Here is a 71,432-nt window from a genome sequence, read left to right on the forward strand (position 1 = left end):
TGAAAGTCCACCCATGGTTTTTAAAAAGCGGGTAACAAAAGGTTCGAATGCCCGAATATATACTATCAAAAGCGGAAGCGGAGGTGTTCGGCTGCAAGAAGGTGTGAACGTCCGACCAAAGTTTGTAAAAAGCAGTTAAGAAAAGGTTCGAATATCCAACCAAACAAAATCAAAAGCGGGAGCAGAGCTGTTCGACTGCAAGTAGGTGTGAATGTCCAGCCATAATTACTCACAACCGGGTAAGAAAAGGTAGTATTGCCAGACCATACATAATCAAAACAGGGAGCAGAGGTGGTTCAGCTGCAACGTGTGAATGTCTGACTATAGTTTGCAAAAAGCGGGTAAGACAAGGTGCGAATAACCGACAATGTATGATCAAAAGAGGGAGCGGAGGTGTTCGGCTGCAAGGTCTGAATGTCCAACCATAATTTCTAAAAACCAGGTAAGAAAAGGCTCGAAAGCCCGACTATACACCATCAAAAGCGGAAGCGGAGGTGTTCGGCTTCAAGAAGACGTGTACCTCCGAACAAAGTTTGTAAAAAGCAGTTAAGAAAAGGTTCGAATATCCAACCAAACATAATCAAAAGCGGGAGCAGAGCTGTTCGACTGCAAGTAGGTGTGAATGTCAGATCATAATTTGCAAAAAGCTGATGAGAAAGGGTGAGAATGCCCGACTATACACCATCAAATGCGGTAGCGGAGTTGTTCGGCTTTGAGTAGGTGTGAATGTCCAGCCAAAATTACTCACAAACGGGTAAGAAAAGGTAGTATTGCCAGACCATACATGATCAAAACAGGGAGCGGAGGTGGTTCAGCTGCAAGAAGGTCTGAATGTCCGACTAAAGTTTGTAAAAAGCGCGTAAGACAAGGTGCGAATGCCAGACAATGTATGATCAAAAGAGGGAGCGGAGGTGTTAGGTTGCAAGAAGGTCTGAATGTCCAACCATAATTTGTAAAAACCGGGAAGAAAAGGCTCGAAAGCCCTACTATACACCATCAAAAGCGCGAGCAGAGGGGTTCAGCTGCAAGAAGGTCTGAATGTCCATCAATAATTTCTTTAAAACATGAAAGAAAATTTTCGAATATCAAACCGCACATGATCATAAGCGGGAGAGGATGTTTTCAGCTGCAAGACGGTGTGAATGTCCACCCATAATTCCTGAAAAATGGGTAAAAAAAGGTGCGAATGCCCAACCATACATTATCAAAAGCAGCTGTGAATATCAGATCATAATTTGCAAAAAGCTGATGAGAAAGAGTGAGAATGCCCGACTATACACCATCAAATGCGGGAACGGAGGTGTTCGGCTCTGAGTAGGTGGGAATGTCCGACCATAATTGCTGAAAAATGTGTTAGAAAAGGTAAGAATGCCGGTCCATACATCATCAAAAGCGAGAGAGGTGGTGTTCTGCTGAAAGTAGGTGTGAATGTCCAGCCATAATTACTCACAAACGGGTAAGAAAAGGTAGTATTGCCAGACCATACATAATCAAAACAGGGAGCGGAGGTGATTCAGCTGCAAGAAGGTCTGAATGTCCGAGCATAGTTTGTAAAAAGCGGGTAAGAAAAGGTTTGAATGCCCGAAAATACACCATCAAAAGAGGGAGCGGACGTGTTCCGCTGTAAGAAGGTGTGAATGTCCGACCAGAGCTGGTAAAAAGCGGGTAAGAAAAGGTTAAAAAACCCAACTGTACACAATCGATAGCGGGAGCAGATGTGGTCGGCTACAAGAAGTTGTGACAGTCCGACCATGGTTTTATAAAAAGCGGGTAAGAAAGGGTGCGAATGCCCGACAATGTATGATCAAAAGAGGCAGCGGAGGCTTTCGGCTACAAGAAGGTTTGAATGTCCGACCATAGTTTGTAAAAAGCGGGTAAGAAAAGGTTCGCATGCCCGACTATACACCATCAAAAGCGGAAGCGGAGGTGTTCCGCTGTAAGACGGTGTGAATGTCCGACCATAGTTGGTAAAAAGCGGGTAAGAAAAGGTTAAACTACCCGACTGTACACAATAAATAGCGGGAGTGGAGTTGTTCGGCTGCAAGAAGGTGTGAACGTCCGACCAAAGTTTGTAAAAAGCAGTTAAGAAAAGGTTCGAATATCCAACCAAACAAAATCAAAAGCGGGAGCAGAGCTGTTCGACTGCAAGTAGGTGTGAATGTCCAGCCATAATTACTCACAACCGGGTAAGAAAAGGTAGTATTGCCAGACCATACATAATCAAAACAGGGAGCAGAGGTGGTTCAGCTGCAACGTGTGAATGTCTGACTATAGTTTGTAAAAAGCGGGTAAGACAAGGTTCGAATATCCAACCAAACATAATCAAAAGCGGGAGCAGAGCTGTTCGACTGCAAGTAGGTGTGAATGTCAGATCATAATTTGCAAAAAGCTGATGAGAAAGGGTGAGAATGCCCGACTATACACCATCAAATGCGGTAGCGGAGTTGTTCGGCTTTGAGTAGGTGTGAATGTCCAGCCAAAATTACTCACAAACGGGTAAGAAAAGGTAGTATTGCCAGACCATACATGATCAAAACAGGGAGCGGAGGTGGTTCAGCTGCAAGAAGGTCTGAATGTCCGACTAAAGTTTGTAAAAAGCGCGTAAGACAAGGTGCGAATGCCAGACAATGTATGATCAAAAGAGGGAGCGGAGGTGTTAGGTTGCAAGAAGGTCTGAATGTCCAACCATAATTTGTAAAAACCGGGAAGAAAAGGCTCGAAAGCCCTACTATACACCATCAAAAGCGCGAGCAGAGGGGTTCAGCTGCAAGAAGGTCTGAATGTCCATCAATAATTTCTTTAAAACATGAAAGAAAATTTTCGAATATCAAACCGCACATGATCATAAGCGGGAGAGGATGTTTTCAGCTGCAAGACGGTGTGAATGTCCACCCATAATTCCTGAAAAATGGGTAAAAAAAGGTGCGAATGCCCAACCATACATTATCAAAAGCAGCTGTGAATATTAGATCATAATTTGCAAAAAGCTGATGAGAAAGAGTGAGAATGCCCGACTATACACCATCAAATGCGGGAGCGGAGGTGTTCGGCTCTGAGTAGGTGGGAATGTCCGACCATAATTGCTGAAAAATGTGTTAGAAAAGGTAAGAATGCCGGTCCATACATCATCAAAAGCGAGAGAGGTGGTGTTCTGCTGAAAGTAGGTGTGAATGTCCAGCCATAATTACTCACAAACGGGTAAGAAAAGGTAGTATTGCCAGACCATACATGATCAAAACAGGGAGAGGAGGTGGTTCAGCTGCAAGAAGGTGTGAATGTCCGACTAAAGTTCAAATATATTAACAAAAGCGGGAGGAGAGGTCTTCGGATGACAATGGTTGAGAATTTCCAACCATAATCTATAAAATGCGGTGAAAAAAAGGTGTGATAGAACACTAAAAGGTGGAGCGGAAGTGTTCGGCTGCAAGAAGGTGTGAATGTCCGACTATATTTGGTGAAAAGCAGGTGAAGCAAGGTCTGATTGTCCAACCTTACATCATCAAAAGCGAGATCAGTGGTGTTTGGCTGCAAGAAGGCCATAGTTTGCCAAAAGCGGGTAAGGTGCGAATGACCGACTAAATATCAACAAAAGTGGGGGCGGAGGTCTTCGGATGCAAGTGGGTGTGAATCTTCCACCATACAAGTATGGTGGAGAGGAAGCTGTGAATCGCTGACCATAGTTTGCAAAAAGCGGTTGAGAAAAGGTGCGAATGTCCAACCATACATGATCAAAACAGGGAGCGGAGGTGTTTGGCTGCGACAAGGTGTGAATGTCCACCCATAATTAATGAAAAGCGGGCAAGAAGTAGGTTTGAATGCCCAACCACACATCATCAAAAGCAGGAGTGGATGTGTTCGGCTACAAGAAGGTTTGAATGTCCGAGCATAGTTTGTAAAAAGCGGGTAAGAAAAGGTTCGAATGCCCAAACATACACCATCAAAAGAGGGAGCGGACGTGTTCCGCTTTAAGAAGGTGTGAATGTCCTACCAGAGTTGGTAAGAAGCGGGTAAGACAACGTTAAAAAACCTGACTGTACACAATCAATAGTGGGAGCGGATGTGTTCAGCTACAAGAAGGTGTGACAGTCCGACCATGGTTTGTAAAAAGCGGGTAAGAAAAGTTGCAAATGCCCGACAATGTATGATCAAAAGAGGGAGCGGAGCTTTTCGGCTACAAGAAGGATTGAATGTCCGACCATAGTTTGTAAAAAGCGGGTAAGAAAATGTTCGAATGCCCGACTATACACCATCAAAAGCGGAAGCGGAGGTGTTCCGCTGTAAGACGGTGTGAATGTCCAACCATAGTTGGTAAAAAGCGGGTAAGAAAAGGTTAAACTACCCGACTGTACACAATCAATAGCGTGAGTGGAGTTGTTCGGCTACAAGAAGGTGTGAAAGTTCGACCATGGTTTGTAAAAAGCGGGTAAGAAAAGGTTCGAATTCCCGAATATATACCATCAAAAGCGGAAGCGGAGGTGTTCGGTTGCAAGAAGGTTTGAACGTCCGACCAAAGTTTGTAAAAAGTAGTTAAGAAAAGCGTCGAATATCCAACCAAACAAAATCAAAAGCGGGAGCAGAGCTGTTCGACTGCAAGTAGGTGTGAATGTCCAGCCATAATTACTCACAAACGGGTAAGAAAAGCTAGTATTGCCAGACCATACATGATCAAAACAGGGAGCGGAGGTGGTTCAGCTGCAACGTGTGAATGTCTGACTATAGTTTGTAACAAGCGGGTAAGACAAGGTGCGAATGCCCAACAATGTATGATCAAAAGAGGGAGCGGAGGTGTTCGGCTACAAGAAGGTGTGAAAGTCCGACCATGGTTTGTAAAAAGCAGGTAAGAAAAGGTTCGAATGCCCGAACATACACCATCAAAAGAGGGAGCGGACGTGTTCCGCTGTAAGAAGGTGTGAATGTCCGACCATAGTTGGTAAAAAGCGGGTAAGAAAAGGTTAAAATACCCGACTGTACACAATCAATAGCGGGAGCAGAGTTGTTCGGCTACAAGAAGGTGTGAAAGTCCACCCATGGTATGTAAAAAGCGGGTAAGAAAAGGTTCGAATGCCCAAATATGTACCATCAAAAGCGGAAGCAGAGGTGTTCGACTGCAAGTAGGTGTGAATATCAGATCATATGCAAAAAGTTGATGAGAAAGGGTGAGAATGCCTGACTAAACACCATCAAATGCGGGAGCGGAAGTGTTTGGCTGTGAGTAGGTGTGAATGTCCGACCATAATTGCTGAAAAATGTGTTAGAAAAGGTAAGAATGCTGGACCATACATCATCAAAAGCGGGAGAGGTGGTGTTCTGCTGCAAGAAGGTGTGAAAGTCCGACCATGGTTTGTAAAAAGCGGGTAAGAAAAGGTTCGAATTCCCGAATATATACCATCAAAAGCGGAAGCGGAGGTGTTCGGTTGCAAGAAGGTTTGAACGTCCGACCAAAGTTTGTAAAAAGCAGTTAAGAAAAGCGTCGAATATCCAACCAAACAAAATCAAAAGCGGGAGCAGAGCTGTTCGACTGCAAGTAGGTGTGAATGTCCAGCCATAATTACTCACAAACGGGTAAGAAAAGCTAGTATTGCCAGACCATACATGATCAAAATAGGGAGCGGAGGTGGTTCAGCTGCAACGTGTGAATGTCTGACTATAGTTTGTAACAAGCGGGTAAGACAAGGTGCGAATGCCCAACAATGTATGATCAAAAGAGGGAGCGGAGGTGTTCGGCTACAAGAAGGTGTGAAAGTCCGACCATGGTTTGTAAAAAGCAGGTAAGAAAAGGTTCGAATGCCCGAACATACACCATCAAAAGAGGGAGCGGACGTGTTCCGCTGTAAGAAGGTGTGAATGTCCGACCATAGTTGGTAAAAAGCGGGTAAGAAAAGGTTAAAATACCCGACTGTACACAATCAATAGCGGGAGCAGAGTTGTTCGGCTACAAGAAGGTGTGAAAGTCCACCCATGGTATGTAAAAAGCGGGTAACAAAAGGTTCGAATGCCCAAATATGTACCATCAAAAGCGGAAGCAGAGGTGTTCGACTGCAAGTAGGTGTGAATATCAGATCATATGCAAAAAGTTGATGAGAAAGGGTGAGAATGCCTGACTAAACACCATCAAATGCGGGAGCGGAAGTGTTTGGCTGTGAGTAGGTGTGAATGTCCGACCATAATTGCTGAAAAATGTGTTAGAAAAGGTAAGAATGCTGGACCATACATCATCAAAAGCGGGAGAGGTGGTGTTCGGCTGCAAGAAGGTGTGAACGTCCGACCAGTTTGTAAAAAGCAGTGAAAAGCGAGAAAAAGCTTTTCGTTAGTTTTGCATGATTTGGGATTTTGCTTATAAAATGCATTCCTTCACTCAAACTATGTTAAAACTGATTTGTCCTTCATATTTACCTTGTCTAGAAAGATTTAAACAAAAAAAAACCCCAACGTACTTTGCAGTAAAAGAAAGAGCAAATCTAAGATCTAAAAGTTTCAGGAATCCGAGTATAAGCTTGCTTTCATGAGTTCTTCACGATTTCGGATTTTGCTACAAAATGAATTGCTTTGCTCAAACCAAGTTAAACCTGCTTTGTCCTTCCATATTTATCAATGTCGAGATAGATTTAAACAAAACAAAGAAAACACGTTGTACTTTGCAATATAACAAATAGCAACACTGAAGGATCAGGAATCCGAGAATAAGCTTTTCATGTGTTGTGCATGTTTTGAGATTTTGTTTTAAAATGAATTCCTTCACTCAAACTATGTTAAAACTGCTTTGACATTGATAAATATGAAGACAAAGCAATTTTAACTTGGTTTGAGCAAAGCAATTCATTTTATAGGAAAATCCGAAATCATGCAGAACGTATGAAAATAAGCTTATTCTCGGATTCCTGTTCCTTCAGTGTTGCTCTTTCTTCTACTGCAATATACAATGTTGTTCTTTGTTGAAGTCGATCTAGACATTGATAAATATGAAGTTAAAAGCAGTTTTAACATAGTTTGAGTGAAGGAATTCATTTTATAGCAAAATCCCAAATCATGCAGAACGTATGAAAAGAAGCTTATTCTCGGATTCCTGTTCCTTCAGTGTCTCTCTTTCTTCTACTGCAATATACAATGTTGTTCTTTGTTGAAGTCGATCTAGACATTGATAAATATGAAGGACAAAGAAGTTTTCACTTGGTTTGAGTGAAGGAATTCATTTTATACATAAAATCCCAAATCATGCAGAACGTATGAAAGTAAGCTTATTCTCGGATTCCTGTTCCTTCAGTGTTGCTCTTTCTACTACTGCAATATACAATGTTGTTCTTTGTTGAAGTCGATCTAGACATTGATAAATATGAAGGTAAAAGCAGTTTTAACATAGTTTGAGTGAAGGAATTCATTTTATAGCAAAATCCCAAATCATGCAGAACGTATGAAAATAAGCTTATTCTCGGATTCCTGATCCTTCAGTGTCTCTCTTTCTTCTACTGCAAAATCTAATGTTGTTCTTTGTTGAAGTCGATCTAGACATTGATAAATATGAAGGTAAAAGCCGTTTTACCATAGTTTGATTGAAGGACTGCATTTTATAAGCAAAATCCCAAATCATGCAGAACTCATGAAAAGCTTTTTCTCGGATTTCTGAACCTTTCTTTCTTTTACTGCAAAATACTACGTTGTTTTTTGTTCAAATCTATCTAGACATTTATAAATACCAGCCGAACATCTCTGCTGCCGCTTTTGATAATTTATGGTTTGGTATTCTTACCTTTTCTTACCCGTTTGTGAGTAATTATGGCTGGATATTCACACCTTCTTGCAGCCGAACACCACCTCTCCCGCTTTTGATGATGTATGGGCTGGCATTCTTACCTTTTCTAACACATTTTTCAGCAACTAGGGTGGGACATTCACACCTACTCACAGACAAACACCTCCGCTCTCGCATTTGATGGTGTATAGTAGGGCATTCTCACCCTTTCTCATCAGCTTTTTGCAAATTATGATCTGACATTCACACCTACTGCTTTTTACAAACTATGGTCAGACATTCACACCGTCTTACAGTGCAACACCTCCGCTCCCGCTTTTGATGGTGTATAGTCGGGCATTCAAACCTTTCTTACCCGCTTTTTACAAACTTTGGTCGGACATTCAGACCTTCTTGTAGCCGAAAACCTCCGCTCCCTCTTTTGATCATACATTGTCGGGCATTCGCACCTTTTCTTACCCGCTTTTTACAAACCATGGTGAGACTTTCACACCTTCTTGTAGCCGAACACATCCGCTCCCGCTATTGATTGTGTACAGTCGGATATTTGAACCTTTTCTTACCTTCTTTTTACCAACTATGGTTGGGCATTCACACCTACTTACAGCGGAACACGTCCGGTCTGTCTTTTGATGGTGTATGTTCGGGCATTCGAAGCTTTTCTTACCCGCTTTTTACAAACTATGCTCGGACATTCAAACCTTCTTGTAGCCGAACACATCCACTCCTGCTTTTGATGATGTATGGTTGGGCATTGGAACCTACTTGTTGCCCGCTATTCATTAATTATGGGTGGACATTAAAACCTTGTCGCAGCCAAACACGTCCGCTCCCTGTTTTGATCATGTATGGTTGGACATTCGCACCTTTTCTCACCCGCTTTTTGCAAACAATGGTCAGCAATTCATAGCTTCCTCTCCACCATACTTGTATGGTGGAATATTCACACCCACTTGCATCCGAAGACCTCCGCCCCCACTTTTGTTGATATTTAGTCGGTCATTCGCACCTTACCCGCTTTTGGCAAACTATGGCCTTCTTGCAGCCAAACACCTCTGATCTCGCTTTTGATGATGTAAGGTTGGGCATTCAGACCTTGCTTCACATGCTTTTCACCAAATATAGTCGGACATTCACACCTTCTTGCAGCCGAACACTTCCGCTCCACCTTTTAGTGTTCTATAACACCTTTTTTTCACCGCATTTTATAGATTATGGTTGGAAATTCTCAAACACTCTCATCCGAAGACTTCTCCTCTCGCTTTTGTTAATATATTTGAACTTTAGTCGGACATTCACACCTTCTTGCAGCTGAACCACCTCCGCTCCCTGTTTTGATCATGTATGGTCTGGCAATACTACCTTTTCTTACCCGTTTGTGAGTAATTATGGCTGGACATTCACACCTACTTTCAGCAGAACACCACTTCTCTCGCTTTTGATGATGTATGGACCGGCATTCTTACCTTTTCTAACACATTTTTCAGCAATTATGGTCGGAGATTCACACCTACTCACAGACGAACAACTCCGCTCCCGCATTTGATGGTGTATAGTTGGGCATTCTCACCCTTTCTCATCAGCTTTTTGCAAATTATGATCTGACATCCCTCCCTCCTGAGCTGTCACCTTATCGTGGTGGGGGAGTTTGCGTGCCCCAATGAGTCCGGGAGCTATGTTGCTCGGGGCTTTAAGCCCCTGGTAGGGTCACCCAAGGCAAGCAGATCCTAGATGAGGGACCAGACAAAGAACAGCTCAAAAGACCCCTTATGATGAACAAAAAATTTGGACCTCGTGATCCCTTGCCCGGATATGGGACACCGGGGCCTCCCCCCGGAGCCAGGCCCGGGGGTGGGGCCCGGCAGCGGGCGCCTGGTGGCCGGGTCTATGCCCATGGGGCTCGGTCGGGCATAGCCCGAAATGATGACGTGGGTCCCCCTTCCGACGGGCTCACCACCCGTGGGAGGGGCCAAGGGGGTCGGGTGCGATGTGAGCTGGGTAGCGGCCGAAGGCAGAGGCCTTGGCGGTCTGATCCTCGGCTACTGAAGCTAGCTCTTGGGACGTGGAATGTCACCTCTCTGTTGGGGAAGGAGCCGGAGCTGGTGCGCGAGGCTGAGCGGTTCCGGCTAGATATAGTCGGACTCACCTCGACGCACGGCTTGGGCTCTGGAACCAGTCCTCTTGAGAGGGGTTGGACTCTCTTCCACTCTGGAGTTGCCCGTGGTGAGAGGCGCAGAGCAGGTGTGGGCATACTTATTGCCCCCCGGCTGTGTGCCAGTACATTGGGGTTTACCCCAGTGAACGAGAGGGTAGCCTCCCTCCGCCTTCGGGTGGGGGGACGAGTCCTGACTGTTGTTTGTGCCTATGCGCCAAACAGCAGTTCAGAGTACCCACCCTTTTTGGAGTCTCTGGGGGAGGCACTGGAGAATGCTCCTACCGGAGACTCCCTCGTTCTGCTGGGGGACTTCAATGCTCACGTGGGCAATGACAGTGAGACCTGGAGGGGTGTGATTGGGAGGAACGGCCCCCCCGATCTGAACCAGAGTGGTGTTATGTTGTTGGACTTCTGTGCTGGTTATGGACTGTCCATAACGAACACCATGTTCAGACATAAGGGTGTCCATATGTGCACTTGGCACCAGGACACCCTTGGCCGCAGTTCGATGATCGACTTTGTGGTTGTATCATCGGACTTGCGGCCGTATGTCCTGGACACTCGGGTGAAGAGAGGGGCGGAGCTGTCAACTGATCACCACCTGGTGGTGAGTTGGCTCCGCTGGTGGGGGAGGATGCCGATCAGACCTGGCAGGCCCAAACGTATTGTGAGGGTCTGCTGGGAGCGTTTGTCAGAATCCCCCGTCAGAAGGAGCTTTAACTCCCACCTCCGGCAGAGCTTCAACCATATCCCGGGGGAGGTGGGGGACATTGAGTCCGAATGGGCCATGTTCCGTGACTCCATTGCCGAGGCAGCTGATCGGAGTTGTGGCCGTAAGGTGGTCGGTGCCTGTCGTGGCGGCAACCCTCGAACCTGCTGGTGGACACCAGTGGTGAGGGAAGCCGTCAAGCTGAAGAAGGAGTCCTATCGGGCCTTTTTGGCCAGTGGGACCCTGGAAGCAGCTGATAGGTACCGACAGGCCAGACGGGCTGCGGCTTCGGCGGTTGCTGAGAAAAAAACTCGGGCCTGGGAGGAGTTCGGTGAGACCATGGAGAACGATTTCCGGACGGCCTCGAAGAGATTCTGGTCCACCATCCGGCGTCTCAGGGGGGGGAAGCGGCTCACAGTCAACACTGTTTACAGTGGGGACGGGGCTTTGCTGACCTCAACTAGGGATGTTGTGAGTCGGTGGGGGGAGTACTTCGAGGAACTCCTCAATCCTACCAACACGTGCTCGGAAGAGGCAGAGTCGGAGAGCTCGGAGACGGGGCCTCCCATTTCTGGGGCTGAGGTTGCCGAGGTGGTCAAAAAGCTCCTCGGTGGCAAGGCCCCGGGGGTGGATGAGGTCCGTCCTGAGTTTCTCAAGGCTCTGGATGTTGTAGGGCTGTCTTGGCTGACACGCCTCTGCAGCATCGCGTGGACATCGGGGACAGTGCCTCTGGACTGGCAGATTGGGGTGGTGGTCCCCCTCTTTAAAAAGGGGGACCGGAGGGTGTGTTCCAACTATAGGGGTATCACACTCCTCAGCCTCCCTGGTAAGGTCTATTCGGGGGTATTGGAGAGGAGGATCCGTCGGATAATCGAGCCTCGGATTCAGGAGATGCAGTGTGGCTTTCGTCCTGGCCGTGGAACAGTGGACCAGCTCTATACCCTCGGCAGGATCCTGGAGGGTGCATGGGAGTTCGCCCAACCAGTCTACATGTGTTTTGTGGACTTGGAGAAAGCGTTCGACCGTGTCCCTCGTGGAGTCCTGTGGGGGGTGCTCCGGGAATATGGAGTGCCGGACCCCTTGATAGGGTCCGTTCGGTCTCTGTATGACCGGTGCCAGAGTTTGGTCCGCATTGCCGGCAGTAAGTCGGATACGTTTCCGGTGAGAGTTGGACTCCGTCAGGGCTGCCCTTTGTCACCGATTCTGTTCCTAACTTTTATGGACAGAATTTCTAGGCGCAGCCAGGGCGTTGAGGGTGTCCGATTTGGCGACCTCAGAATCGGGTCTCTGCTTTTTGCAGATGGTGTGGTTCTGTTAGCGTCGTCAGGCCGTGACCTTCAGCTCTCACTGGAGCGATTCGCAGCCGAGTGTGAAGCGGCTGGGATGAGAATCAGCACCTCCAAATCCGAGACTATGGTTCTCAGCCGGAAAAGGGTGGAATGCTCTCTCCGGGTCGGGAATGAGATCCTTCCCCAAGTGGAGGAGTTCAAGTATCTCGGGGTCTTGTTCACGAGTGAGGGACGAATGGAGCGGGAGATTGACGGGCGGATCGGTGCGGCGTCTGCAGTGTTGTGGGCTCTGCACCGACCCGTCGTTGTGAAGAGGGAGCTGAGCCAGAAGGCGAAGCTCTCTACTTACTGGTCAATCTACGTTCCCATCCTCACCTATGGTCACGAGTTGTGGGTAGTGACCGAAAGAACAAGATCGCGAATACAAGCGGCCGAAATGGGTTTCCTCCGCAGGGTGTCTGGGCTCTCCCTTAGAGATAGGGTGAGAAGCTCAGTCATCCGGGAGGGGCTCGGAGTAGAACCGCTGCTCCTCCGCATTGAGAGGAGTCAGATGAGGTGGCTCGGGCATCTGGTTAGGATGCCCCCTGGGCGCCTCCCTGGGGAGGTGTTCCGGGCACGTCCCACTGGGAGGAGACCCCGGGGAAGACCCAGGACACGCTGGAGAGACTATGTCTCTCGGCTGGCCTGGGAACGCCTCGGGGTCCCCCCGGAAGAGCTGGAGGAAGTGGCCGGGGACAGAGACGTCTGGGTTTCTCTGCTCAAGCTGCTGCCCCCGCGACCCGACCCCCGGATAAGCGGCAGATGATGGATGGATGGATGGATCTGACATCCACACCTACTTGCAGTCGAACAGTTCTGCTCCCGCTTTTGATTATGTTTGGTTGGATATTCGAACCTTTTCTTAACTGCTTTTTACAAACTTTGGTTGGACGTTCACACCTTCTTGTAGCCGAACACATCTACAGCTGCTTTTGATGATGTATGGTTGGGCATTCGCACCATTTTTTTCCCCTTTTTTCAGGAATTATGGGTGGATATTCACACCTTCTTGCAGCGGAACACCTCCTCTCCCACTTATGATCATGTGCGGTTTGATTTTCGAAATTTTTACTTTCATGTTTTCTAGCAATTATTGATGGACATTCAGACCTTCTTGCAGCTGAACACCTCCGCTCCCGCTTCTGATCATACATTGTTGGGCATTCGCACCTTGTCTTACCAGATTTTTACAAACTTTAGTCGAACATTCACACCTTCTTGCAGCTGAACACCTCCGCTCCCGCTTTTGATGGTGTAAAGTCGGGCTTTCGAGCCTTTTCTTACCCGGTTTTTAGAAATTATGGCTGGACATTCAGACCTTGCAGCCAAACACCTCCGCTCCCTCTTTTGATCATACATGGCAAATGGATTTAATTTTAACAAGTCAGGGGTGAAACTGTTCACCTCCAACATATTTTATTTCCTACGTCATCCATCTGTGCTCGGGGCCAAGGCTGAGATAAACAAGGAGTTATCTCATAGAGAGGAACAAACAAATCCCAGCAGAAACCTTGAGGAGGAACTCCATCTGCCCCCACCCAAGAGGAACTTTGGAAAGGAGAGACATCAGAGGCAAGAAGAGAGGTCTTTATTTGCCCCAAACCCTCTCAACAGCACTAATGACCAGGACCAGGGACCAGGACCAGGACCTTCCCCAGCCCCCCAAACCCCTGACAGGTCATTGTGCTCCTCACCCTCCCTTTCTCCCTCCTCCTCCCCTCACCTGAAATTCACTGAGGAGATGATGGAACGGGTCAATGCTGGGCTTAGATCTACCCCCCAGCCCAATCCCTTTTTATCCCCCATAAACCCCCCACCAAAGCGGCCAAAGGTTCCCCGCCGAGCCCCGCCCCTACTAGAGCAGCCGAAGCGACGGAGCCCAGCCCCACCCCCTTCTGTCCCTTCACGCTGCCACCATGTACTGTCTCCGCAGTCTGATGTGTGATGTGTGAGGGGTCCAGGCTGTGTGAATTCTGACAGTCGTGACTTTTCCCAGGACAAGCTGGGACCCTGTTTATTAGAAGATCTTAAAATTTCTGTACTTTTAGGTGACAGAAGGAGAAATGTGACCCAGTCAAAACACAGAGAGTTGCACTCAAAAAGATCTTTAAATAAAGTAAACATACCTTGTGTGCCACAGACTGCACCCAAACACGAGGGGGCAAATAATACCTCTAAAACACTTAAGTTGGCTTTATTAAATGTTAGGTCTTTAGCTGGGAAAACATTCTTAATTGATGATTTTATCACTGAGCACACCCTGGATTTTATGTTTTTAACTGAAACTTGGTTGGAACAAAATAACAGTGCTGCTGTTCTTATTGAGTCAACCCCTCCTGGTTACAGTTTTATCAGCGAGGCCAGAGTGAGCAGGAGAGGAGGAGGGGTCGCAGTCTTATTCAATGAATCCTTTCAATGTAAGCAGTTATCTCCTGGAAGTTTTCAGTCCTTTGAATATATGGCTATACAGGTGAAGGCCTCACCCAGTGTCCTGTTTCTGAATATTTACAGGCCCCCTAAATACTGTTCAGATTTTTCTGAAGACCTCAGTGAACTGCTGTCTATGATCTGTGTTGATTTTGACTGTATAATTATTGTTGGTGATTTTAACATCCATATGGACAATCCTCAGGACAGAGGGACTAAAGACCTGAGTAACACTCTGGACAACTTTGGGCTGACTCAGCATATAACAGAGCCTACGCACAATAGGGGGCACACTCTAGACTTAGTGATCTCCAAGGGTCTAAGCATTTCAAAGATTACTGTGTCTGATGTGGGCCTGTCTGACCATTCCTGTGTTTTCTTTGAGAGTACGATTTCAGTGCACACAAATGTCTCAACAGCAGTGATCTCAAAACTGAAAACAGTAGTAAGATCTTTAACCAGGTTTTCTCCTTAGCACCTGCCCTGTCCGGGGGTTCAGTCAGTGAGCTCGTCAGTAGCTTTAATACTAAAATGTTAAATGTTATGGATACTATTGCTCCCATTAAGGTGAAGGTTATCTCTGGAAGGAAGAAGTCTCCATGGCGAAATTCCACACTGGTGAAAAATGGGAAAAGAGTGTGTCGGAAAGCTGAGCGCCGATGGAGAAAAACAAATCTCCAGGTTCATTATGACATCTATAAAGAGAAACTTCACTCTTATAATTTACAACTGAGGAATGCAAGGAAATCCTACTTCCCTGACATCATCACCAAAAACAGTCATAATGCTCGGGCCTTATTTGCTACAGTTGACAGGCTAACAAACCCTCCTGTGTCAGTGGCAAATGAACTCCATTCCACCATGGCCTGCAATGACTTTGCCAAATTCTTCATAGACAAAGTCCAAAATATTAGACAAGCAGTTGGTACATCAGCAGCAGGTTCAGCATATGTACTGTGTCCACCGAAAACCGGTTTAAACACCATGACACTATTTCAACCCATTAACAGTAAAGACCTGGAGGACATCTTACGTCACCTGAAGTCCTCCTCTTGCTGTTTAGACATCCTACCAACAGGTTTTTTCAAAGGGGTCTCAAAGACTTTGGAGTCAGACCTGTTACTGATTGTGAACCTGTCCTTAACGTCAGGTGTGTTTCCAGAGCCACTAAAAACAGCTGTAATTAAACCTCTGCTGAAAAAGGACAATCTTGATAAGACGCAAATGAACAACTACAGGCCCATCTCAAATCTCCCATTTTTAAGTAAGATCATTGAAAAAGCGGTTTTTCAACAGCTTAATTACTTTTTAACACAAAATAACTGCTATGATACCTTCCAGTCAGGCTTTAGACAGCACCACAGCACTGAGACTGCTCTGACCAAAGTGTTTAATGACATATGTCTGAATACAGACAGTGGAAAAATGTCAGTCTTAGTTTTACTGGATCTCAGTGCTGCCTTTGATACAGTTGACCACAATATATTACTCAAACAACTGGAGAACTGGGCTGGTCTTTCCGGAACTGTACTAAACTGGTTCAAAACATACTTAGAGAACAGGAAGTACTTTGTGTCAATAGGTAACTTTACATCTGAGCAGACAAGAATCACAAGTTCCCCAAGGTTCCATCCTGGGACCTCTTCTGTTTAACATCTACATGCTCCCACTGGCACAGATTATAAAAAACAACCAAATAAACTACCATAGCTATGCAGATGACACACAGATGTATATAACAATGTCACCAGGAGACAGAGGGCCTGTACAGGCCCTTGGAAAATGCATTGAGGAGATTAATGACTGGATGTGCCACAACTTCCTCCAGCTAAACAAAAACAAAACTGAGGTAATTGTCTTTGGAGCCAAAGATAAACGATTGAAAGTCACCACAGAGCTTCAATCTATAAATCTAAAAACGACCAACCAGGCCAGAAATCTGGGTGTAGTGATGGACTCAGACCTAAATTTGGACAAACACATTAAGGCATTAACAAAGTCAGCCTACTATCACCTTAAGAATATATCAAGGCTAAAAGATCTGATGTCTCAGCAGGACCTGGAAAAACTAGTCCATGCATTCATCTTTAGTAGGCTTGATTATTGTAATAGCATCTTTACAGGTCTGCCTAAAAAGTCAGTTAGACAACTGCAGCTCATCCAGAACTCAGCTGCTCGAGTCCTCACTAAGACCAAAAAAGTGGAGCACATCACAGTCCAGCTCTCAAGTCTTTACACTGGCTGCCTGTCCATCAGAGGATAGACTTTAAAGTTCTGATGCTGGTCTATAAAGCTCTGAATGGTCAAGGACCAAAATACATCAGTGACCTCCTGACCCACTATGAACCTTCCAGACCCCTCAGGTCATCTGGATCCGGTATTTTATCAGTTCCCAGAGTCAAAACCAGACATGGAGAAGCTGCATTCAGCTTCTATGCTCCACATGTCTGGAACAAAGTCCCAGAAAGCCTCAGATCAGCTGAAACACTCAGTGTATTTAAGTCCAGGTTGAAGACACATCTATTTTCAGCTGCATTTGAATAAGCTTGAGTTTCAAAACGGAATCATGTTTTAACTATTGATTTTATCTTTCATATATATAATTTTTTCTGATTTTATCTATTGTTCTTATTTCCTTCTTTTGTTTAAATTTTAAATCATGCTTTTTATTTCTTCTGTTTTAATGTCTCTGTGAAGCACTTTGAATCACCTTGTTGTTGAATTGTGCTATACAAATATACTTGCCTTGTCTTGCCTTGCCTTACATTGTCGGGCATTCGCACCTTGTCTTACCCGCTTTTTACAAACTATAGTCAGACATCCACACCTTCTTGCAGCTGAACCACCTCCGCTTACTGTTTTGATCATGTATGGTCTGGCAATACTACCTTTTCTTACCCGTTTGTGAGTAATTATGGCTGGACATTCACACCTACTTTCAGCAGAACACCACCTCTCTCGCTTTTGATGATGTATGGACCGGCATTCTTACCTTTTCTAACACATTTTTCAGCAATTATGTTCGGAGATTCACACCTACTCACAGACGAACAACTCCGCTCCCGCATTTGATGGTGTATAGTCGGGCATTCTCACCCTTTCTCATCAGCTTTTTGCAAATTATGATCTGACATCCACACCTACTTGCAGTCGAACAGTTCTGCTCCCGCTTTTGATTATGTTTGGTTGGATATTCGAACCTTTTCTTAACTGCTTTTTACAAACTTTGGTTGGACGTTCACACCTTCTTGTAGCCGAACACATCCACAGCTGCTTTTGATGATGTATGGTTGGCCATTCGCACCTTTTTTTTACCCATTTTTCAGGAATTATGGGTGGATATTCACACCTTCTTGCAGCTGAACACCTCCTCTCCCACTTATGATCATGTGCGGTTTGATTTTAGAAATTTTTACTTTCATGTTTTCTAGCAATTATTGATGGACATTCACACCTTCTTGCAGCTGAACACCTCCTCTCCCACTTATGATCATGCGCGGTTTGATATTAGAAATTTTTACTTTCATGTTTTCTAGCAATTATTGATGGACATTCAGACCTTCTTTGCAGCTGAACACCTCCGCTACCGCTTTTGATCATACATTGTCGGGCATTCATAACTTGTCTTACCAGATTTTTACAAACTTTAGTCGAACATTCACACCTTCTTGCAGCTGAACACCTCCGCTCCCGCTTTTGATGGTGTAAAGTCGGGCTTTCGAGCCTTTTCTTACCCGGTTTTTAGAAATTATGGTTGGATATTCAGACCTTGCAGCCGAACACCTCCGCTCCCTCTTTTGATCATACATTGTCGGGCATTCGCACCTTGTCTTACCCGCTTTTTACAAACTATAGTCAGACATTCACACGTTGCAGCTGAACCACCTCCGCTCCCTGTTTTGATCATGTATGGAGTGGCAATACTACCTTTTCTTACCCATTTGTGAGTAATTATGGCTGGACATTCACACCTACTTGCAGTCGAACAGCTCTGCTCCTGCTTTTGATTTTGTTTGGTTGGATATTCGAACCTTTTCTTAACTGCTTTTTACAAACTTTGGTCGGACGTTCACACCTTCTTGCAACCGAACACCTCCGCTTCCGCTTTTGATGGTATATATTCGGGAATTCGAACATTATCTTACCCGTTTTTTACAAACCATGGTCGGACTTTCACACCTTCTTGTAGCCGAACAACTCCACTCCCGCTATTGATTGTATACAGTCGTGTAGTTTAACCTTTTCTTACCCGCTTTTTACCAACTATGGTCGGACATTCACACCGTCTACAGCGGAACACCTCCGCTTCCGCTTTTGATGGTGTATAGTCGGGCATTCGAACCTTTTCTTACCCGCTTTTTACAAACTATGGTCGGACATTCAAACCTTCTTGTAGCCGAAAAGCTCCGCTCCCTCTTTTGATCATACATTGTCGGGCATTTGCACCTTTTCTTACCCGCTTTTTACAAACCATGGTCGGACTGTCACACCTTCTTGTAGCCGAACACATCTGCTCCCGCTATTGATTGTGTACAGTCGGGTTTTTTTTAACCTTTTCTTACCCGCTTTTTACCAACTCTGGTCGGACATTCACACCTTCTTACAGCGGAACACCTCCGCTCCCTCTTTTGATGGTGTATGTTCGGGCATTCGAACCTTTTCTTACCCGCTTTTTACAAACTATGCTCGGACATTCAAACCTTCTTATAGCCGAACACATCCACTCCTGCTTTTGATGATGTGTGGTTGGGCATTCGAACCCACTTCTTGCCCGCTTTTCATTAATTATGGGTGGACATTCACACCTTGTCGCAGCCAAACACCTCCGCTCCCTGTTTTGATCACGTATGGTTGGACATTCGCACCTTTTCTCATCCGCTTTTTGCAAACTATGGTCAGCAATTCACAGCTTCCTCTCCACCATACTTGTATGGTGGGATATTCACACCCACTTGCATCCGAAGACCTCCGCCCCCACTTTTGTTGATATTTAGTCGGTCATTCGCACCTTACCCGCTTTTGGCAAACTATGGCCTTCTTGCAGCCAAACACCTCTGATCTCGCTTTTGATGATGTAAGGTTGGGCATTCAGACCTTGCTTCCCCTGCTTTTCACCAAATATAGTCGGACATTCACACCTTCTTGCAGCCGAACTCTTCCGCTCCACCTTTTAGTGTTCTATCACACCTTTTTTTCACGGCATTTTATAGATTATGGTTGGAAATTCTCAACCACTCTCATCCGAAGACCTCTCCTCCCGCTTTTGTTAATATATTTGAACTTTAGTCGGACATTCACACCTTCTTGCAGCTGAACCACCTCCGCTCCCTGTTTTGATCATGTATGGTCTGGCAATACTACTTTTTCTTACCCGTTTGTGAGTAATTATGGCTGGACATTCACACCTACTTTCAGCAGAACACCACCTCTCTCGCTTTTGATGATGTATGGACCGGCATTCTTACCTTTTCTAACACATTTTTCAGCAATTATGGTCGGAGATTCACACCTACTCAAAGACAAACAACTCCGCTCCCGCATTTGATGGTGTATAGTCGGGCATTCTCACCCTTTCTCATCAGCTTTTTGCAAATTATGATCTGACATTAACACCTGCTTTTGATGATGTATGGTTGGGTATTCGCACCTTTATTTCCCATTTTTCAGCAATTATGGGTGGACATTCACACCTTCTTGCAGCTGAACACCTCCTCTCCCACTTATGATCATGTGCGGTTTGATTTTCGAAATTTTTACTTTATTTTTTTCTAGCAATTGATGGACATTCAGACCTTCTTGCAGCTGAACACCTCCGCTCCCGCTTTTGATCATACATTGTCGGGCATTCGCACCTTGTCTTACCAGATTTTTACAAACTTTAGTCGAACATTCACACCTTCTTGCAGCTGAACACCTCCGCTCCCTCTTTTGATTATACATTGTCGGGCATTCGCACCTTGTCTTACCCGCTTTTTACAAACTATAGTCAGACATTCACACGTTGCAGCTGAACCACCTCCGCTCCCTGTTTTGATCATGTATGGTCTGGCAATACTACCTTTTCTTACCCGTTTGTGAGTAATTATGGCTGGACATTCACACCTACTTTCAGCAGAACACCACCTCTCTCGCTTTTGATGATGTATGGACCGGCATTCTTACCTTTTCTAACACATTTTTCAGCAATTATGGTCGCAGATTCACACCTACTCACAGACAAACAACTCCGCTCCCGCATTTGATGGTGTATAGTCGGGCATTCTCACCCTTTCTCATCAGCTTTTTGCAAATTATGATCTGACATCCACACCTACTTGCAGTCGAAGAGTTCTGCTCCCGCTTTTGATTATGTTTGGTTGGATATTCGAACCTTTTCTTAACTGCTTTTTACAAACTTTGGTTGGACGTTCACACCTTCTTGTAGCCGAACACATCCACAGCTGCTTTTGATGATGTATGGTTGGGCATTCGCACCTTTTTTTTACCCATTTTTCAGGAATTATGGGTGGATATTCACACCTTCTTGCAGCTGAACACCTCCTCTCCCACTTATGATCATGTGCGGTTTGATTTTCGAAATTTTTACTTTAATTTTTTCTAGCAATTATTGATGGACATTCAGACCTTCTTGCAGCTGAACATCTCCGCTCCCGCTTTTGATCATACATTGTCGGACATTCATACCTTGTCTTACCAGATTTTTACAAACTTTAGTCGAACATTCACACCTTCTTGCAGCTGAACACCTCCGCTCCCGCTTTTGATGGTGTAAAGTCGGGCTTTTGAGCCTTTTCTTACCCGGTTTTTAGAAATTATGGTTGGACATTCAGACCTTGCAGCCGAACACCTCCGCTCCCTCTTTTGATTATACATTGTCGGGCATTCGCACCTTGTCTTACCCGCTTTTTACAAACTATAGTCAGACATTCACACGTTGCAGCTGAACCACCTCCGCTCCCTGTTTTGATCATGTATGGTCTGGCAATACTACCTTTTCTTACCCGTTTGTGAGTAATTATGGCTGGACATTCACACCTACTTTCAGCAGAACACCACCTCTCTCGCTTTTGATGATGTATGGACCGGCATTCTTACCTTTTCTAACACATTTTTCAGCAATTATGGTCGCAGATTCACACCTACTCACAGACAAACAACTCCGCTACCGCATTTGATGGTGTATAGTCGGGCATTCTCACCCTTTCTCATCAGCTTTTTGCAAATCATGATCTGACATTCACACCTACTTGCAGTCGAAAAGCTCTGCTCCCGCTTTTGATTATGTTTGGTTGGATATTCGAACCTTTTCTTAACTGCTTTTTACAAACTTTGTTCGGAGGTTCACGTCTTCTTGAAGCCGAACACCTCCGCTTCCGCTTTTGATGGTGTACAGTCGGGCATTTTAACCTTTTCTTACCCGCTTTTTACCAACTATGGTCGGACATTCACACCTTCTTGCAGCTGAACACCTCCGCTCCCGCTTTTGATGGTGTATAGTCGGGCTTTCGAGCCTTTTCTTCCCCGGTTTTTACAAATTATGGTTGGACATTCAGACCTTGCAGCCGAAAACCTCCGCTCCCTCTTTTGATCATACATTGTTGGGCATTCGCACCTTGTCTTACGCGCTTTTTACAAACTTTAGTCAGAAATTCACACCTTGCAGCTGAACCACCTCCGCTCCCTGTTTTGATCATGTATTGTCTGGCAATACTACCATTTCTTACCCGTTTGTGAGTAATCTTCTAAAAGGTCATACCTGTCATTTTTTCCATTGAAACCATAAATATTTAAGAGGTTAAAGTCTTGCCCCATAAAATTCAAGTGTGCTAAAAGTGCCCGTCCGTCTCGCACCAGAACATGCGGATTTTTAATTAGAATGGCCACACCATCATTTTTAATTTGATTTGAGCCACTCCATATCGATAAATTGGGCCACATTTCCTCCCATTGTCTATGGTTTTTCAAAAAAGGTAGTCCACATTCTTGTATTAAAAACACATCTGATTTTATGGAGTCTAAGAAGGATATAATACTCTGGGCTCTTGTCTTTGATTTCACACTTCTCACATTTAGTGTTGAGAAGGTGAGAACCATTAAAAGGATAAAGGAAAGTAGGTATGTCATTTTCGTTTTTCTAAGTTATCAAAACAAATTACACACTCAGGTTATTTCTTGGGAAACTAGCTCTCCTTTTCGGACTCTCGTGTTGGCCTCTGATGCAATGTTGCATTTAACTTTGAGTCCCTGGGGGTTGATTGCAGAGCTAAAGGGAATCAGAGGACAACTCAGATGCCGTCCTCCTCGGCTGTTGACCTTCGGGGAGGTGAGTACCTTCACTAGACTCACCTGTCTGCTCTTCCTCCTCATTTAGCTTAGCTCCACCCTCTGCCTGTGAATTCTCACAGACTTCAGCACTGAGTGGTGAGGCCTCTACAGGCCCCTCTCCTTTTTGCTCCTCACTTCCAATCCAAGCTTTTAGCGGGAAGTTTGAATTTATTGGGTCAACCTCTTCACTTTGTTCACCAACTGCCACCTCTGGTCCTTCTCTTTGTTGGCTTGACTGTGGCTTTACCGTCTTTAATTTGTTGGCAAAAGATTTAGGGCAATCTCAGAAGAGGTGATTTAATTCTCCACAGAGATTACATTTCCTGCCATTTGGACACTCTCCAAAAGTGTCCCCAATTTCTCTGCACTTCCCACATATCACCTTGGTACAAGCCTCAACCAGGTGCCCATGCTCACCACACTTGCGGCAGAGCTTGGGCTGCCCCTGGTACTGGATGTAACCTCGGTTTTCGAGGTGGCCAGAGTGTCACTTTGCATCTCCGCCCACCCGCTGCACTGAGCACTCTTCAGCCCTTTTAAATGGTATAACTTTGCACTCCCGCACGCTCCAGCGAGCACCATTCAAGCAACAACTTTGCACTCCAGCTTCAAACATCGGCACAGTCGCAACAAGTAAGGCAACTCTACTCAGAGAAGTCACTCTGCACAGTAACAAGATTTCTTTTGCACAGACAGAAAGGGCTTCACCCGCAAAGGTAAAGCCTGCCAAAAATAGCAACAACTCATTAGTGCTGCTCTCCACGGAAGTCTTTAGTAAAAGGCGAAAGACTTGTACATTATGAAGAGAAACCAGAGTACGATTATCTGTCACTGCGGGAGCAGGGCATCAGGCTAGTTGGCATAGCCACCTTCCCCATGGTGAGCTTTGCTTGGTTGAGACGCTTGCTCCCCCTCCTTGCTCCTCGGCTGACCAAGTAGGAAAAATCGGGCCCTATTCGATGGCTGCCTTGTCTTTTACTCTGTGCAAAAGACAAGGCAGCCACAAACACCACGGGAACACCGTATTGAGGCTTTGTTCTGACCGCTCATTCAGTGTCGCGTTTCTTTCAAGCAATTCTCCCGGTTAGCCCGCACTCGGCTCGCCCCCAGAGCTGTGTTAAAGTCTACTTCGCATTCACTCTCTTTTCTCAGCAGACTAAAAGAAAGTTTCATCTTGGGCTCCCTGAAACTTCCATCCTGCACCACTGTTTGCTTTTTCACAAGAGCAGAGAAGAGCGCACCGTTCCCAGCGGCACTGCAGTACCGGGTCGATGCTTGGAGTGAACGGAGCAAGCTCCTTTTTCAACTCCTATTGCTAAAAATCCATTTAATATGTAGTCCTCGTACAAAGGCCATATCAGATATTAAACTGATAAGAACAGGTACTACACTTGATCTTAGCCAAAAGGCCGAGAAGCGATAACTGTCCACTGGTTCACGTCCGAGGGCCCTTCCTGGCACAATGCACACTTGTAGCGGTGTTCTTTTTATGGCCATAGGTGGCCAGAGTGTCACTTTGCACCTCCGCCCACCCGCTGCACTGAGCACTCTTCAGCCCTTTTAAATGGTATAACTTTGCACTCCCGCACGCTCCAGCAAGCACCATCCAAGCAACAACGTTGCACTCCAGCTTCAAACATCGGCACAGTCGCAACAAGTAAGGCGACTCTACTCAGAGAAGTCACTCTGCACAGTAACAAGATTTCTTTTGCACAGACGGAAAGGGCTTCACCCGCAAAGGTAAAGCCTGCCAAAAATAGAAACAACTCATTAGTGCTGCTTTCCACGGAAGTCTTTAGTAAAAGGCGAAAGACTTGTACGTTATGAAGAGAAACCAGAGTACGATTATCCGTCACTGCGGGAGCAGGGCATCAGGCTAGTTGGCATAGCCACCTTCCCCATGGTGAGCTTTGCTTGGTTGAGACGCTTGCTCCCCCTCCATGCTCCTCGGCTGACCAAGTAGGAAAAATCGGGCCCTATTCGATGGCTGCCTTGTCTTTTACTCTGTGCAAAAGACAAGGCAGCCACAAACACCACGGGAACACTGTATTGAGGCTTTGTTCTGACCGCTCATTCAGTGTCGCGTTTCTTTCAAGTAATTCTCCCGGTTAGCCCGCACTCGGCTTGCCCCCAGAGCTGTGTTAAAGTCTACTTCGCATTCACTCTCTTTTCTCAGCAGACTAAAAGAAAGTTTCATCTTGGGCTCCCTGAAACTTCCATCCTGCACCACTGTTTGCTTTTTCACAAGAGCAGAGAAGAGCGCACCGTTCCCAGCGGCACTGCAGTACCGGGTCGATGCTTGGAGTGAACGGAGTAAGCTCCTTTTTCAACTCCTATTGCTAAAAATCAATTTAATATGTAGTCCTCGTACAAAGGCCATATCAGATATTAAACTGATAAGAACAGGTACTACACTTGATCTTAGCCAAAAGGCCGAGAAGTGATATCTGTCCACTGGTTCACGTCCAAGGGCCCTTCCTGGCACAATGCGCACTTGTAGCGGTGTTCTTTTTATGGCCATAGGTGGCCAGAGTGTCACTTTGCACCTCCGCCCACCCGCTGCACTGAGCACTCTTCAGCCCTTTTAAATGGTATAACTTTGCACTCCCGCACGCTCCAGCAAGCACCATCCAAGCAACATCGGCACAGTTGCAACAAGTAAGGCGACTCTACTCAGAGAAGTCACTCTGCACAGTTACAAGATTTCTTTTGCACAGACGGAAAGGGCTTCACCCGCAAAGGTAAAGCCTGCCAAAAATAGAAACAACTCATTAGTGCTGCTTTCCACAGAAGTCTTTAGTAAAAGGCGAAAGACTTGTACGTTATGAAGAGAAACCAGAGTACGATTATCCATCACTGCGGGAGCAGGGCATCAGGCTAGTTGGCATAGCCACCTTCCCCATGGTGAGCTTTGCTTGGTTGAGACGCTTGCTCCCCCCCTTGCTCCTCGGCTGACCAAGTAGGAACAATCGGGCCCTATTCGATGGCTGCCTTGTCTTTTACTCTGTGCAAAAGACAAGGCAGCAACAAAAACACCACGGGAAAACCGTATTGAGGCTTTGTTCTGACCGCTCATTCGGTGTCGCGTTTCTTTCAAGCAATTCTCCCGGTTAGCCCACACTCGGCTCGCTCCTAGAGCCGTGTTAAAGTCTACTTCGCATTCATTCTTGTTTCTCAGCAGACTCTTGGGATTTTATCTATAAAATGAATTCCTTCACTCAAACTATGTTAAAACTGCTTTGTCCTTCATATTTACCATGTCTAGAAAGATTTAAACAAAAAAAACAACGTTGTACTTTGCAGTAAAAGACAGAGCAAATCTAAAGTTTCATGAATCCGAGAATAAGCTTACTTTCATGAGTTCTTCACGATTTGGGATTTTGCTATAAAATGAATTCCTTCACTCAAACTAAATCGCTAATCTGTTACATGTAAGGCAGATGTCAAATTCACCGAAATAGGATCTAAGGGTATTCGGCCAATCGAGCTGTAGCAGCTTCGGTAAAAGAGTATAAGTTGAAGAGTTTGTGAATAAAGGTGTGCGCACACATAGTGAGCTGTAGGAAAATAGGCAGGGAGCAATGCCGGCTGGGGTATATGTTCTTGTATGTTGTCTGACTGTTTGATTTGAATGTGTTGTGTAAGTGTCCCGTTGAATGTTACATGTTTGGGCTTTGACACGCTTCACTGTGGTTGTTAACTGTGTGGTGTGTCCTGAAATGTTATATGTTTGGGCTGTGTGACATGCTTAATGCTTGTCAGTAGCTACCCACTTATTCATATATAGCAACTGACAACATAAGAAGTCCGGACATACTTTGATAGTAGTTGTAGAAGTATCCTTATTGATAATAGATAAACTAATTCATAGTGATAGAACAGTAGATGAACAGGTGCCTGCACATGTCTCACGAAAATAAAATGGGTGTATGATTGCTGACGGCAGAGCAATACTGCCAAACTTATGAGTTCTTGTGGCAAACTTGATTCAGTGTCTTGACGTGTATACGCTGTTTCGCTGACTTGATTGTCACAAGAAACAAAGTGTGTTTGATAAGATCCGACCATTTTATTACGGGAGGATCAGTATCAGTATTCGGCTGCAAGTAGGTGTGAATGTCCAACCATAATTTGTAAAAAGCGGGTAAGAAAAGGTTCTCATGCCCGACTATACATTAACAAAAGCGGGAGGAGAGGTCTTCGGATGAGAGTGGGTGAGAATTTCCAACCATAATCTATAAAATGCGGTGAAGAAAAAGGTGTGAATGCTACATAGAACACTCAAAAGTGGAGCGGAAGTGTTCGGCTGCAAGAAGGTGTGAATGTCCGACTATATTTGGTGAAAAGTAGGTGAAGCAAGGTCTGAATGCCCAACCTTACATCATCAAAAGCGAGATCAGGTGTTTGGCTGCAAGAAGGCCATAGTTTGCCAAAAGCGGGTAAGGTGCGAATGACCGACTAAATATCAACAAAAGTGGGGGCGGAGGTCTTCGGATGCAAGTGGGTGTGAATATCCCACCATACAAGTATGGTGGAGAGGAAGCTGTGAATGGCCGACCATAGTAAAAAGCGGGTGAGAAAAGGTGCGAATGTCCACCATTATACACCATCAAAACAGGGAGCGGAGGTGTTTGGCTGCGACAAGGTGTGAATGTCCACCCATAATTAATGAAAAGCGGGCAACAAGTAGGTTTGAATGCCCAACCATACATCATCAAAATAAGGAGCGGAGGTGTTCCGTTGTAAGAAGTTATGAATGTCCGACCATAGTTGGTAAAAAGCGGGTAAGAAAAGGTTAAAATACCCGACTGTACACAATCAATAGCGGGAGCGGAGTTGTTCGGCTACTAAAAGGTGTGAAAGTCCGACCAAGTTTTGTAAAAAGCGGGTAAGAAAAGGTTCGAATGCCCGACAATTTATGATCAAAAGAGGGAGCGGAGTTGTTCAGCTGCAAGAAGGTCTGAATGTCCATCAATAATTGCTAGAAAAAATTAAAGTAAAAATTTTGAAAATCAAACCGCATATGATCATAAGTGGGAGAGGAGGTGTTCAGCTGCAAGAAGGTGTGAATGTCCACCCATAATTACTGAAAAATGGGTAAAAAAAAGGTGCGAATACCCAACCATACATCATCAAAAGCAGCTGTGGATGTGTTCGGCTACAAGAAGGTTTGAACGTCCAACCAAAGTTTGTAAAAAGCAGTTAAGAAAAGTTTCGAATATCCAACCAAACATAATCAAAAGCGGGAGCAGAACTGTTCGACTGCAAGTAAGTGTGAATGTCAGATCATAATTTGCAAAACAACAACTATACACCATCAAATGCGGGAGCGGAGTTGTTCGTCTGTTAGTAGGTGTGAATCTCCGACCATAATTGCTGAAAAATGTGTTAGAAAAGGTAAGAATGCCGGTCCATACATCATCAAAAGCGAGAGAGGTGGTGTTCTGCTGAAAGTAGGTGTGAATGTCCAGCCATAATTACTCACAAACAGGTAAGAAAATGTAGTATTGCCAGATCATACATGATCAAAACAGGGAGCGGAGGTGGTTCAGCTGCAAGAAGGTGTGAATGTCCGACTAAAGTTCAAATATATTCACAAAAGCGGGAGGAGAGGTCTTCGAATGAGAGTGGTTGAGAATTTCCAACCATAATCCATAAAATGCGGTGAAAAAAAGGTGTGATAGAACACTAAAAGGTGGAGCAGACGTGTTCCGCTGTAAGAAGGTGTGAATGTCCGACCATAGTTTGTAAAAAGCGGGTAAGAAAAGGTTAAAATACCCGACTGTACACCACCAATAGCGGGAGCAGGGTTGTTCGGGTACAAGAAGGTGTGAAAGTCCACCCATGGTTTGTAAAAAGCGGGTAACAAAAGGTTCGAATGCCCGAATATATACTATCAAAAGCGGAAGTGGAGGTGTTCGGCTGCAAGAAGGTGTGAACGTCCGACCAAAGTTTGTAAAAAGCAGTTAAGAAAAGGTTCGAATATCCAACCAAACAAAATCAAAAGCGGGAGCAGAGCTGTTCGACTGCAAGTAGGTGTGAATGTCCAGCCATAATTACTCACAACCGGGTAAGAAAAGGTAGTATTGCCAGACCATACATAATCAAAACAGGGAGCAGAGGTGGTTCAGCTGCAACGTGTGAATGTCTGACTATAGTTTGCAAAAAGCGGGTAAGACAAGGTGCGAATAACCGACAATGTATGATCAAAAGAGGGAGCGGAGGTGTTCGGCTGCAAGGTCTGAATGTCCAACCATAATTTCTAAAAACCAGGTAAGAAAAGGCTCGAAAGCCCGACTATACACCATCAAAAGCGGAAGCGGAGGTGTTCGGCTTCAAGAAGATGTGTACCTCCGAACAAAGTTTGTAAAAAGCAGTTAAGAAAAGGTTCGAATATCCAACCAAACATAATCAAAAGCGGGAGCAGAGCTGTTCGACTGCAAGTAGGTGTGAATGTCAGATCATAATTTGCAAAAAGCTGATGAGAAAGGGTGAGAATGCCCGACTATACACCATCAAATGCGGTAGCGGAGTTGTTCGGCTTTGAGTAGGTGTGAATGTCCAGCCAAAATTACTCACAAACGGGTAAGAAAAGGTAGTATTGCCAGACCATACATGATCAAAACAGGGAGCGGAGGTGGTTCAGCTGCAAGAAGGTCTGAATGTCCGACTAAAGTTTGTAAAAAGCGCGTAAGACAAGGTGCGATTGCCAGACAATGTATGATCAAAAGAGGGAGCGGAGGTGTTAGGTTGCAAGAAGGTCTGAATGTCCAACCATAATTTGTAAAAACCGGGAAGAAAAGGCTCGAAAGCCCTACTATACACCATCAAAAGCGCGAGCAGAGGGGTTCAGCTGCAAGAAGGTCTGAATGTCCATCAATAATTTCTTTAAAACATGAAAGAAAATTTTCGAATATCAAACCGCACATGATCATAAGCGGGAGAGGATGTTTTCAGCTGCAAGACGGTGTGAATGTCCACCCATAATTCCTGAAAAATGGGTAAAAAAAGGTGCGAATGCCCAACCATACATTATCAAAAGCAGCTGTGAATATCAGATCATAATTTGCAAAAAGCTGATGAGAAAGAGTGAGAATGCCCGACTATACACCATCAAATGCGGGAACGGAGGTGTTCGGCTCTGAGTAGGTGGGAATGTCCGACCATAATTGCTGAAAAATGTGTTAGAAAAGGTAAGAATGCCGGTCCATACATCATCAAAAGCGAGAGAGGTGGTGTTCTGCTGAAAGTAGGTGTGAATGTCCAGCCATAATTACTCACAAACGGGTAAGAAAAGGTAGTATTGCCAGACCATACATAATCAAAACAGGGAGCGGAGGTGATTCAGCTGCAAGAAGGTCTGAATGTCCGAGCATAGTTTGTAAAAAGCGGGTAAGAAAAGGTTTGAATGCCCGAAAATACACCATCAAAAGAGGGAGCGGACGTGTTCCGCTGTAAGAAGGTGTGAATGTCCGACCAGAGCTGGTAAAAAGCGGGTAAGAAAAGGTTAAAAAACCCAACTGTACACAATCGATAGCGGGAGCAGATGTGTTCGGCTACAAGAAGTTGTGACAGTCCGACCATGGTTTTATAAAAAGCGGGTAAGAAAGGGTGCGAATGCCCGACAATGTATGATCAAAAGAGGCAGCGGAGGCTTTCGGCTACAAGAAGGTTTGAATGTCCGACCATAGTTTGTAAAAAGCGGGTAAGAAAAGGTTCGAATGCCCGACTATACACCATCAAAAGCGGAAGCGGAGGTGTTCCGCTGTAAGACGGTGTGAATGTCCGACCATAGTTGGTAAAAAGCGGGTAAGAAAAGGTTAAACTACCCGACTGTACACAATAAATAGCGGGAGTGGAGTTTTTCGGCTGCAAGAAGGTGTGAACGTCCTACCAAAGTTTGTAAAAAGCAGTTAAGAAAAGGTTCGAATATCCAACCAAACAAAATCAAAAGCGGGAGCAGAGCTGTTCGACTGCAAGTAGGTGTGAATGTCCAGCCATAATTACTCACAACCGGGTAAGAAAAGGTAGTATTGCCAGACCATACATAATCAAAACAGGGAGCAGAGGTGGTTCAGCTGCAACGTGTGAATGTCTGACTATAGTTTGTAAAAAGCGGGTAAGACAAGGTGCGAATAACCGACAATGTATGATCAAAAGAGGGAGCGGAGGTGTTCGGCTGCGAGGTCTGAATGTCCAACCATAATTTCTAAAAACCAGGTAAGAAAAGGCTCGAAAGCCCGACTATACACCATCAAAAGCGGAAGCGGAGGTGTTCGGCTTCAAGAAGACGTGTACCTCCGAACAAAGTTTGTAAAAAGCAGTGAAGAAAAGGTTCGAATATCCAACCAAACATAATCAAAAGCGGGAGCAGAGCTGTTCGACTGCAAGTAGGTGTGAATGTCAGATCATAATTTGCAAAAAGCTGATGAGAAAGGGTGAGAATGCCCGACTATACACCATCAAATGCGGTAGCGGAGTTGTTCGGCTTTGAGTAGGTGTGAATGTCCAGCCAAAATTACTCACAAACGGGTAAGAAAAGGTAGTATTGCCAGACCATACATGATCAAAACAGGGAGCGGAGGTGGTTCAGCTGCAAGAAGGTCTGAATGTCCGACTAAAGTTTGTAAAAAGCGCGTAAGACAAGGTGCGAATGCCAGACAATGTATGATCAAAAGAGGGAGCGGAGGTGTTAGGTTGCAAGAAGGTCTGAATGTCCAACCATAATTTGTAAAAACCGGGAAGAAAAGGCTCGAAAGCCCTACTATACACCATCAAAAGCGCGAGCAGAGGGGTTCAGCTGCAAGAAGGTCTGAATGTCCATCAATAATTTCTTTAAAACATGAAAGAAAATTTTCGAATTTCAAACCGCACATGATCATAAGCGGGAGAGGATGTTTTCAGCTGCAAGACGGTGTGAATGTCCACCCATAATTCCTGAAAAATGGGTAAAAAAAGGTGCGAATGCCCAACCATACATTATCAAAAGCAGCTGTGAATATCAGATCATAATTTGCAAAAAGCTGATGAGAAAGAGTGAGAATGCCCGACTATACACCATCAAATGCGGGAGCGGAGGTGTTCGGCTCTGAGTAGGTGGGAATGTCCGACCATAATTGCTGAAAAATGTGTTAGAAAAGGTAAGAATGCCGGTCCATACATCATCAAAAGCGAGAGAGGTGGTGTTCTGCTGAAAGTAGGTGTGAATGTCCAGCCATAATTACTCACAAACGGGTAAGAAAAGGTAGTATTGCCAGACCATACATGATCAAAACAGGGAGCGGAGGTGGTTCAGCTGCAAGAAGGTGTGAATGTCCGACTAAAGTTCAAATATATTAACAAAAGCGGGAGGAGAGGTCTTCGGATGACAATGGTTGAGAATTTCCAACCATAATCTATAAAATGCGGTGAAAAAAAGGTGTTATAGAACACTAAAAGGTGGAGCGAAAGTGTTCGGCTGCAAGAAGGTGTGAATGTCCGACTATATTTGGTGAAAAGCAGGGGAAGCAAGGTCTGAATGCCCAACCTTACATCATCAAAAGCGAGATCAGAGGTGTTTGGCTGCAAGAAGGCCATAGTTTGCCAAAAGCGGGTAAGGTGCGAATGACCGACTAAATATCAACAAAAGTGGGGGCGGAGGTCTTCGGATGCAAGTGGGTGTGAATCTTCCACCATACAAGTATGGTGGAGAGGAAGCTGTGAATTGCTGACCATAGTTTGCAAAAAGCGGTTGAGAAAAGGTGCGAATGTCCAACCATACATGATCAAAACAGGGAGCGGAGGTGTTTGGCTGCGACAAGGTGTGAATGTCCACCCATAATTAATGAAAAGCGGGCAAGAAGTAGGTTCGAATGCCCAACCACACATCATCAAAAGCAGGAGTGGATGTGTTCGGCTACAAGAAGGTTTGAATGTCCGAGCATAGTTTGTAAAAAGCGGGTAAGAAAAGGTTCGAATGCCCAAACATACACCATCAAAAGAGGGAGCGGACGTGTTCCGCTTTAAGAAGGTGTGAATGTCCGACCAGAGTTGGTAAGAAGCGGGTAAGAAAACGTTAAAAAACCTGACTGTACACAATCAATAGTGGGAGCGGATGTGTTCAGCTACAAGAAGGTGTGACAGTCCGACCATGGTTTGTAAAAAGCGGGTAAGAAAAGTTGCAAATGCCCGACAATGTATGATCAAAAGAGGGAGCGGAGCTTTTCGGCTACAAGAAGGATTGAATGTCCGACCATAGTTTGTAAAAAGCGGGTAAGAAAAGGTTCGAATGCCCGACTATACACCATCAAAAGCGGAAGCGGAGGTTTTCCGCTGTAAGACGGTGTGAATGTCCAACCATAGTTGGTAAAAAGCGGGTAAGAAAAGGTTAAACTACCCGACTGTACACAATCAATAGCGTGAGTGGAGTTGTTCGGCTACAAGAAGGTGTGAAAGTCCGACCATGGTTTGTAAAAAGCGGGTAAGAAAAGGTTCGAATTCCCGAATATATACCATCAAAAGCGGAAGCGGAGGTGTTCGGTTGCAAGAAGGTTTGAACGTCCGACCAAAGTTTGTAAAAAGCAGTTAAGAAAAGCGTCGAATATCCAACCAAACAAAATCAAAAGCGGGAGCAGAGCTGTTCGACTGCAAGTAGGTGTGAATGTCCAGCCATAATTACTCACAAACGGGTAAGAAAAGCTAGTATTGCCAGACCATACATGATCAAAACAGGGAGCGGAGGTGGTTTAGCTGCAACGTGTGAATGTCTGACTATAGTTTGTAAAAAGCGGGTAAGACAAGGTGCGAATGCCCAACAATGTATGATCAAAAGAGGGAGCGGAGGTGTTCGGCTACAAGAAGGTGTGAAAGTCCGACCATGGTTTGTAAAAAGCAGGTAAGAAAAGGTTCGAATGCCCGAACATACACCATCAAAAGAGGGAGCGGACGTGTTCCGCTGTAAGAAGGTGTGAATGTCCGACCATAGTTGGTAAAAAGCGGGTAAGAAAAGGTTAAAATACCCGACTGTACACAATCAATAGCGGGAGCAGAGTTGTTCGGCTACAAGAAGGTGTGAAAGTCCACCCATGGTATGTAAAAAGCGGGTAACAAAAGGTTCGAATGCCCAAATATGTACCATCAAAAGCGGAAGCAGAGGTGTTCGACTGCAAGTAGGTGTGAATATCAGATCATATGCAAAAAGTTGATGAGAAAGGGTGAGAATGCCTGACTAAACACCATCAAATGCGGGAGCGGAAGTGTTTGGCTGTGAGTAGGTGGGAATGTCCGACCATAATTGCTTAAAAATGTGTTAGAAAAGGTAAGAATGCTGGACCATACATCATCAAAGCGGGAGAGGTGGTGTTCGGCTGCAAGAAGGTGTGAAAGTCCGACCATGGTTTGTAAAAAGCGGGTAAGAAAAGGTTTGAATGCCCGAATATACACCATCAAAAGTGGAAGCGGAATTGTTCGGCTGCAAGAAGGTGTGAACGTCCGACCAGTTTGTAAAAAGCAGTGAAAAGCGAGAAAAAGCTTTTCGTTAGTTTTGCATGATTTGGGACTTTGCTTATAAAATGCATTCCTTCACTCAAACTATGTTAAAACTGATTTGTCCTTCATATTTACCTTGTCTAGAAAGATTTAAACAAAAAAAAAAACCCAACGTACTTTGCAGTAAAAGAAAGAGCAAATCTAAGATCTAAAAGTTTCAGGAATCCGAGTATAAGCTTGCTTTCATGAGTTCTTCACGATTTCGGATTTTGCTACAAAATGAATTGCTTTGCTCAAACCAAGTTAAACCTGCTTTGTCCTTCCATATTTATCAATGTCGAGATAGATTTAAACAAAACAAAGAAAACACGTTTTACTTTGCAATATAACAAATAGCAACACTGAAGGATCAGGAATCCGAGAATAAGCTTTTCATGTGTTGTGCATGTTTTGAGATTTTGTTTTAAAATGAATTCCTTCACTCAAACTATGTTAAAACTGCTTTGACATTGATAAATATGAAGACAAAGCAATTTTAACTTGGTTTGAGCAAAGCAATTCATTTTATAGGAAAATCCGAAATCAAGCAGAACGTATGAAAATAAGCTTATTCTCGGATTCCTGTTCCTTCAGTGTTGCTCTTTCTTCTACTGCAATATACAATGTTGTTCTTTGTTGAAGTCGATCTAGACATTGATAAATATGAAGTTAAAAGCAGTTTTAACATAGTTTGAGTGAAGGAATTCATTTTATAGCAAAATCCCAAATCATGCAGAACGTATGAAAAGAAGCTTATTCTCGGATTCCTGTTCCTTCAGTGTCTCTCTTTCTTCTACTGCAATATACAATGTTGTTCTTTGTTGAAGTCGATCTAGACATTGATAAATATGAAGGACAAAGTAGTTTTCACTTGGTTTGAGTGAAGGAATTCATTTTATACATAAAATCCCAAATCATGCAGAACGTATGAAAGTAAGCTTATTCTCGGATTCCTGTTCCTTCAGTGTTGCTCTTTCTTCTACTGCAATATACAATGTTGTTCTTTGTTGAAGTCGATCTAGACATTGATAAATATGAAGGTAAAAGCAGTTTTAACATAGTTTGAGTGAAGGAATTCATTTTATAGCAAAATCCCAAATCATGCAGAACGTATGAAAATAAGCTTATTCTCGGATTCCTGATCCTTCAGTGTCTCTCTTTCTTCTACTGCAAAATCTAATGTTGTTCTTTGTTGAAGTCGATCTAGACATTGATAAATATGAAGGTAAAAGCCGTTTTACCATAGTTTGATTGAAGGAATGCATTTTATAAGCAAAATCCCAAATCATGCAGAACTCATGAAAAGCTTTTTCTCGGATTTCTGAACCTTTCTTTCTTTTACTGCAAAATACTACGTTGTTTTTTGTTCAAATCTATCTAGACATTTATAAATACCAGCCGAACATCTCTGCTGCCGCTTTTGATAATTTATGGTTTGGTATTCTTACCTTTTCTTACCCGTTTGTGAGTAATTATGGCTGGATATTCACACCTTCTTGCAGCCGAACACCACCTCTCCCGCTTTTGATGATGTATGGGCTGGCATTCTTACCTTTTCTAACACATTTTTCAGCAACTAGGGTGGGACATTCACACCTACTCACAGACAAACACCTCCGCTCTCGCATTTGATGGTGTATAGTAGGGCATTCTCACCCTTTCTCATCAGCTTTTTGCAAATTATGATCTGACATTCACACCTACTGCTTTTTACAAACTATGGTCAGACATTCACACCGTCTTACAGTGCAACACCTCCGCTCCCGCTTTTGATGGTGTATAGTCGGGCATTCAAACCTTTCTTACCCGCTTTTTACAAACTTTGGTCGGACATTCAGACCTTCTTGTAGCCGAAAACCTCCGCTCCCTCTTTTGATCATACATTGTCGGGCATTCGCACCTTTTCTTACCCGCTTTTTACAAACCATGGTGAGACTTTCACACCTTCTTGTAGCCGAACACATCCGCTCCCGCTATTGATTGTGTACAGTCGGATATTTGAACCTTTTCTTACCTTCTTTTTACCAACTATGGTTGGGCATTCACACCTACTTACAGCGGAACACGTCCGGTCTGTCTTTTGATGGTGTATGTTCGGGCATTCGAAGCTTTTCTTACCCGCTTTTTACAAACTATGCTCGGACATTCAAACCTTCTTGTAGCCGAACACATCCACTCCTGCTTTTGATGATGTTTGGTTGGGCATTGGAACCTACTTGTTGCCCGCTATTCATTAATTATGGGTGGACATTAAAACCTTGTCGCAGCCAAACACGTCCGCTCCCTGTTTTGATCATGTATGGTTGGACATTCGCACCTTTTCTCACCCGCTTTTTGCAAACAATGGTCAGCAATTTATAGCTTCCTCTCCACCATACTTGTATGGTGGAATATTCACACCCACTTGCATCCGAAGACCTCCGCCCCCACTTTTGTTGATATTTAGTCGGTCATTCGCACCTTACCCGCTTTTGGCAAACTATGGCCTTCTTGCAGCCAAACACCTCTGATCTCGCTTTTGATGATGTAAGGTTGGGCATTCAGACCTTGCTTCACATGCTTTTCACCAAATATAGTCGGACATTCACACCTTCTTGCAGCCGAACACTTCCGCTCCACCTTTTAGTGTTCTATAACACCTTTTTTTCACCGCATTTTATAGATTATGGTTGGAAATTCTCAAACACTCTCATCCGAAGACTTCTCCTCTCGCTTTTGTTAATATATTTGAACTTTAGTCGGACATTCACACCTTCTTGCAGCTGAACCACCTCCGCTCCCTGTTTTGATCATGTATGGTCTGGCAATACTACCTTTTCTTACCCGTTTGTGAGTAATTATGGCTGGACATTCACACCTACTTTCAGCAGAACACCACTTCTCTCGCTTTTGATGATGTATGGACCGGCATTCTTACCTTTTCTAACACATTTTTCAGCAATTATGGTCGGAGATTCACACCTACTCACAGACGAACAACTCCGCTCCCGCATTTGATGGTGTATAGTTGGGCATTCTCACCCTTTCTCATCAGCTTTTTGCAAATTATGATCTGACATCCCTCCCTCCTGAGCTGTCACCTTATCGTGGTGGGGGAGTTTGCGTGCCCCAATGAGTCCGGGAGCTATGTTGCTCGGGGCTTTAAGCCCCTGGTAGGGTCACCCAAGGCAAGCAGATCTTAGATGAGGGACCAGACAAAGAACAGCTCAAAAGACCCCTTATGATGAACAAAAAATTTGGACCTCGTGATCCCTTGCCCGGATATGGGACACCGGGGCCTCCCCCCGGAGCCAGGCCCGGGGGTGGGGCCCGGCAGCGGGCGCCTGGTGGCCGGGTCTGTGCCCATGGGGCTCGGTCGGGCATAGCCCGAAATGATGACGTGGGTCCCCCTTCCGACGGGCTCACCACCCGTGGGAGGGGCCAAGGGGGTCGGGTGCGATGTGAGCTGGGTAGCGGCCGAAGGCAGAGGCCTTGGCGGTCTGATCCTCGGCTACTGAAGCTAGCTCTTGGGACGTGGAATGTCACCTCTCTGTTGGGGAAGGAGCCGGAGCTGGTGCGCGAGGCTGAGCGGTTCCGGCTAGATATAGTCGGACTCACCTCGACGCACGGCTTGGGCTCTGGAACCAGTCCTCTTGAGAGGGGTTGGACTCTCTTCCACTCTGGAGTTGCCCGTGGTGAGAGGCGCAGAGCAGGTGTGGGCATACTTATTGCCCCCCGGCTGTGTGCCAGTACATTGGGGTTTACCCCAGTGAACGAGAGGGTAGCCTCCCTCCGCCTTCGGGTGGGGGGACGAGTCCTGACTGTTGTTTGTGCCTATGCGCCAAACAGCAGTTCAGAGTACCCACCCTTTTTGGAGTCTCTGGGGAGGCACTGGAGAATGCTCCTACCGGAGACTCCCTCGTTCTGCTGGGGGACTTCAATGCTCACGTGGGCAATGACAGTGAGACCTGGAGGGGTGTGATTGGGAGGAACGGCCCCCCCGATCTGAACCAGAGTGGTGTTATGTTGTTGGACTTCTGTGCTGGTCATGGACTGTCCATAACGAACACCATGTTCAGACATAAGGGTGTCCATATGTGCACTTGGCACCAGGACACCCTTGGCCGCAGTTCGATGATCGACTTTGTGGTTGTATCATCGGACTTGCGGCCGTATGTCCTGGACACTCGGGTGAAGAGAGGGGCGGAGCTGTCAACTGATCACCACCTGGTGGTGAGTTGGCTCCGCTGGTGGGGGAGGATGCCGATCAGACCTGGCAGGCCCAAACGTATTGTGAGGGTCTGCTGGGAGCGTTTGTCAGAATCCCCCGTCAGAAGGAGCTTTAACTCCCACCTCCGGCAGAGCTTCAACCATATCCCGGGGGAGGTGGGGGACATTGAGTCCGAATGGGCCATGTTCCGTGACTCCATTGCCGAGGCAGCTGATCGGAGTTGTGGCCGTAAGGTGGTCGGTGCCTGTCGTGGCGGCAACCCTCGAACCTGCTGGTGGACACCAGTGGTGAGGGAAGCCGTCAAGCTGAAGAAGGAGTCCTATCGGGCCTTTTTGGCCAGTGGGACCCTGGAAGCAGCTGATAGGTACCGACAGGCCAGACGGGCTGCGGCTTCGGCGGTTGCTGAGAAAAAAACTCGGCCCTGGGAGGAGTTCGGTGAGACCATGGAGAACGATTTCCGGGCGGCCTCGAAGAGATTCTGGTCCACCATCCGGCGTCTCAGGGGGGGGAAGCGGCTCACAGTCAACACTGTTTACAGTGGGGACGGGGCTTTGCTGACCTCAACTAGGGATGTTGTGAGTCGGTGGGGGGAGTACTTCGAGGAACTCCTCAATCCTACCAACACGTGCTCGGAAGAGGCAGAGTCGGAGAGCTCGGAGACGGGGCCTCCCATTTCTGGGGCTGAGGTTGCCGAGGTGGTCAAAAAGCTCCTCGGTGGCAAGGGCCCGGGGGTGGATGAGGTCCGTCCTGAGTTTCTCAAGGCTCTGGATGTTGTAGGGCTGTCTTGGCTGACACGCCTCTGCAGCATCGCGTGGACATCGGGGACAGTGCCTCTGGACTGGCAGATTGGGGTGGTGGTCCCCCTCTTTAAAAAGGGGGACCGGAGGGTGTGTTCCAACTATAGGGGTATCACACTCCTCAGCCTCCCTGGTAAGGTCTATTCGGGGGTATTGGAGAGGAGGATCCGTCGGATAATCGAGCCTCGGATTCAGGAGATGCAGTGTGGCTTTCGTCCTGGCCGTGGAACAGTGGACCAGCTCTATACCCTCGGCAGGATCCTGGAGGGTGCATGGGAGTTCGCCCAACCAGTCTACATGTGTTTTGTGGACTTGGAGAAAGCGTTCGACCGTGTCCCTCGTGGAGTCCTGTGGGGGGTGCTCCGGGAATATGGAGTGCCGGACCCCTTGATAGGGTCCGTTCGGTCTCTGTATGACCGGTGCCAGAGTTTGGTCCGCATTGCCGGCAGTAAGTCGGATACGTTTCCGGTGAGAGTTGGACTCCGTCAGGGCTGCCCTTTGTCACCGATTCTGTTCCTAACTTTTATGGACAGAATTTCTAGGCGCAGCCAGGGCGTTGAGGGTGTCCGATTTGGCGACCTCAGAATCGGGTCTCTGCTTTTTGCAGATGATGTGGTTCTGTTAGCGTCGTCAGGCCGTGACCTTCAGCTCTCACTGGAGCGATTCGCAGCCGAGTGTGAAGCGGCTGGGATGAGAATCAGCACCTCCAAATCCGAGACTATGGTTCTCAGCCGGAAAAGGGTGGAATGCTCTCTCCGGGTCGGGAATGAGATCCTTCCCCAAGTGGAGGAGTTCAAGTATCTCGGGGTCTTGTTCACGAGTGAGGGACGAATGGAGCGGGAGATTGACGGGCGGATCGGTGCGGCGTCTGCAGTGTTGCGGGCTCTGCACCGACCCGTCGTTGTGAAGAGGGAGCTGAGCCAGAAGGCGAAGCTCTCTACTTACTGGTCAATCTACGTTCCCATCCTCACCTATGGTCACGAGTTGTGGGTAGTGACCGAAAGAACAAGATCGCGAATACAAGCGGCCGAAATGGGTTTCCTCCGCAGGGTGTCTGGGCTCTCCCTTAGAGATAGGGTGAGAAGCTCAGTCATCCGGGAGGGGCTCGGAGTAGAACCGCTGCTCCTCCGCATTGAGAGGAGTCAGATGAGGTGGCTCGGGCATCTGGTTAGGATGCCCCCTGGGCGCCTCCCTGGGGAGGTGTTCCGGGCACGTCCCACTGGGAGGAGACCCCGGGGAAGACCCAGGACACGCTGGAGAGACTATGTCTCTCGGCTGGCCTGGGAACGCCTCGGGGTCCCCCCGGAAGAGCTGGAGGAAGTGGCCGGGGACAGAGACGTCTGGGTTTCTCTGCTCAAGCTGCTGCCCCCGCGACCCGACCCCCGGATAAGCGGCAGATGATGGATGGATGGATGGATCTGACATCCACACCTACTTGCAGTCGAACAGTTCTGCTCCCGCTTTTGATTATGTTTGGTTGGATATTCGAACCTTTTCTTAACTGCTTTTTACAAACTTTGGTTGGACGTTCACACCTTCTTGTAGCCGAACACATCTACAGCTGCTTTTGATGATGTATGGTTGGGCATTCGCACCATTTTTTTCCCCTTTTTTCAGGAATTATGGGTGGATATTCACATCTTCTTGCAGCGGAACACCTCCTCTCCCACTTATGATCATGTGCGGTTTGATTTTCGAAATTTTTACTTTCATGTTTTCTAGCAATTATTGATGGACATTCAGACCTTCTTGCAGCTGAACACCTCCGCTCCCGCTTTTGATCATACATTGTTGGGCATTCGCACCTTGTCTTACCAGATTTTTACAAACTTTAGTCGAACATTCACACCTTCTTGCAGCTGAACACCTCCGCTCCCGCTTTTGATGGTGTAAAGTCGGGCTTTCGAGCCTTTTCTTACCCGGTTTTTAGAAATTATGGCTGGACATTCAGACCTTGCAGCCAAACACCTCCGCTCCCTCTTTTGATCATACATGGCAAATGGATTTAATTTTAACAAGTCAGGGGTGAAACTGTTCACCTCCAACATATTTTATTTCCTACGTCATCCATCTGTGCTCGGGGCCAAGGCTGAGATAAACAAGGAGTTATCTCATAGAGAGGAACAAACAAATCCCAGCAGAAACCTTGAGGAGGAACTCCATCTGCCCCCACCCAAGAGGAACTTTGGAAAGGAGAGACATCAGAGGCAAGAAGAGAGGTCTTTATTTGCCCCAAACCCTCTCAACAGCACTAATGACCAGGACCAGGGACCAGGACCAGGACCTTCCCCAGCCCCCCAAACCCCTGACAGGTCATTGTGCTCCTCACCCTCCCTTTCTCCCTCCTCCTCCCCTCACCTGAAATTCACTGAGGAGATGATGGAACGGGTCAATGCTGGGCTTAGATCTACCCCCCAGCCCAATCCCTTTTTATCCCCCATAAACCCCCCACCAAAGCGGCCAAAGGTTCCCCGCCGAGCCCCGCCCCTACTAGAGCAGCCGAAGCGACGGAGCCCAGCCCCACCCCCTTCTGTCCCTTCACGCTGCCACCATGTACTGTCTCCGCAGTCTGATGTGTGATGTGTGAGGGGTCCAGGCTGTGTGAATTCTGACAGTCGTGACTTTTCCCAGGACAAGCTGGGACCCTGTTTATTAGAAGATCTTAAAATTTCTGTACTTTTAGGTGACAGAAGGAGAAATGTGACCCAGTCAAAACACAGAGAGTTGCACTCAAAAAGATCTTTAAATAAAGTAAACATACCTTGTGTGCCACAGACTGCACCCAAACACGAGGGGGCAAATAATACCTCTAAAACACTTAAGTTGGCTTTATTAAATGTTAGGTCTTTAGCTGGGAAAACATTCTTAATTGATGATTTTATCACTGAGCACACCCTGGATTTTATGTTTTTAAATGAAACTTGGTTGGAACAAAATAACAGTGCTGCTGTTCTTATTGAGTCAACCCCTCCTGGTTACAGTTTTATCAGCGAGGCCAGAGTGAGCAGGAGAGGAGGAGGGGTCGCAGTCTTATTCAATGAATCCTTTCAATGTAAGCAGTTATCTCCTGGAAGTTTTCAGTCCTTTGAATATATGGCTATACAGGTGAAGGCCTCACCCAGTGTCCTGTTTCTGAATATTTACAGGCCCCCTAAATACTGTTCAGATTTTTCTGAAGACCTCAGTGAACTGCTGTCTATGATCTGTGTTGATTTTGACTGTATAATTATTGTTGGTGATTTTAACATCCATATGGACAATCCTCAGGACAGAGGGACTAAAGACCTGAGTAACACTCTGGACAACTTTGGGCTGACTCAGCATATAACAGAGCCTACGCACAATAGGGGGCACACTCTAGACTTAGTGATCTCCAAGGGTCTAAGCATTTCAAAGATTACTGTGTCTGATGTGGGCCTGTCTGACCATTCCTGTGTTTTCTTTGAGAGTACGATTTCAGTGCACACAAATGTCTCAACAGCAGTGATCTCAAAACTGAAAACAGTAGTAAGATCTTTAACCAGGTTTTCTCCTTAGCACCTGCCCTGTCCGGGGGTTCAGTCAGTGAGCTCGTCAGTAGCTTTAATACTAAAATGTTAAATGTTATGGATACTATTGCTCCCATTAAGGTGAAGGTTATCTCTGGAAGGAAGAAGTCTCCATGGCGAAATTCCACACTGGTGAAAAATGGGAAAAGAGTGTGTCGGAAAGCTGAGCGCCGATGGAGAAAAACAAATCTCCAGGTTCATTATGACATCTATAAAGAGAAACTTCACTCTTATAATTTACAACTGAGGAATGCAAGGAAATCCTACTTCCCTGACATCATCACCAAAAACAGTCATAATGCTCGGGCCTTATTTGCTACAGTTGACAGGCTAACAAACCCTCCTGTGTCAGTGGCAAATGAACTCCATTCCACCATGGCCTGCAATGACTTTGCCAAATTCTTCATAGACAAAGTCCAAAATATTAGACAAGCAGTTGGTACATCAGCAGCAGGTTCAGCATATGTACTGTGTCCACCGAAAACCGGTTTAAACACCATGACACTATTTCAACCCATTAACAGTAAAGACCTGGAGGACATCTTACGTCACCTGAAGTCCTCCTCTTGCTGTTTAGACATCCTACCAACAGGTTTTTTCAAAGGGGTCTCAAAGACTTTGGAGTCAGACCTGTTACTGATTGTGAACCTGTCCTTAACGTCAGGTGTGTTTCCAGAGCCACTAAAAACAGCTGTAATTAAACCTCTGCTGAAAAAGGACAATCTTGATAAGACGCAAATGAACAACTACAGGCCCATCTCAAATCTCCCATTTTTAAGTAAGATCATTGAAAAAGCGGTTTTTCAACAGCTTAATTACTTTTTAACACAAAATAACTGCTATGATACCTTCCAGTCAGGCTTTAGACAGCACCACAGCACTGAGACTGCTCTGACCAAAGTGTTTAATGACATATGTCTGAATACAGACAGTGGAAAAATGTCAGTCTTAGTTTTACTGGATCTCAGTGCTGCCTTTGATACAGTTGACCACAATATATTACTCAAACAACTGGAGAACTGGGCTGGTCTTTCCGGAACTGTACTAAACTGGTTCAAAACATACTTAGAGAACAGGAAGTACTTTGTGTCAATAGGTAACTTTACATCTGAGCAGACAAGAATCACAAGTTCCCCAAGGTTCCATCCTGGGACCTCTTCTGTTTAACATCTACATGCTCCCACTGGCACAGATTATAAAAAACAACCAAATAAACTACCATAGCTATGCAGATGACACACAGATGTATATAACAATGTCACCAGGAGACAGAGGGCCTGTACAGGCCCTTGGAAAATGCATTGAGGAGATTAATGACTGGATGTGCCACAACTTCCTCCAGCTAAACAAAAACAAAACTGAGGTAATTGTCTTTGGAGCCAAAGATAAACGATTGAAAGTCACCACAGAGCTTCAATCTATAAATCTAAAAACGACCAACCAGGCCAGAAATCTGGGTGTAGTGATGGACTCAGACCTAAATTTGGACAAACACATTAAGGCATTAACAAAGTCAGCCTACTATCACCTTAAGAATATATCAAGGCTAAAAGATCTGATGTCTCAGCAGGACCTGGAAAAACTAGTCCATGCATTCATCTTTAGTAGGCTTGATTATTGTAATAGCATCTTTACAGGTCTGCCTAAAAAGTCAGTTAGACAACTGCAGCTCATCCAGAACTCAGCTGCTCGAGTCCTCACTAAGACCAAAAAAGTGGAGCACATCACAGTCCAGCTCTCAAGTCTTTACACTGGCTGCCTGTCCATCAGAGGATAGACTTTAAAGTTCTGATGCTGGTCTATAAAGCTCTGAATGGTCAAGGACCAAAATACATCAGTGACCTCCTGACCCACTATGAACCTTCCAGACCCCTCAGGTCATCTGGATCCGGTATTTTATCAGTTCCCAGAGTCAAAACCAGACATGGAGAAGCTGCATTCAGCTTCTATGCTCCACATGTCTGGAACAAAGTCCCAGAAAGCCTCAGATCAGCTGAAACACTCAGTGTATTTAAGTCCAGGTTGAAGACACATCTATTTTCAGCTGCATTTGAATAAGCTTGAGTTTCAAAACGGAATCATGTTTTAACTATTGATTTTATCTTTCATATATATAATTTTTTCTGATTTTATCTATTGTTCTTATTTCCTTCTTTTGTTTAAATTTTAAATCATGCTTTTTATTTCTTCTGTTTTAATGTCTCTGTGAAGCACTTTGAATCACCTAGTTGTTGAATTGTGCTATACAAATATACTTGCCTTGTCTTGCCTTGCCTTACATTGTCGGGCATTCGCACCTTGTCTTACCCGCTTTTTACAAACTATAGTCAGACATCCACACCTTCTTGCAGCTGAACCACCTCCGCTTACTGTTTTGATCATGTATGGTCTGGCAATACTACCTTTTCTTACCCGTTTGTGAGTAATTATGGCTGGACATTCACACCTACTTTCAGCAGAACACCACCTCTCTCGCTTTTGATGATGTATGGACCGGCATTCTTACCTTTTCTAACACATTTTTCAGCAATTATGTTCGGAGATTCACACCTACTCACAGACGAACAACTCCGCTCCCGCATTTGATGGTGTATAGTCGGGCATTCTCACCCTTTCTCATCAGCTTTTTGCAAATTATGATCTGACATCCACACCTACTTGCAGTCGAACAGTTCTGCTCAAGCTTTTGATTATGTTTGGTTGGATATTCGAACCTTTTCTTAACTGCTTTTTACAAACTTTGGTTGGACGTTCACACCTTCTTGTAGCCGAACACATCCACAGCTGCTTTTGATGATGTATGGTTGGGCATTCGCACCTTTTTTTTACCCATTTTTCAGGAATTATGGGTGGATATTCACACCTTCTTGCAGCTGAACACCTCCTCTCCCACTTATGATCATGTGCGGTTTGATTTTAGAAATTTTTACTTTCATGTTTTCTAGCAATTATTGATGGACATTCACACCTTCTTGCAGCTGAACACCTCCTCTCCCACTTATGATCATGCGCGGTTTGATATTAGAAATTTTTACTTTCATGTTTTCTAGCAATTATTGATGGACATTCAGACCTTCTTTGCAGCTGAACACCTCCGCTCCCGCTTTTGATCATACATTGTCGGGCATTCATAACTTGTCTTACCAGATTTTTACAAACTTTAGTCGAACATTCACACCTTCTTGCAGCTGAACACCTCCGCTCCCGCTTTTGATGGTGTAAAGTCGGGCTTTCGAGCCTTTTCTTACCCGGTTTTTAGAAATTATGGTTGGATATTCAGACCTTGCAGCCGAACACCTCCGCTCCCTCTTTTGATCATACATTGTCGGGCATTCGCACCTTGTCTTACCCGCTTTTTACAAACTATAGTCAGACATTCACACGTTGCAGCTGAACCACCTCCGCTCCCTGTTTTGATCATGTATGGAGTGGCAATACTACCTTTTCTTACCCATTTGTGAGTAATTATGGCTGGACATTCACACCTACTTGCAGTCGAACAGCTCTGCTCCTGCTTTTGATTTTGTTTGGTTGGATATTCGAACCTTTTCTTAACTGCTTTTTACAAACTTTGGTCGGACGTTCACACCTTCTTGCAACCGAACACCTCCGCTTCCGCTTTTGATGGTATATATTCGGGAATTCGAACATTATCTTACCCGTTTTTTACAAACCATGGTCGGACTTTCACACCTTCTTGTAGCCGAACAACTCCACTCCCGCTATTGATTGTGTACAGTCGTGTAGTTTAACCTTTTCTTACCCGCTTTTTACCAACTATGGTCGGACATTCACACCGTCTACAGCGGAACACCTCCGCTTCCGCTTTTGATGGTGTATAGTCGGGCATTCGAACCTTTTCTTACCCGCTTTTTACAAACTATGGTCGGACATTCAAACCTTCTTGTAGCCGAAAAGCTCCGCTCCCTCTTTTGATCATACATTGTCGGGCATTTGCACCTTTTCTTACCCGCTTTTTACAAACCATGGTCGGACTGTCACACCTTCTTGTAGCCGAACACATCTGCTCCCGCTATTGATTGTGTACAGTCGGGTTTTTTTAACCTTTTCTTACCCGCTTTTTACCAACTCTGGTCGGACATTCACACCTTCTTACAGCGGAACACCTCCGCTCCCTCTTTTGATGGTGTATGTTCGGGCATTCGAACCTTTTCTTACCCGCTTTTTACAAACTATGCTCGGACATTCAAACCTTCTTATAGCCGAACACATCCACTCCTGCTTTTGATGATGTGTGGTTGGGCATTCGAACCCACTTCTTGCCCGCTTTTCATTAATTATGGGTGGACATTCACACCTTGTCGCAGCCAAACACCTCCGCTCCCTGTTTTGATCACGTATGGTTGGACATTCGCACCTTTTCTCACCCGCTTTTTGCAAACTATGGTCAGCAATTCACAGCTTCCTCTCCACCATACTTGTATGGTGGGATATTCACACCCACTTGCATCCGAAGACCTCCGCCCCCACTTTTGTTGATATTTAGTCGGTCCTTCGCACCTTACCCGCTTTTGGCAAACTATGGCCTTCTTGCAGCCAAACACCTCTGATCTCGCTTTTGATGATGTAAGGTTGGGCATTCAGACCTTGCTTCCCCTGCTTTTCACCAAATATAGTCGGACATTCACACCTTCTTGCAGCCGAACACTTCCGCTCCACCTTTTAGTGTTCTATCACACCTTTTTTTCACCGCATTTTATAGATTATGGTTGGAAATTCTCAACCACTCTCATCCGAAGACCTCTCCTCCCGCTTTTGTTAATATATTTGAACTTTAGTCGGACATTCACACCTTCTTGCAGCTGAACCACCTCCGCTCCCTGTTTTGATCATGTATGGTCTGGCAATACTACCTTTTCTTACCCGTTTGTGAGTAATTATGGCTGGACATTCACACCTACTTTCAGCAGAACACCACTTCTCTCGCTTTTGATGATGTATGGACCGGCATTCTTACCTTTTCTAACACATTTTTCAGCAATTATGGTCGGAGATTCACACCTACTCACAGACAAACAACTCCGCTCCCGCATTTGATGGTGTATAGTCGGGCATTCTCACCCTTTCTCATCAGCTTTTTGCAAATTATGATCTGACATTAACACCTGCTTTTGATGATGTATGGTTGGGTATTCGCACCTTTTTTTTACCCATTTTTCAGCAATTATGGGTGGACATTCACACCTTCTTGCAGCTGAACACCTCCTCTCCCACTTATGATCATGTGCGGTTTGATTTTCGAAATTTTTACTTTATTTTTTTCTAGCAATTATTGATGGACATTCAGACCTTCTTGCAGCTGAACACCTCCGCTCCCGCTTTTGATCATACATTGTCGGGCATTCGCACCTTGTCTTACCAGATTTTTACAAACTTTAGTCGAACATTCACACCTTCTTGCAGCTGAACACCTCCGCTCCCTCTTTTGATTATACATTGTCGGGCATTCGCACCTTGTCTTACCCGCTTTTTACAAACTATAGTCAGACATTCACACGTTGCAGCTGAACCACCTCCGCTCCCTGTTTTGATCATGTATGGTCTGGCAATACTACCTTTTCTTACCCGATTGTGAGTAATTATGGCTGGACATTCACACCTACTTTCAGCAGAACACCACCTCTCTCGCTTTTGATGATGTATGGACCGGCATTCTTACCTTTTCTAACACATTTTTCAGCAATTATGGTCGCAGATTCACACCTACTCACAGACAAACAACTCCGCTCCCGCATTTGATGGTGTATAGTCGGGCATTCTCACCCTTTCTCATCAGCTTTTTGCAAATCATGATCTGACATCCACACCTACTTGCAGTCGAAGAGTTCTGCTCCCGCTTTTGATTATGTTTGGTTGGATATTCGAACCTTTTCTTAACTGCTTTTTACAAACTTTGGTTGGACGTTCACACCTTCTTGTAGCCGAACACATCCACAGCTGCTTTTGATGATGTATGGTTGGGCATTCGCACCTTTTTTTTACCCATTTTTCAGGAATTATGGGTGGATATTCACACCTTCTTGCAGCTGAACACCTCCTCTCCCACTTATGATCATGTGTGGTTTGATTTTAGAAATTTTTACTTTCATGTTTTCTAGCAATTATTGATGGACATTCAGACCTGCTTGCAGATGAACACCTCCGCTCCCGCTTTTGATCATACATTGTCGGACATTCATACCTTGTCTTACCAGATTTTTACAAACTTTAGTCGAACATTCACACCTTCTTGCAGCTGAACACCTCCGCTCCCGCTTTTGATGGTGTAAAGTCGGGCTTTCGAGCCTTTTCTTACCCGGTTTTTAGAAATTATGGTTGGATATTCAGACCTTGCAGCCGAACACCTCCGCTCCCACTTTTGATCATACATTGTCGGGCATTCGCACCTTGTCTTACCCGCTTTTTACAAACTATAGTCAGACATTCACACGTTGCAGCTGAACCACCTCCGCTCCCTGTTTTGATCATGTATGGAGTGGCAATACTACCTTTTCTTACCCGTTTGTGAGTAATTATGGCTGGACATTCACACCTACTTGCAGTCGAACAGCTCTGCTCCTGCTTTTGATTTTGTTTGGTTGGATATTCGAACCTTTTCTTAACTGCTTTTTACAAACTTTGGTCGGACGTTCACACCTTCTTGCAACCGAACACCTCCGCTTCCGCTTTTGATGGTATATATTCGGGAATTCGAACCTTTTCTTACCCGTTTTTTACAAACCATGGTCGGACTTTCACACCTTCTTGTAGCCGAACAACTCCACTCCCGCTATTGATTGTGTACAGTCGTGTAGTTTAACCTTTTCTTACCCGCTTTTTAACAACTATGGTCGGACATTCACACCGTCTACAGCGGAACACCTCCGCTTCCGCTTTTGATGGTGTATAGTCGGGCATTCGAACCTTTTCTTACCCGCTTTTTACAAACTATGGTCGGACATTCAAACCTTCTTGTAGCCGAAAAGCTCCGCTCCCTCTTTTGATCATACATTGTCGGGCATTTGCACCTTTTCTTACCCGCTTTTTACAAACCATGGTCGGACTGTCACACCTTCTTGTAGCCGAACACATCTGCTCCCGCTATTGATTGTGTACAGTCGGGTTTTTTTAACCTTTTCTTACCCGCTTTTTACCAACTCTGGTCGGACATTCACACCTTCTTACAGCGGAACACCTCCGCTCCCTCTTTTGATGGTGTATGTTCGGGCATTCGCACCTTTTCTCACCCGCTTTTTGCAAACTATGGTCAGCAATTCACAGCTTCCTCTCCACCATACTTGTATGGTGGGATATTCACACCCACTTGCATCCGAAGACCTCCGCCCCCACTTTTGTTGATATTTAGTCGGTCATTCGCACCTTACCCGCTTTTGGCAAACTATGGCCTTCTTGCAGCCAAACACCTCTGATCTCACTTTTGATGATGTAAGGTTGGGCATTCAGACCTTGCTTCACCTGCTTTTCACCAAATATAGTCGGACATTCACACCTTCTTGCAGCCGAACACTTCCGCTCCACCTTTTAGTGTTCTATCACACCTTTTTTTCACCGCATTTTATAGATTATGGTTGGAAATTCTCAACCAATCTATCCGAAGACCTCTCCTCCCGCTTTTGTTAATATATTTGAACTTTAGTCGGACATTCACACCTTCTTGCAGCTGAACCACCTCCGCTCCCTGTTTTGATCATGTATGGTCTGGCAATACTACTTTTTTTTACCCGTTTGTGAGTAATTATGGCTGGACATTCACACCTACTTTCAGCAGAACACCACCTCTCTCGCTTTTGATGATGTATGGACCGGCATTCTTACCTTTTCTAACACATTTTTCAGCAATTATGGTCGGAGATTCACACCTACTCACAGACAAACAACTCCGCTCCCGCATTTGATGGTGTATAGTCGGGCATTCTCACCCTTTCTCATCAGCTTTTTGCAAATTATGATCTGACATTAACACCTGCTTTTGATGATGTATGGTTGGGTATTCGCACCTTTTTTTTTACCCATTTTTAAGGAATTATGGGTGGACATTCACACCTTCTTGCAGCTGAACACCTCCTCTCCCACTTATGATCATGTGCGGTTTGATTTTCGAAATTTTTACTTTAATTTTTTCTAGCAATTATTGATGGACATTCAGACCTTCTTGCAGCTGAACATCTCCGCTCCCGCTTTTGATCATACATTGTCGGACATTCATACCTTGTCTTACCAGATTTTTACAAACTTTAGTCGAACATTCACACCTTCTTGCAGCTGAACACCTCCGCTCCCACTTTTGATGGTGTAAAGTCGGGCTTTTGAGCCATTTCTTACCAGGTTTTTAGAAATTATGGTTGGACATTCAGACCTTGCAGCCGAACACCTCCGCTCCCTCTTTTGATTATACATTGTCGGGCATTCGCACCTTGTCTTACCCGCTTTTTACAAACTATAGTCAGACATTCACACGTTGCAGCTGAACACCTCCGCTCCCGCTTTTGATGGTGTAAAGTCGGGCTTTTGAGCCTTTTCTTACCCGGTTTTTAGAAATTATGGTTGGACATTCAGACCTTGCAGCCGAACACCTCCGCTCCCTCTTTTGATTATACATTGTCGGGCATTCGCACCTTGTCTTACCCGCTTTTTACAAACTATAGTCAGACATTCACACGTTGCAGCTGAACCACCTCCGCTCCCTGTTTTGATCATGTATGGTCTGGCAATACTACCTTTTCTTACCCGTTTGTGAGTAATTATGGCTGGACATTCACACCTACTTTCAGCAGAACACCACCTCTCTCGCTTTTGATGATGTATGGACCGGCATTCTTACCTTTTCTAACACATTTTTCAGCAATTATGGTCGCAGATTCACACCTACTCACAGACAAACAACTCCGCTACCGCATTTGATGGTGTATAGTCGGGCATTCTCACCCTTTCTCATCAGCTTTTTGCAAATCATGATCTGACATTCACACCTACTTGCAGTCGAAAAGCTCTGCTCCCGCTTTTGATTATGTTTGGTTGGATATTCGAACCTTTTCTTAACTGCTTTTTACAAACTTTGTTCGGAGGTTCACGTCTTCTTGAAGCCGAACACCTCCGCTTCCGCTTTTGATGGTGTACAGTCGGGCATTTTAACCTTTTCTTACCCGCTTTTTACCAACTATGGTCGGACATTCACACCTTCTTGCAGCTGAACACCTCCGCTCCCGCTTTTGATGGTGTATAGTCGGGCTTTCGAGCCTTTTCTTCCCCGGTTTTTACAAATTATGGTTGGACATTCAGACCTTGCAGCCGAAAACCTCCGCTCCCTCTTTTGATCATACATTGTTGGGCATTCGCACCTTGTCTTACGCGCTTTTTACAAACTTTAGTCAGAAATTCACACCTTGCAGCTGAACCACCTCCGCTCCCTGTTTTGATCATGTATTGTCTGGCAATACTACCATTTCTTACCCGTTTGTGAGTAATCTTCTAAAAGGTCATACCTGTCATTTTTTCCATTGAAACCATAAATATTTAAGAGGTTAAAGTCTTGCCCCATAAAATTCAAGTGTGCTAAAAGTGCCCGTCCGTCTCGCACCAGAACATGCGGATTTTTAATTAGAATGGCCACACCATCATTTTTAATTTGATTTGAGCCACTCCATATCGATAAATTGGGCCACATTTCCTCCCATTGTCTATGGTTTTTCAAAAAAGGTAGTCCACATTCTTGTATTAAAAACACATCTGATTTTATGGAGTCTAAGAAGGATATAATACTCTGGGCTCTTGTCTTTGATTTCACACTTCTCACATTTAGTGTTGAGAAGGTGAGAACCATTAAAAGGATAAAGGAAAGTAGGTATGTCATTTTCGTTTTTCTAAGTTATCAAAACAAATTACACACTCAGGTTATTTCTTGGGAAACTAGCTCTCCTTTTCGGACTCTCGTGTTGGCCTCTGATGCAATGTTGCATTTAACTTTGAGTCCCTGGGGGTTGATTGCAGAGCTAAAGGGAATCAGAGGACAACTCAGATGCCGTCCTCCTCAGCTGTTGACCTTCGGGGAGGTGAGTACCTTCACTAGACTCACCTGTCTGCTCTTCCTCCTCATTTAGCTTAGCTCCACCCTCTGCCTGTGAATTCTCACAGACTTCAGCACTGAGTGGTGAGGCCTCTACAGGCCCCTCTCCTTTTTGCTCCTCACTTCCAATCCAAGCTTTTAGCGGGAAGTTTGAATTTATTGGGTCAACCTCTTCACTTTGTTCACCAACTGCCACCTCTGGTCCTTCTCTTTGTTGGCTTGACTGTGGCTTTACCGTCTTTAATTTGTTGGCAAAAGATTTAGGGCAATCTCAGAAGAGGTGATTTAATTCTCCACAGAGATTACATTTCCTGCCATTTGGACACTCTCCAAAAGTGTCCCCAATTTCTCTGCACTTCCCACATATCACCTTGGTACAAGCCTCAACCAGGTGCCCATGCTCACCACACTTGCGGCAGAGCTTGGGCTGCCCCTGGTACTGGATGTAACCTCGGTTTTCGAGGTGGCCAGAGTGTCACTTTGCATCTCCGCCCACCCGCTGCACTGAGCACTCTTCAGCCCTTTTAAATGGTATAACTTTGCACTCCCGCACGCTCCAGCGAGCACCATTCAAGCAACAACTTTGCACTCCAGCTTCAAACGTCGGCACAGTCGCAACAAGTAAGGCAACTCTACTCAGAGAAGTCACTCTGCACAGTAACAAGATTTCTTTTGCACAGACAGAAAGGGCTTCACCCGCAAAGGTAAAGCCTGCCAAAAATAGCAACAACTCATTAGTGCTGCTCTCCACGGAAGTCTTTAGTAAAAGGCGAAAGACTTGTACATTATGAAGAGAAACCAGAGTACGATTATCTGTCACTGCGGGAGCAGGGCATCAGGCTAGTTGGCATAGCCACCTTCCCCATGGTGAGCTTTGCTTGGTTGAGACGCTTGCTCCCCCTCCTTGCTCCTCGGCTGACCAAGTAGGAAAAATCGGGCCCTATTCGATGGCTGCCTTGTCTTTTACTCTGTGCAAAAGACAAGGCAGCCACAAACACCACGGGAACACCGTATTGAGGCTTTGTTCTGACCGCTCATTCAGTGTCGCGTTTCTTTCAAGCAATTCTCCCGGTTAGCCCGCACTCGGCTCGCCCCCAGAGCTGTGTTAAAGTCTACTTCGCATTCACTCTCTTTTCTCAGCAGACTAAAAGAAAGTTTCATCTTGGGCTCCCTGAAACTTCCATCCTGCACCACTGTTTGCTTTTTCACAAGAGCAGAGAAGAGCGCACCGTTCCCAGCGGCACTGCAGTACCGGGTCGATGCTTGGAGTGAACGGAGCAAGCTCCTTTTTCAACTCCTATTGCTAAAAATCCATTTAATATGTAGTCCTCGTACAAAGGCCATATCAGATATTAAACTGATAAGAACAGGTACTACACTTGATCTTAGCCAAAAGGCCGAGAAGCGATAACTGTCCACTGGTTCACGTCCGAGGGCCCTTCCTGGCACAATGCACACTTGTAGCGGTGTTCTTTTTATGGCCATAGGTGGCCAGAGTGTCACTTTGCACCTCCGCCCACCCGCTGCACTGAGCACTCTTCAGCCCTTTTAAATGGTATAACTTTGCACTCCCGCACGCTCCAGCAAGCACCATCCAAGCAACAACGTTGCACTCCAGCTTCAAACATCGGCACAGTCGCAACAAGTAAGGCGACTCTACTCAGAGAAGTCACTCTGCACAGTAACAAGATTTCTTTTGCACAGACGGAAAGGGCTTCACCCGCAAAGGTAAAGCCTGCCAAAAATAGAAACAACTCATTAGTGCTGCTTTCCACGGAAGTCTTTAGTAAAAGGCGAAAGACTTGTACGTTATGAAGAGAAACCAGAGTACGATTATCCGTCACTGCGGGAGCAGGGCATCAGGCTAGTTGGCATAGCCACCTTCCCCATGGTGAGCTTTGCTTGGTTGAGACGCTTGCTCCCCCTCCATGATCCTCGACTGACCAAGTAGGAAAAATCGGGCCCTATTCGATGGCTGCCTTGTCTTTTACTCTGTGCAAAAGACAAGGCAGCCACAAACACCACGGGAACACTGTATTGAGGCTTTGTTCTGACCGCTCATTCAGTGTCGCGTTTCTTTCAAGTAATTCTCCCGGTTAGCCCGCACTCGGCTTGCCCCCAGAGCTGTGTTAAAGTCTACTTCGCATTCACTCTCTTTTCTCAGCAGACTAAAAGAAAGTTTCATCTTGGGCTCCCTGAAACTTCCATCCTGCACCACTGTTTGCTTTTTCACAAGAGCAGAGAAGAGCGCACCGTTCCCAGCGGCACTGCAGTACCGGGTCGATGCTTGGAGTGAACGGAGCAAGCTCCTTTTTCAACTCCTATTGCTAAAAATCAATTTAATATGTAGTCCTCGTACAAAGGCCATATCAGATATTAAACTGATAAGAACAGGTACTACACTTGATCTTAGCCAAAAGGCCGAGAAGTGATATCTGTCCACTGGTTCACGTCCAAGGGCCCTTCCTGGCACAATGCGCACTTGTAGCGGTGTTCTTTTTATGGCCATAGGTGGCCAGAGTGTCACTTTGCACCTCCGCCCACCCGCTGCACTGAGCACTCTTCAGCCCTTTTAAATGGTATAACTTTGCACTCCCGCACGCTCCAGCAAGCACCATCCAAGCAACATCGGCACAGTTGCAACAAGTAAGGCGACTCTACTCAGAGAAGTCACTCTGCACAGTAACAAGATTTCTTTTGCACAGACGGAAAGGGCTTCACCCGCAAAGGTAAAGCCTGCCAAAAATAGAAACAACTCATTAGTGCTGCTTTCCACGGAAGTCTTTAGTAAAAGGCGAAAGACTTGTACGTTATGAAGAGAAACCAGAGTACGATTATCCATCACTGCGGGAGCAGGGCATCAGGCTAGTTGGCATAGCCACCTTCCCCATGGTGAGCTTTGCTTGGTTGAGACGCTTGCTCCCCCCCTTGCTCCTCGGCTGACCAAGTAGGAACAATCGGGCCCTATTCGATGGCTGCCTTGTCTTTTACTCTGTGCAAAAGACAAGGCAGCAACAAAAACACCACGGGAAAACCGTATTGAGGCTTTGTTCTGACCGCTCATTCGGTGTCGCGTTTCTTTCAAGCAATTCTCCCGGTTAGCCCACACTCGGCTCGCTCCTAGAGCCGTGTTAAAGTCTACTTCTCATTCATTCTTGTTTCTCAGCAGACTCTTGGGATTTTATCTATAAAATGAATTCCTTCACTCAAACTATGTTAAAACTGCTTTGTCCTTCATATTTACCATGTCTAGAAAGATTTAAACAAAAAAAACAACGTTGTACTTTGCAGTAAAAGACAGAGCAAATCTAAAGTTTCATGAATCCGAGAATAAGCTTACTTTCATGAGTTCTTCACGATTTGGGATTTTGCTATAAAATGAATTCCTTCACTCAAACTAAATCGCTAATCTGTTACATGTAAGGCAGATGTCAAATTCACCGAAATAGGATCTAAGGGTATTCGGCCAATCGAGCTGTAGCAGCTTCGGTAAAAGAGTATAAGTTGAAGAGTTTGTGAATAAAGGTGTGCGCACACATAGTGAGCTGTAGGAAAATAGGCAGGGAGCAATGCCGGCTGGGGTATATGTTCTTGTATGTTGTCTGACTGTTTGATTTGAATGTGTTGTGTAAGTGTCCCGTTGAATGTTACATGTTTGGGCTTTGACACGCTTCACTGTGGTTGTTAACTGTGTGGTGTGTCCTGAAATGTTATATGTTTGGGCTGTGTGACATGCTTAATGCTTGTCAGTAGCTACCCACTTATTCATATATAGCAACTGACAACATAAGAAGTCCGGACATACTTTGATAGTAGTTGTAGAAGTATCCTTATTGATAATAGATAAACTAATTCATAGTGATAGAACAGTAGATGAACAGGTGCCTGCACATGTCTCACGAAAATAAAATGGGTGTATGATTGCTGACGGCAGAGCAATACTGCCAAACTTATGAGTTCTTGTGGCAAACTTGATTCAGTGTCTTGACGTGTATACGCTGTTTCGCTGACTTGATTGTCACAAGAAACAAAGTGTGTTTGATAAGATCCGACCATTTTATTACGGGAGGATCAGTATCAGTATTCGGCTGCAAGTAGGTGTGAATGTCCAACCATAATTTGTAAAAAGCGGGTAAGAAAAGGTTCTCATGCCCGACTATACATTAACAAAAGCGGGAGGAGAGGTCTTCGGATGAGAGTGGGTGAGAATTTCCAACCATAATCTATAAAATGCGGTGAAGAAAAAGGTGTGAATGCTACATAGAACACTCAAAAGTGGAGCGGAAGTGTTCGGCTGCAAGAAGGTGTGAATGTCCGACTATATTTGGTGAAAAGTAGGTGAAGCAAGGTCTGAATGCCCAACCTTACATCATCAAAAGCGAGATCAGGTGTTTGGCTGCAAGAAGGCCATAGTTTGCCAAAAGCGGGTAAGGTGCGAATGACCGACTAAATATCAACAAAAGTGGGGGCGGAGGTCTTCGGATGCAAGTGGGTGTGAATATCCCACCATACAAGTATGGTGGAGAGGAAGCTGTGAATGGCCGACCATAGTAAAAAGCGGGTGAGAAAAGGTGCGAATGTCCACCATTATACACCATCAAAACAGGGAGCGGAGGTGTTTGGCTGCGACAAGGTGTGAATGTCCACCCATAATTAATGAAAAGCGGGCAACAAGTAGGTTTGAATGCCCAACCATACATCATCAAAATAAGGAGCGGAGGTGTTCCGTTGTAAGAAGTTATGAATGTCCGACCATAGTTGGTAAAAAGCGGGTAAGAAAAGGTTAAAATACCCGACTGTACACAATCAATAGCGGGAGCGGAGTTGTTCGGCTACTAAAAGGTGTGAAAGTCCGACCAAGTTTTGTAAAAAGCGGGTAAGAAAAGGTTCGAATGCCCGACAATTTATGATCAAAAGAGGGAGCGGAGTTGTTCAGCTGCAAGAAGGTCTGAATGTCCATCAATAATTGCTAGAAAAAATTAAAGTAAAAATTTTGAAAATCAAACCGCACATGATCATAAGTGGGAGAGGAGGTGTTCAGCTGCAAGAAGGTGTGAATGTCCACCCATAATTACTGAAAAATGGGTAAAAAAAAGGTGCGAATACCCAACCATACATCATCAAAAGCAGCTGTGGATGTGTTCGGCTACAAGAGGGTTTGAACGTCCAACCAAAGTTTGTAAAAAGCAGTTAAGAAAAGTTTCGAATATCCAACCAAACATAATCAAAAGCGGGAGCAGAACTGTTCGACTGCAAGTAAGTGTGAATGTCAGATCATAATTTGCAAAACAACAACTATACACCATCAAATGCGGGAGCGGAGTTGTTCGTCTGTTAGTAGGTGTGAATCTCCGACCATAATTGCTGAAAAATGTGTTAGAAAAGGTAAGAATGCCGGTCCATACATCATCAAAAGCGAGAGAGGTGGTGTTCTGCTGAAAGTAGGTGTGAATGTCCAGCCATAATTACTCACAAACAGGTAAGAAAATGTAGTATTGCCAGATCATACATGATCAAAACAGGGAGCGGAGGTGGTTCAGCTGCAAGAAGGTGTGAATGTCCGACTAAAGTTCAAATATATTCACAAAAGCGGGAGGAGAGGTCTTCGGATGAGAGTGGTTGAGAATTTCCAACCATAATCCATAAAATGCGGTGAAAAAAAGGTGTGATAGAACACTAAAAGGTGGAGCAGACGTGTTCCGCTGTAAGAAGGTGTGAATGTCCGACCATAGTTTGTAAAAAGCGGGTAAGAAAAGGTTAAAATACCCGACTGTACACCACCAATAGCGGGAGCAGGGTTGTTCGGGTACAAGAAGGTGTGAAAGTCCACCCATGGTTTGTAAAAAGCGGGTAACAAAAGGTTCGAATGCCCGAATATATACTATCAAAAGCGGAAGCGGAGGTGTTCGGCTGCAAGAAGGTGTGAACGTCCGACCAAAGTTTGTAAAAAGCAGTTAAGAAAAGGTTCGAATATCCAACCAAACAAAATCAAAAGCGGGAGCAGAGCTGTTCGACTGCAAGTAGGTGTGAATGTCCAGCCATAATTACTCACAACCGGGTAAGAAAAGGTAGTATTGCCAGACCATACATAATCAAAACAGGGAGCAGAGGTGGTTCAGCTGCAACGTGTGAATGTATGACTATAGTTTGCAAAAAGCGGGTAAGACAAGGTGCGAATAACCGACAATGTATGATCAAAAGAGGGAGCGGAGGTGTTCGGCTGCAAGGTCTGAATGTCCAACCATAATTTCTAAAAACCAGGTAAGAAAAGGCTCGAAAGCCCGACTATACACCATCAAAAGCGGAAGCGGAGGTGTTCGGCTTCAAGAAGACGTGTACCTCCGAACAAAGTTTGTAAAAAGCAGTTAAGAAAAGGTTCGAATATCCAACCAAACATAATCAAAAGCGGGAGCAGAGCTGTTCGACTGCAAGTAGGTGTGAATGTCAGATCATAATTTGCAAAAAGCTGATGAGAAAGGGTGAGAATGCCCGACTATACACCATCAAATGCGGTAGCGGAGTTGTTCGGCTTTGAGTAGGTGTGAATGTCCAGCCAAAATTACTCACAAACGGGTAAGAAAAGGTAGTATTGCCAGACCATACATGATCAAAACAGGGAGCGGAGGTGGTTCAGCTGCAAGAAGGTCTGAATGTCCGACTAAAGTTTGTAAAAAGCGCGTAAGACAAGGTGCGAATGCCAGACAATGTATGATCAAAAGAGGGAGCGGAGGTGTTAGGTTGCAAGGTCTGAATGTCCAACCATAATTTGTAAAAACCGGGAAGAAAAGGCTCGAAAGCCCTACTATACACCATCAAAAGCGCGAGCAGAGGGGTTCAGCTGCAAGAAGGTCTGAATGTCCATCAATAATTTCTTTAAAACATGAAAGAAAATTTTCGAATATCAAACCGCACATGATCATAAGCGGGAGAGGATGTTTTCAGCTGCAAGACGGTGTGAATGTCCACCCATAATTCCTGAAAAATGGGTAAAAAAAGGTGCGAATGCCCAACCATACATTATCAAAAGCAGCTGTGAATATCAGATCATAATTTGCAAAAAGCTGATGAGAAAGAGTGAGAATGCCCGACTATACACCATCAAATGCGGGAACGGAGGTGTTCGGCTCTGAGTAGGTGGGAATGTCCGACCATAATTGCTGAAAAATGTGTTAGAAAAGGTAAGAATGCCGGTCCATACATCATCAAAAGCGAGAGAGGTGGTGTTCTGCTGAAAGTAGGTGTGAATGTCCAGCCATAATTACTCACAAACGGGTAAGAAAAGGTAGTATTGCCAGACCATACATAATCAAAACAGGGAGCGGAGGTGATTCAGCTGCAAGAAGGTCTGAATGTCCGAGCATAGTTTGTAAAAAGCGGGTAAGAAAAGGTTTGAATGCCCGAAAATACACCATCAAAAGAGGGAGCGGACGTGTTCCGCTGTAAGAAGGTGTGAATGTCCGACCAGAGCTGGTAAAAAGCGGGTAAGAAAAGGTTAAAAAACCCAACTGTACACAATCGATAGCGGGAGCAGATGTGTTCGGCTACAAGAAGTTGTGACAGTCCGACCATGGTTTTATAAAAAGCGGGTAAGAAAGGGTGCGAATGCCCGACAATGTATGATCAAAAGAGGCAGCGGAGGCTTTCGGCTGCAAAAAGGTTTGAATGTCCGACCATAGTTTGTAAAAAGCGGGTAAGAAAAGGTTCGCATGCCCGACTATACACCATCAAAAGCGGAAGCGGAGGTGTTCGGCTGCAAGAAGGTGTGAACGTCCGACCAAAGTTTGTAAAAAGCAGTTAAGAAAAGGTTCGAATATCCAACCAAACAAAATCAAAAGCGGGAGCAGAGCTGTTCGACTGCAAGTAGGTGTGAATGTCCAGCCATAATTACTCACAACCGGGTAAGAAAAGGTAGTATTGCCAGACCATACATAATCAAAACAGGGAGCAGAGGTGGTTCAGCTGCAACGTGTGAATGTCTGACTATAGTTTGCAAAAAGCGGGTAAGACAAGGTGCGAATAACCGACAATGTATGATCAAAAGAGGGAGCGGAGGTGTTCGGCTGCAAGGTCTGAATGTCCAACCATAATTTCTAAAAACCAGGTAAGAAAAGGCTCGAAAGCCCGACTATACACCATCAAAAGCGGAAGCGGAGGTGTTCGGCTTCAAGAAGACGTGTACCTCCGAACAAAGTTTGTAAAAAGCAGTTAAGAAAAGGTTCGAATATCCAACCAAACATAATCAAAAGCGGGAGCAGAGCTGTTCGACTGCAAGTAGGTGTGAATGTCAGATCATAATTTGCAAAAAGCTGATGAGAAAGGGTGAGAATGCCCGACTATACACCATCAAATGCGGTAGCGGAGTTGTTCGGCTTTGAGTAGGTGTGAATGTCCAGCCAAAATTACTCACAAACGGGTAAGAAAAGGTAGTATTGCCAGACCATACATGATCAAAACAGGGAGCGGAGGTGGTTCAGCTGCAAGAAGGTCTGAATGTCCGACTAAAGTTTGTAAAAAGCGCGTAAGACAAGGTGCGAATGCCAGACAATGTATGATCAAAAGAGGGAGCGGAGGTGTTAGGTTGCAAGGTCTGAATGTCCAACCATAATTTGTAAAAACCGGGAAGAAAAGGCTCGAAAGCCCTACTATACACCATCAAAAGCGCGAGCAGAGGGGTTCAGCTGCAAGAAGGTCTGAATGTCCATCAATAATTTCTTTAAAACATGAAAGAAAATTTTCGAATATCAAACCGCACATGATCATAAGCGGGAGAGGATGTTTTCAGCTGCAAGACGGTGTGAATGTCCACCCATAATTCCTGAAAAATGGGTAAAAAAAGGTGCGAATGCCCAACCATACATTATCAAAAGCAGCTGTGAATATCAGATCATAATTTGCAAAAAGCTGATGAGAAAGAGTGAGAATGCCCGACTATACACCATCAAATGCGGGAACGGAGGTGTTCGGCTCTGAGTAGGTGGGAATGTCCGACCATAATTGCTGAAAAATGTGTTAGAAAAGGTAAGAATGCCGGTCCATACATCATCAAAAGCGAGAGAGGTGGTGTTCTGCTGAAAGTAGGTGTGAATGTCCAGCCATAATTACTCACAAACGGGTAAGAAAAGGTAGTATTGCCAGACCATACATAATCAAAACAGGGAGCGGAGGTGATTCAGCTGCAAGAAGGTCTGAATGTCCGAGCATAGTTTGTAAAAAGCGGGTAAGAAAAGGTTTGAATGCCCGAAAATACACCATCAAAAGAGGGAGCGGACGTGTTCCGCTGTAAGAAGGTGTGAATGTCCGACCAGAGCTGGTAAAAAGCGGGTAAGAAAAGGTTAAAAAACCCAACTGTACACAATCGATAGCGGGAGCAGATGTGTTCGGCTACAAGAAGTTGTGACAGTCCGACCATGGTTTTATAAAAAGCGGGTAAGAAAGGGTGCGAATGCCCGACAATGTATGATCAAAAGAGGCAGCGGAGGCTTTCGGCTGCAAAAAGGTTTGAATGTCCGACCATAGTTTGTAAAAAGCGGGTAAGAAAAGGTTCGCATGCCCGACTATACACCATCAAAAGCGAAAGCGGAGGTGTTCCGCTGTAAGACGGTGTGAATGTCCGACCATAGTTGGTAAAAAGCGGGTAAGAAAAGGTTAAACTACCCGACTGTACACAATAAATAGCGGGAGTGGAGTTGTTCGGCTGCAAGAAGGTGTGAACGTCCGACCAAAGTTTGTAAAAAGCAGTTAAGAAAAGGTTCGAATATCCAACCAAACAAAATCAAAAGCGGGAGCAGAGCTGTTCGACTGCAAGTAGGTGTGAATGTCCAGCCATAATTACTCACAACCGGGTAAGAAAAGGTAGTATTGCCAGACCATACATAATCAAAACAGGGAGCAGAGGTGGTTCAGCTGCAACGTGTGAATGTCTGACTATAGTTTGTAAAAAGCGGGTAAGACAAGGTGCGAATAACCGACAATGTATGATCAAAAGAGGGAGCGGAGGTGTTCGGCTGCGAGGTCTGAATGTCCAACCATAATTTCTAAAAACCAGGTAAGAAAAGGCTCGAAAGCCCGACTATACACCATCAAAAGCGGAAGCGGAGGTGTTCGGCTTCAAGAAGACGTGTACCTCCGAACAAAGTTTGTAAAAAGCAGTGAAGAAAAGGTTCGAATATCCAACCAAACATAATCAAAAGCGGGAGCAGAGCTGTTCGACTGCAAGTAGGTGTGAATGTCAGATCATAATTTGCAAAAAGCTGATGAGAAAGGGTGAGAATGCCCGACTATACACCATCAAATGCGGTAGCGGAGTTGTTCGGCTTTGAGTAGGTGTGAATGTCCAGCCAAAATTACTCACAAACGGGTAAGAAAAGGTAGTATTGCCAGACCATACATGATCAAAACAGGGAGCGGAGGTGGTTCAGCTGCAAGAAGGTCTGAATGTCCGACTAAAGTTTGTAAAAAGCGCGTAAGACAAGGTGCGAATGCCAGACAATGTATGATCAAAAGAGGGAGCGGAGGTGTTAGGTTGCAAGAAGGTCTGAATGTCCAACCATAATTTGTAAAAACCGGGAAGAAAAGGCTCGAAAGCCCTACTATACACCATCAAAAGCGCGAGCAGAGGGGTTCAGCTGCAAGAAGGTCTGAATGTCCATCAATAATTTCTTTAAAACATGAAAGAAAATTTTCGAATATCAAACCGCACATGATCATAAGCGGGAGAGGATGTTTTCAGCTGCAAGACGGTGTGAATGTCCACCCATAATTCCTGAAAAATGGGTAAAAAAAGGTGCGAATGCCCAACCATACATTATCAAAAGCAGCTGTGAATATCAGATCATAATTTGCAAAAAGCTGATGAGAAAGAGTGAGAATGCCCGACTATACACCATCAAATGCGGGAGCGGAGGTGTTCGGCTCTGAGTAGGTGGGAATGTCCGACCATAATTGCTGAAAAATGTGTTAGAAAAGGTAAGAATGCCGGTCCATACATCATCAAAAGCGAGAGAGGTGGTGTTCTGCTGAAAGTAGGTGTGAATGTCCAGCCATAATTACTCACAAACGGGTAAGAAAAGGTAGTATTGCCAGACCATACATGATCAAAACAGGGAGCGGAGGTGGTTCAGCTGCAAGAAGGTGTGAATGTCCGACTAAAGTTCAAATATATTAACAAAAGCGGGAGGAGAGGTCTTCGGATGACAATGGTTGAGAATTTCCAACCATAATCTATAAAATGCGGTGAAAAAAAGGTGTGATAGAACACTAAAAGGTGGAGCGGAAGTGTTCGGCTGCAAGAAGGTGTGAATGTCCGACTATATTTGGTGAAAAGCAGGTGAAGCAAGGTCTGATTGTCCAACCTTACATCATCAAAAATGAGATCAGTGGTGTTTGGCTGCAAGAAGGCCATAGTTTGCCAAAAGCGGGTAAGGTGCGAATGACCGACTAAATATCAACAAAAGTGGGGGCGGAGGTCTTCGGATGCAAGTGGGTGTGAATCTTCCACCATACAAGTATGGTGGAGAGGAAGCTGTGAATCGCTGACCATAGTTTGCAAAAAGCGGTTGAGAAAAGGTGCGAATGTCCAACCATACATGATCAAAACAGGGAGCGGAGGTGTTTGGCTGCGACAAGGTGTGAATGTCCACCCATAATTAATGAAAAGCGGGCAAGAAGTAGGTTCGAATGCCCAACCACACATCATCAAAAGCAGGAGTGGATGTGTTCGGCTACAAGAAGGTTTGAATGTCCGAGCATAGTTTGTAAAAAGCGGGTAAGAAAAGGTTCGAATGCCCAAACATACACCATCAAAAGAGGGAGCGGACGTGTTCCGCTTTAAGAAGGTGTGAATGTCCGACCAGAGTTGGTAAGAAGCGGGTAAGAAAACGTTAAAAAACCTGACTGTACACAATCAATAGTGGGAGCGGATGTGTTCAGCTACAAGAAGGTGTGACAGTCCGACCATGGTTTGTAAAAAGCGGGTAAGAAAAGTTGCAAATGCCCGACAATGTATGATCAAAAGAGGGAGCGGAGCTTTTCGGCTACAAGAAGGATTGAATGTCCGACCATAGTTTGTAAAAAGCGGGTAAGAAAATGTTCGAATGCCCGACTATACACCATCAAAAGCGGAAGCGGAGGTGTTCCGCTGTAAGACGGTGTGAATGTCCAACCATAGTTGGTAAAAAGCGGGTAAGAAAAGGTTAAACTACCCGACTGTACACAATCAATAGCGTGAGTGGAGTTGTTCGGCTACAAGAAGGTATGAAAGTTCGACCATGGTTTGTAAAAAGCGGGTAAGAAAAGGTTCGAATTCCCGAATATATACCATCAAAAGCGGAAGCGGAGGTGTTCGGTTGCAAGAAGGTTTGAACGTCCGACCAAAGTTTATAAAAAGCAGTTAAGAAAAGCGTCGAATATCCAACCAAACAAAATCAAAAGCGGGAGCAGAGCTGTTCGACTGCAAGTAGGTGTGAATGTCCAGCCATAATTACTCACAAACGGGTAAGAAAAGCTAGTATTGCCAGACCATACATGATCAAAACAGGGAGCGGAGGTGGTTCAGCTGCAACGTGTGAATGTCTGACTATAGTTTGTAACAAGCGGGTAAGACAAGGTGCGAATGCCCAACAATGTATGATCAAAAGAGGGAGCGGAGGTGTTCGGCTACAAGAAGGTGTGAAAGTCCGACCATGGTTTGTAAAAAGCAGGTAAGAAAAGGTTCGAATGCCCGAACATACACCATCAAAAGAGGGAGCGGACGTGTTCCGCTGTAAGAAGGTGTGAATGTCCGACCATAGTTGGTAAAAAGCGGGTAAGAAAAGGTTAAAATACCCGACTGTACACAATCGATAGCGGGAGCAGAGTTGTTCGGCTACAAGAAGGTGTGAAAGTCCACCCATGGTATGTAAAAAGCGGGTAAGAAAAGGTTCGAATGCCCAAATATGTACCATCAAAAGCGGAAGCAGAGGTGTTCGACTGCAAGTAGGTGTGAATATCAGATCATATGCAAAAAGTTGATGAGAAAGGGTGAGAATGCCTGACTAAACACCATCAAATGCGGGAGCGGAAGTGTTTGGCTGTGAGTAGGTGTGAATGTCCGACCATAATTGCTGAAAAATGTGTTAGAAAAGGTAAGAATGCTGGACCATACATCATCAAAAGCGGGAGAGGTGGTGTTCGGCTGCAAGAAGGTGTGAAAGTCCGACCATGGTTTGTAAAAAGCGGGTAAGAAAAGGTTTGAATGCCCGAATATACACCATCAAAAGTGGAAGCGGAATTGTTCGGCTGCAAGAAGGTGTGAACGTCCGACCAGTTTGTAAAAAGCAGTGAAAAGCGAGAAAAAACTTTTCGTTAGTTTTGCATGATTTGGGATTTTGCTTATAAAATGCATTCCTTCACTCAAACTATGTTAAAACTGATTTGTCCTTCATATTTACCTTGTCTAGAAAGATTTAAACAAAAAAAAACCCCAACGTACTTTGCAGTAAAAGAAAGAGCAAATCTAAGATCTAAAAGTTTCAGGAATCCGAGTATAAGCTTGCTTTCATGAGTTCTTCACGATTTCGGATTTTGCTACAAAATGAATTGCTTTGCTCAAACCAAGTTAAACCTGCTTTGTCCTTCCATATTTATCAATGTCGAGATAGATTTAAACAAAACAAAGAAAACACGTTGTACTTTGCAATATAACAAATAGCAACACTGAAGGATCAGGAATCCGAGAATAAGCTTTTCATGTGTTGTGCATGTTTTGAGATTTTGTTTTAAAATGAATTCCTTCACTCAAACTATGTTAAAACTGCTTTGACATTGATAAATATGAAGACAAAGCAATTTTAACTTGGTTTGAGCAAAGCAATTCATTTTATAGGAAAATCCGAAATCATGCAGAACGTATGAAAATAAGCTTATTCTCGGATTCCTGTTCCTTCAGTGTTGCTCTCTCTTCTACTGCAATATACAATGTTGTTCTTTGTTGAAGTCGATCTAGACATTGATAAATATGAAGTTAAAAGCAGTTTTAACATAGTTTGAGTGAAGGAATTCATTTTATAGCAAAATCCCAAATCATGCAGAACGTATGAAAAGAAGCTTATTCTCGGATTCCTGTTCCTTCAGTGTCTCTCTTTCTTCTACTGCAATATACAATGTTGTTCTTTGTTGAAGTCGATCTAGACATTGATAAATATGAAGGACAAAGAAGTTTTCACTTGGTTTGAGTGAAGGAATTCATTTTATACATAAAATCCCAAATCATGCAGAACGTATAAAAGTAAGCTTATTCTCGGATTCCTGTTCCTTCAGTGTTGCTCTTTCTACTACTGCAATATACAATGTTGTTCTTTGTTGAAGTCGATCTAGACATTGATAAATATGAAGGTAAAAGCAGTTTTAACATAGTTTGAGTGAAGGAATTCATTTTATAGCAAAATCCCAAATCATGCAGAACGTATGAAAATAAGCTTATTCTCGGATTCCTGATCCTTCAGTGTCTCTCTTTCTTCTACTGCAAAATCTAATGTTGTTCTTTGTTGAAGTCGATCTAGACATTGATAAATATGAAGGTAAAAGCCGTTTTACCATAGTTTGATTGAAGGAATGCATTTTATAAGCAAAATCCCAAATCATGCAGAACTCATGAAAAGCTTTTTCTCGGATTTCTGAACCTTTCTTTCTTTTACTGCAAAATACTACGTTGTTTTTTGTTCAAATCTATCTAGACATTTATAAATACCAGCCGAACATCTCTGCTGCCGCTTTTGATAATTTATGGTTTGGTATTCTTACCTTTTCTTACCCGTTTGTGAGTAATTATGGCTGGATATTCACACCTTCTTGCAGCCGAACACCACCTCTCCCGCTTTTGATGATGTATGGGCTGGCATTCTTACCTTTTCTAACACATTTTTCAGCAACTAGGGTGGGACATTCACACCTACTCACAGACAAACACCTCCGCTCTCGCATTTGATGGTGTATAGTAGGGCATTCTCACCCTTTCTCATCAGCTTTTTGCAAATTATGATCTGACATTCACACCTACTGCTTTTTACAAACTATGGTCAGACATTCACACCGTCTTACAGTGCAACACCTCCGCTCCCGCTTTTGATGGTGTATAGTCGGGCATTCAAACCTTTCTTACCCACTTTTTACAAACTTTGGTCGGACATTCAGACCTTCTTGTAGCCGAAAACCTCCGCTCCCTCTTTTGATCATACATTGTCGGGCATTCGCACCTTTTCTTACCCGCTTTTTACAAACCATGGTGAGACATTCACACCTTCTTGTAGCCGAACACATCCGCTCCCGCTATTGATTGTGTACAGTCGGATATTTGAACCTTTTCTTACCTTCTTTTTACCAACTATGGTTGGGCATTCACACCCTTACACCCTTACAGCGGAACACGTCCGGTCTGTCTTTTGATGGTGTATGTTCGGGCATTCGAAGCTTTTCTTACCCGCTTTTTACAAACTATGCTCGGACATTCAAACCTTCTTGTAGCCGAACACATCCACTCCTGCTTTTGATGATGTATGGTTGGGCATTGGAACCTACTTGTTGCCCGCTATTCATTAATTATGGGTGGACATTAAAACCTTGTCGCAGCCAAACACGTCCGCTCCCTGTTTTGATCATGTATGGTTGGACATTCGCACCTTTTCTCACCCGCTTTTTGCAAACAATGGTCAGCAATTCATAGCTTCCTCTCCACCATACTTGTATGGTGGAATATTCACACCCACTTGCATCCGAAGACCTCCGCCCCCACTTTTGTTGATATTTAGTCGGTCATTCGCACCTTACCCGCTTTTGGCAAACTATGGCCTTCTTGCAGCCAAACACCTCTGATCTCGCTTTTGATGATGTAAGGTTGGGCATTCAGACCTTGCTTCACATGCTTTTCACCAAATATAGTCGGACATTCACACCTTCTTGCAGCCGAACACTTCCGCTCCACCTTTTAGTGTTCTATAACACCTTTTTTTCACCGCATTTTATAGATTATGGTTGGAAATTCTCAAACACTCTCATCCGAAGACTTCTCCTCTCGCTTTTGTTAATATATTTGAACTTTAGTCGGACATTCACACCTTCTTGCAGCTGAACCACCTCCGCTCCCTGTTTTGATCATGTATGGTCTGGCAATACTACCTTTTCTTACCCGTTTGTGAGTAATTATGGCTGGACATTCACACCTACTTTCAGCAGAACACCACTTCTCTCGCTTTTGATGATGTATGGACCGGCATTCTTACCTTTTCTAACACATTTTTCAGCAATTATGGTCGGAGATTCACACCTACTCACAGACGAACAACTCCGCTCCCGCATTTGATGGTGTATAGTTGGGCATTCTCACCCTTTCTCATCAGCTTTTTGCAAATTATGATCTGACATCCCTCCCTCCTGAGCTGTCACCTTATCGTGGTGGGGGAGTTTGCGTGCCCCAATGAGTCCGGGAGCTATGTTGCTCGGGGCTTTAAGCCCCTGGTAGGGTCACCCAAGGCAAGCAGATCCTAGATGAGGGACCAGACAAAGAACAGCTCAAAAGACCCCTTATGATGAACAAAAAATTTGGACCTCGTGATCCCTTGCCCGGATATGGGACACCGGGGCCTCCCCCCGGAGCCAGGCCCGGGGGTGGGGCCCGGCAGCGGGCGCCTGGTGGCCGGGTCTGTGCCCATGGGGCTCGGTCGGGCATAGCCCGAAATGATGACGTGGGTCCCCCTTCCGACGGGCTCACCACCCGTGGGAGGGGCCAAGGGGGTCGGGTGCGATGTGAGCTGGGTAGCGGCCGAAGGCAGAGGCCTTGGCGGTCTGATCCTCGGCTACTGAAGCTAGCTCTTGGGACGTGGAATGTCACCTCTCTGTTGGGGAAGGAGCCGGAGCTGGTGCGCGAGGCTGAGCGGTTCCGGCTAGATATAGTCGGACTCACCTCGACGCACGGCTTGGGCTCTGGAACCAGTCCTCTTGAGAGGGGTTGGACTCTCTTCCACTCTGGAGTTGCCCGTGGTGAGAGGCGCAGAGCAGGTGTGGGCATACTTATTGCCCCCCGGCTGTGTGCCAGTACATTGGGGTTTACCCCAGTGAACGAGAGGGTAGCCTCCCTCCGCCTTCGGGTGGGGGGACGAGTCCTGACTGTTGTTTGTGCCTATGCGCCAAACAGCAGTTCAGAGTACCCACCCTTTTTGGAGTCTCTGGGGGAGGCACTGGAGAATGCTCCTACCGGAGACTCCCTCGTTCTGCTGGGGGACTTCAATGCTCACGTGGGCAATGACAGTGAGACCTGGAGGGGTGTGATTGGGAGGAACGGCCCCCCCGATCTGAACCAGAGTGGTGTTATGTTGTTGGACTTCTGTGCTGGTCATGGACTGTCCATAACGAACACCATGTTCAGACATAAGGGTGTCCATATGTGCACTTGGCACCAGGACACCCTTGGCCGCAGTTCGATGATCGACTTTGTGGTTGTATCATCGGACTTGCGGCCGTATGTCCTGGACACTCGGGTGAAGAGAGGGGCGGAGCTGTCAACTGATCACCACCTGGTGGTGAGTTGGCTCCGCTGGTGGGGGAGGATGCCGATCAGACCTGGCAGGCCCAAACGTATTGTGAGGGTCTGCTGGGAGCGTTTGTCAGAATCCCCCGTCAGAAGGAGCTTTAACTCCCACCTCCGGCAGAGCTTCAACCATATCCCGGGGGAGGTGGGGGACATTGAGTCCGAATGGGCCATGTTCCGTGACTCCATTGCCGAGGCAGCTGATCGGAGTTGTGGCCGTAAGGTGGTCGGTGCCTGTCGTGGCGGCAACCCTCGAACCTGCTGGTGGACACCAGTGGTGAGGGAAGCCGTCAAGCTGAAGAAGGAGTCCTATCGGGCCTTTTTGGCCAGTGGGACCCTGGAAGCAGCTGATAGGTACCGACAGGCCAGACGGGCTGCGGCTTCGGCGGTTGCTGAGAAAAAAACTCGGGCCTGGGAGGAGTTCGGTGAGACCATGGAGAACGATTTCCGGACGGCCTCGAAGAGATTCTGGTCCACCATCCGGCGTCTCAGGGGGGGGAAGCGGCTCACAGTCAACACTGTTTACAGTGGGGACGGGGCTTTGCTGACCTCAACTAGGGATGTTGTGAGTCGGTGGGGGGAGTACTTCGAGGAACTCCTCAATCCTACCAACACGTGCTCGGAAGAGGCAGAGTCGGAGAGCTCGGAGACGGGGCCTCCCATTTCTGGGGCTGAGGTTGCCGAGGTGGTCAAAAAGCTCCTCGGTGGCAAGGCCCCGGGGGTGGATGAGGTCCGTCCTGAGTTTCTCAAGGCTCTGGATGTTGTAGGGCTGTCTTGGCTGACACGCCTCTGCAGCATCGCGTGGACATCGGGGACAGTGCCTCTGGACTGGCAGATTGGGGTGGTGGTCCCCCTCTTTAAAAAGGGGGACCGGAGGGTGTGTTCCAACTATAGGGGTATCACACTCCTCAGCCTCCCTGGTAAGGTCTATTCGGGGGTATTGGAGAGGAGGATCCGTCGGATAATCGAGCCTCGGATTCAGGAGATGCAGTGTGGCTTTCGTCCTGGCCGTGGAACAGTGGACCAGCTCTATACCCTCG

At 45.4% G+C, this 71,432-nt stretch overlaps 10 non-coding genes across 10 annotated transcripts; all 10 read right to left on the minus strand.

The window, feature by feature from the left end:
* Positions 1–23,396: 23,396 nt before the first annotated feature.
* Positions 23,397–23,510, minus strand: LOC140308269 (U5 spliceosomal RNA). Its single transcript, XR_011916231.1, has one exon. It is a non-coding gene; the product is annotated as a U5 spliceosomal RNA (small nuclear RNA).
* Positions 23,511–23,921: 411 nt separating this feature from the next.
* On the minus strand, positions 23,922–24,112 carry LOC140307891 (U2 spliceosomal RNA). The gene has a single exon (XR_011915914.1). It is a non-coding gene; the product is annotated as a U2 spliceosomal RNA (small nuclear RNA).
* A 308-nt stretch (positions 24,113–24,420) lies between these two features.
* LOC140308119 (U5 spliceosomal RNA) lies at positions 24,421–24,534 on the minus strand. The gene has a single exon (XR_011916094.1). It is a non-coding gene; the product is annotated as a U5 spliceosomal RNA (small nuclear RNA).
* A 411-nt stretch (positions 24,535–24,945) lies between these two features.
* LOC140307997 (U2 spliceosomal RNA) lies at positions 24,946–25,136 on the minus strand. The gene has a single exon (XR_011916012.1). It is a non-coding gene; the product is annotated as a U2 spliceosomal RNA (small nuclear RNA).
* Positions 25,137–25,421: 285 nt separating this feature from the next.
* LOC140308392 (U5 spliceosomal RNA) lies at positions 25,422–25,535 on the minus strand. Its single transcript, XR_011916343.1, has one exon. It is a non-coding gene; the product is annotated as a U5 spliceosomal RNA (small nuclear RNA).
* Positions 25,536–53,528: 27,993 nt separating this feature from the next.
* Positions 53,529–53,642, minus strand: LOC140308270 (U5 spliceosomal RNA). Its single transcript, XR_011916232.1, has one exon. It is a non-coding gene; the product is annotated as a U5 spliceosomal RNA (small nuclear RNA).
* Positions 53,643–54,053: 411 nt separating this feature from the next.
* LOC140307892 (U2 spliceosomal RNA) lies at positions 54,054–54,244 on the minus strand. Its single transcript, XR_011915915.1, has one exon. It is a non-coding gene; the product is annotated as a U2 spliceosomal RNA (small nuclear RNA).
* A 308-nt stretch (positions 54,245–54,552) lies between these two features.
* On the minus strand, positions 54,553–54,666 carry LOC140308120 (U5 spliceosomal RNA). The gene has a single exon (XR_011916095.1). It is a non-coding gene; the product is annotated as a U5 spliceosomal RNA (small nuclear RNA).
* Positions 54,667–55,077: 411 nt separating this feature from the next.
* On the minus strand, positions 55,078–55,268 carry LOC140308216 (U2 spliceosomal RNA). The gene has a single exon (XR_011916183.1). It is a non-coding gene; the product is annotated as a U2 spliceosomal RNA (small nuclear RNA).
* A 285-nt stretch (positions 55,269–55,553) lies between these two features.
* Positions 55,554–55,667, minus strand: LOC140308121 (U5 spliceosomal RNA). Its single transcript, XR_011916096.1, has one exon. It is a non-coding gene; the product is annotated as a U5 spliceosomal RNA (small nuclear RNA).
* Positions 55,668–71,432: the final 15,765 nt, after the last annotated feature.

Source organism: Leuresthes tenuis, unplaced genomic scaffold (genome assembly GCF_036924035.1).
Source record: "Leuresthes tenuis unplaced genomic scaffold, fLeuTen1.0.hap1 SCAF_5, whole genome shotgun sequence".
Lineage (NCBI taxonomy): Eukaryota > Metazoa > Chordata > Actinopteri > Atheriniformes > Atherinopsidae > Leuresthes > Leuresthes tenuis.